The sequence below is a fragment of the Cottoperca gobio genome, chromosome 11 (assembly GCF_900634415.1).
Source record: "Cottoperca gobio chromosome 11, fCotGob3.1, whole genome shotgun sequence".
NCBI lineage: Eukaryota > Metazoa > Chordata > Actinopteri > Perciformes > Bovichtidae > Cottoperca > Cottoperca gobio.
Window position 1 is genome coordinate 13,134,754 of NC_041365.1, and position 72,089 is coordinate 13,206,842.

The following is a 72,089-nucleotide window of genomic DNA, read 5'->3' on the forward strand; positions in this document are numbered from 1 at the left end:
GGCGCACAAAGACCACAAGGAGACTTGAAACAATCACAAGACGATGCAAAGCGACTACAGAGGCAAAAATGACCACAAACGACCACGAAACAGAAAACTTCTACAAAGTTGCGTTGTTTTGTGTCTCTTTCAGTCTGTCGGTGTCCGAAGATTCTCGTTCAACAACTCTGACTTTATTGTCTATGAATGAAACAACTTGACATCTACAATGTTTACATGTTGCTCTGCAGATGTCTGCAAGTTCACATGACTGACTGTATGGTGTCTGCGAGGCAGCACAGGTATATAGTTTAAGTTTAAAGTCCCGAACCCCGCAGGCCCCCCTGACCTCTAACCTTTGCACTCATCACGTATCTCACACTCATCTCGTTTTACGGACAATCCCCGGGGATTCATCCGCAGAGAGACTGACAGTTCAACGCGTTCTCAGAGCTGCAGGGGGATGGTGAGCTGCCAGCAAGTTTTTTCTTAAGAGAACGTCTCCTGTTAAAAAAAGGAAAAAAAAAATGGCACATTTGTTCTTTTTGTGCCTCAGGAGGGTTCAGTCAATTCTTGTGAACATGCACCAGGCTGGAAGCTAGACACTAAACTAACTAACTCTTTGCTACAACGCCACTAAGATGTAAAATCTGGCCCCGCCGTGTTGATGATGAATGAAGTGCGAAGTTTGTTTACTCATGAGGTTTAAAAATATGTTTTTCATGTGTCTCCCACTGAGAAGTTCAGCAGGGTGATACAGCAGAAGCAAGAGAAAGAGATTGATAGAACGGTTTATAAATGCTTTAGCATCTCTTTTTCTTTTTCAATGTCAACAGGTTGATTTATGTTTTCTCTCGATACTTAAAAAGCTACCATCTGCACGTTTTCAACTATGTATGGCAACAAGGCAACTGCTTGAGAAATTTAACAACCACAAAGCAACTAAACTAAGAGACTCAAAACAACGACAAAGAGACTCAAAACAACGACAATAACACACAAAATGACGACAAAGAGACACAAAGCAACTACAAAGAGACTCAAAACAACCACAAAGAGACTCAAAACAACCACAAAGACACACAAAACGACTACAAAGAGACTCAAAACAACCACAAAGAGACTCAAACTGACCACAAAGAGACACAAAACGACTACAAAGAGACTCAAAACAACCACAAAAAGACGCAAACTGACCACAAAGAGACACAAAACAACCACAAAGAGACACAAAACGACTACAAAGAGACTCAAAACAACCACAAAGAGACTCAAAACAACCACAAAGACACAAAACGACTACAAAGAGACTCAAAACAACCACAAAAAGACGCAAACTGACCACAAAGAGACACAAAACAACCACAAAGAGACACAAAACGACTACAAAGAGACTCAAAACAACCACAAAGAGACTCAAAACAACCACAAAGACATACAAAACGACTACAAAGAGACTCAAACTGACCACAAAGAGACACAAAACAACTACAAAGAGACTCAAAACAACCACAAAGAGATGCAAACTGAGCACAAAGAAACCTTAATGGCATCGTTGCTGTTAACAACAGTGTTATCATAGTGTTAGTTTCATCAGGTCGTTGCAGTGTCAGCTCTCTGGTGGTTCTTTGGTTCCTTCCCTACACTAACTGTGCAGACAAGAGTTACCTCATCATGCAGCCTTTAGTCCAATGCTCACAGACTGCCACTTACTCCAGGAGACATTACACGTGAGCAGTTCATCATTTGACAAGAGGCTAGCCAACACGTCACGAGGAGATTTACTGAGTCTCGGTTGTAGTCATCAGGGATTCAACATGGAGTGGGATGTGCATGGAAACAGCAGCGTGTTGGAGGACGGTCAGGGTATGAAAAATGATTATTGAGAGGCTCATGTCTTTTTTCCATCTTTGTTATGGTCCATCCAACAAAAAGCACTTGAAACTGACATGGACTGGACTGGCTGAGTTACACCAGCTACTGGTAAATCCATTACTAATGTTGTGTGTGAAGTCATTCCTTAGTGCTAGTTTCCAACTTACAACATTTGGTTGCACCTTTTGAACTCTGAATGTATGAAAGACTTTAGTAATGTGTAAATTTGCAGTTAGGAAATATCTGTAGTGACATACAAGCAAGAGCAATCAACTTTGTATAACTGTGACTAGTGATTATATTAATTAACAATTTTTCACCAAGTCCAAGCGGATGTCTTCAAATTTCTTGGTTTGTCCAAATTCCAGAAATATTCAGTTTGTTATTGTAAAATAATTATAAAATCACCAACAATTCACATTTGGAACCAAAGCTAAAGCTGTTGGCAGTGAATTTTTGGACATTTATGCTTAAAACAATTACTTAAATGATTGATCGATTATCAAAATAGACTTTCCGTCAATCTACACATAAATTAATTGACAAATCACTTCAGCTCTAAAAACATGAAGCTTTATAAGTTGTAACATAACTCCCAATATGAGGCCTAATTATTTATTCAAATGCCAATGCTGTTCCTTATAATTTGGAGAAATATGTGTCTCATAATCTGGATTTGGTTGAGATTTTGTGCTGATTTTGGACTATATAAATATTTGTGACTTGACGTTTAGAATGAGAGGGAAATATTTAATTATTCAATCATAGCTGACATTTTTGGGTCATTTAGACCAACCTAATTGTTAGAACGTTTTGTAATTTGGGACGTGTTGGGTTATTTTTGAGAAATGTAATTAAAAAAATGTTTAATTCTCAGTTTACACTGCACTCTGACGGGTGTCAGACACACCAGTGATAACGTCTTTTTGCCGACTTTGATCAAAACAAAGCTAAAGTAGAAAGGTTCGAAAGGTAAAAAGATTGACTTTTCGTTTCCAATCAAGGAAGCTTCTGGTAAAACATTTAGACAACCAAATATTTAAACCTGGTGCTGGTTTCTATGTAGGGAAGAACATCTAGAATATAATTTAATTTTAAACATGCATACAGAGCAACCAACAACAATACTGACATTAAATACACCTAAAGAAATATATAGAAAACAACAATACACAACATTTGAGAAAACACCTCAAGTGAGACAAGAGTTTTACTGCGATGCCAATAAAATAATGAATTTTAAAGCTGAGTTTGAGGAGATGTATTGATTGATTGAGTATTGATAATGTGCAGGACAGGAAGCTGCCGTCTCTGTCTGACCTCAGCGACTGTCTGTGGCTCCACCTGAAAAAGCAAAAACCAGCCATTAGCTTTACAGCGAGACTCTCTGACCAGCCTGTCTAAACACGGACAGAGGTTCATCTCTGTCACCGGCTGACACACATGTCGGCTCTATTAGTAGTTCAAGTCAGGGACCTCTGTGATAAACAACTGTAAGAACACAGATAATTATATTGTGTTTTATTGCTTAATCTGCTATTTTATTTCTGTTGTTTTATTTAGTTTTTTCATTGTTATGTTTCTATTTAAAAAAATTAAAACTCGTTTTAATTACAGTATTGCATTTAAACAATGCCATTGAGCTGCTGCAAGCCTTTAAACTAACATTTACTGTACTTCAGTTTTATTTTGAGGTACTTCGACTTTAACTGAGTACTTAAAAATTGTATGCTACTTTAAAATAAAATAAAAGTAAATAATGTACTTTTTAATTCACTACATTTATCTGTTTGTTACTTTAAAGATTTAGATTATACAAACAAAACATACAGTAATGTTATAAAGTATGATGCTGAGCTACAGATTAAACTATCCAACAGTATATAAACTAGTTAAAACGTCCACCTCCATCAGCTGTCACATTAAAATGCTGCTTATGTGTTTAAGCATCAGCAATAGTATTTCAATAATGTATAATATGTAATAATATCACTCTCTGAAAGGGACCATTTAGTACTTATACTCTATTAATTGAAGTACATTTTGCTGTTAATACTTTTGCAGTGAAATGTTGAATGTAGGACTTTTACCTACTATATGTTTGCAGAGCAGTATTGGTATATATATATATATATATATATATATATATATATATATATATATATATATATATATATATATATATATATATATATATATATATATATATATATATATATATATATATATATATATATATATATATATATATATATATATATATATATATATATATATATATATGTGTACTTCTTTCATCGCTCATTTTAACTACGTGGTACAGAAGAACATTTTGATCTGTTTCCATGCAAACCTTCTAGCCGTGCAGATTAATTTTTATCTACAGAAATTGTAAGATATTCACCACTGAGATGTCTGCATGCCGCCCTGATGCAACGAATGTGAGTGGACATTTGGTTTGTGGTGCTCCAAAAATAGAAAAAAATCTTTATTAATTTAGGGAAATATGCAAACAATGTGTGATGCTCCGCCCACTGTCTCAGAGGCCGTGCTGGCTCAGCATGCGATTGGCTGACAGTGGAGGCTCATCAGCTGATTAAGTTCACCTGGGCTCTCTGGCAACAAAATCTGGCCCATGTGCTCACTCTGCCGCTCTCTTCCACCGGCTGACATCCTGTATTACGCGCTTTTGCCTTGACGATGCACTGCTTTCATTGCCATCAACACACTATATTGGTTATCAGTAACCTTAGCTTCATTAAACTACTCTTGTTTTAAGTATAACCTTTGTACGGTCACATTCACTGAGCCAGTTTGTGTAAAATGGGGGCTCGACCAGGATTCAAACATGTTTAATGAAGTTAAATCTGGATAAGCAGTTAGCAGTTAGCTGCTGGAAGAACTGTTCAGGCCTTTAGTAGAAATAGCAATAAGTATTAGCATCAATATATACTTGAAGTACCAAAAGTGAAAGTACTATTTGTGCAGAAAGCCCCTTTCTGAAGAATGTATTTTATATGAGTGGATTCTCATTATTGATGCATTAATATGTACTTTACTTTAATGTTACAGCTGGTAAAGGTGAAGATCATTTTCATTCTGTATATACTGCTGGCCAGCCTAACCTATAATTATACATCATAATTTATTAGTTTATTTATATTTGGTATTAATAATCTGAAACTAAAACTAACTAAAGTTGTCAAAAAAAATAGTTGAGTAAAAAGTACAATCTTTAACTTAAGAAGTTTGAAGCTGTAGAAAATGAAAGTACTCAAGTTAAGTACTTTAAAAAAAAAATTGTACAGCACTTTGTAAATGCACATTTTGTGACAGGATTTTAGTTTTTATAGTCATTTTTAAATATATCTTTGTGATTTTAATTTGTGTCTTAATCCTTTTATAGTATTGGAAAACATTTCCTAATGTGCCATTAAACTTCTTTATTTTTTTTAACTCTCCTTGTCACGGTTCAGTGAAGGTGAGGACCCAAGTGCAGGACGCCGATGATGATTTTAACCAAAACAGAGCTTTATTGACAAAAGCTAATAAACATACAGAAATACAAAGTAACAAAACAGCACAAACCGAGCAGGGGACGAGCAGGGGACGAGCAGGGGACGAGCAGGGGACGAGCAGGGGACGAGCAGGGGACGAGCAGGGGACGAGCAGGCAGATACGGGCAGGTAACAAACACGTAACATGAAATGAAAATCCCACAAAACACATTGGGGCAGACAGGGCTAAATACGCAGACACCAAACGAGGGAACAAGACACAGCTGGGGAGAAAGGCAGAAACACATGGGCAGAGTAAATGGACACAGGAGGAAACAATCACAGAGGGAAAACACACAGACAGGAAATACAACTAGACATGACATAAGGGGGAGTGAACACTTCCAAATAAAACAGGATATACAAAAATCCAGACTGTGACACTCCTGGTACCTTAAATCCCAAATAGGGCGAACTAATTAAACCTAGATGTAGATATAATTATCTTAATTTTAATACCAGTTCATCAAAGTAAACTCTGATGCTGAGTAAAGTTAATCTAAACTCAAAGTGCATTTACAAGCTTTTTTATTAGAGCTTTACATTGTAATGACTTGATTGTATTTGTGCGATCTTATAATCAAATATTGTCAAAATCACACCTTTCAAGTCAGTACACTTTCCTTATGTCTTATTCATGTTGTTTTCAAACTTGAAATAACTATAATGACTTCACGTCAAGCCTCCATATGCATGTTGGATTTATTTGTCGTTACAGCGACTGTGATGCTAACATCTGTTTGGGTTTGAGAGTATTCAGTCTGGAGGAAACTTTAATTGTCACACCAATCTGTCAATAAACACTCTTGTGACTCATAAGCTTGACTTTGGCAAAGGCAGGATAACGACTAGTTAATGAGCTTTCCTCTTTGGGTAAACAATTCATCTCTGACAAAGCAACACAAAAAATAGAATACAAAAAGACAAAGAACGAAACAGAGAGAATGTGTAGAGAGAAACAGAATAAATGCTCCATCCTATTTCTTCTAGGTAATTCCATTAGCAATGCAAACGGAGCTGAATTGTCTCTGTGCAGCCAAGGGGTAATTATTTCTACCATTTGCATTTGAAATTCAATTCCTTCCCATGGAAGACGACGGGATAATAACATGCAAATGAGCTCATCAGAGTGAGAGAACACATGATGAGGAACAGATAGCAGACATTTGCTTCTTGGCACTGCAGATAATTTGGAAGACTGATGAGTTTATTTTACTACTACGGATGGAGACAAAGGAAGAGTTCCCATCCAAATTGTTGTATATAAACAGTTTGGGAATAAGTAAATTAATAATTAAGTAGATTCCTTGTTTCTTCAGTATTCCCCAATGAATCTTTCAACATATATCCACAATAATATGTCTGCTTTATGAGATAAGGTCTGCTGCTGAATTTTAACTTCAAAAACAAACAGTGATGTTTTTCTACTTCCATAACAATAATTTTGTCACATGGACTATAATCATATTTAATGGGGGTTATCAGATGGAAAGAATGTAGTAAGTTTACTCTTCAAACGACATTTCCTCTGCCTACAGAGCTTAAACCTGACAGTCAAATGGAAGTTTTTATGGTTGGGTCACACACCAGCATTTTAAACAATGAAATTGTAGCAAAAATAAATGTATTTAAATGGAAGTGCAGTGATCAGTGAATTTACTCGCAGGGCTGAAATAAATCATTGAGATTTTTTGCATCAAGTTCAATTACTGTGAACTTTTGCTGAATAATTCACACATTTTTTGGAGGCTGAATTGTAATGCGTTATATACTCACAGGTGTTTCCATGTTGTACTCAAATAATATGGGCTGGACACATATATATATATATATATATATATATATATATATATATATATACACAAGTATTAACACACTTCTCCGTATGAAGCAACATATTTCACCAGCACCACAAACTGAAGCCTCCACAACAACCATCACGTTTAATCAACACCTCTCTAAAACAGTTCATATAAAAATATTAAGCTTTATGAAAGTTGAATTTAGTTGTTTTATTAGATTGTATTAGTTGTAACTAGATTTACCTTAAAAAAAACTGTCAACCCAGCGTATATTCCCTATCTATATCCATTTAAATAGAGGATTCAAAAAGAGAGTAAATGTTCTTTCTGTAGCTCTCTGTGCACACTGGAATCATAGGGCAGCACATTGATGATGTCAGCTGGTTACAGATTCAAACAGGAACAAACGCTCTAATGATTGGCCTTTAATTGAAAAACAAGCGGGGGCAGGTTCGGGTAAGAGTGTGGATGACGTACGAATACACGACCCAGTTTGCTGTAACACAAGTCACCTGCTCGCTGCAGATCGAAATAGCTCCGGCAGGCAGACTGGGCTGGATAATTAGGCCTGTTTTTAATAAACAGTGACTGAGGATGTCACTGCTGCCTGGCCTGCTCTACATGGATAAATGTCCTTTTTCCATCTTCTGTGAAACTCTGTGCAGACCCAGTGATGCTTCCAGGAACAGTATGTGCCCTGCAGATCCAGCCCCGCCACCACACTACTGAATAAAAACCTCACTGCCTGCCTCTCGTCACATCACCACCGAGCACTGAGTGGACCGGTTTGAGGCTTTGCAGTGTGTTTATCCAATCATATTCCCCTGCCATGACCACAAAGCTGGGCTTCCTCGCAGTGTCCAGTTTAATTTTTCCATGGGGCCTCACTGGTGGAAGCTCTGTGGCTTGGGGTTCAGGAGTGTCATGGAGTAAAGATGTGCTGCCTGGCTGGTGAGCCACGAGGCGGGATCCTTCTCTGAATGGGAGGAAAGGAGGGAGATATTTGCAATGGGAACCCTGTTATTATGGGCATCTGGGTACATAGTTACTGTGCTGGTGCTATGTTAAACATGGCGCTGTTGCCATGCAAAACCTCCAAGGTTCAAAGATTTTGTGATCATTTTTCTTTGTTTTCATTAATGGCCAAAGTTTGGAGTTTGCTTCACTTGTTGTTTATTTTGTTCTTTTCTTCTGAGGGTTATAATTATGATCAACAACTTTTGGTTCCGTTTTCTTTTTTTTCATACTTTAAGTTTGGTTATGCATATATTCATGCATATATATAAATGTATATTTCTTCAAGAGGATAGTTAAGGAAAAGGATGACGTAATTCTACATTGTTCTTATTGGCAACCAATCCCATGAAATGACCAAAACCAACAATGTGTCTGTTTATCTCTCAATACTTCCTTACTAAGCCCGTTGGTTTGCACAACATTTTGAAAACAGGACACATAAGTCTCGTTTTATTTTGAAATAAATGTTACATCATTTAATCTCAGAACCTGAGTCACTCCTGCTCTGGTCAGCCTGACTCAGACGAGGACAAACAAACAAGAAGACACGTAAACATCCATGCAGGCGAGCTCACTTGACTCAGAGTCTTCTTCGCTCGACTCGGCTGCGTTCCACATCAGCTTTTAAGTGTGGTGACCCTGGAATCAGGCCCACATACCTTCCCCTTTAGCTCAGCCCAGATCAAGAAAATACTCTGCATTCTGGGGGCAACTCTGCTAAACATATCAGATAGTGAAGCGGTACATCTTGTGCCGAGGAATTTCTCTATTCTCAAACATATACACCCACACAGAAAAATACTTTCCAACCCCGTTTTAGTGCCTGGTATTCTGCCTCCTGTCCAAACCTGATCAAAAACCCTGTGGGTTTCCAATACTCTCTAAGGGAGACTGTAAAAGCCCAGTATTCCTTGTCCTTTGTGTGTGATCCCATTATGTCCTCAAGTTCAGGCTGAGGTATACGTGTGGGTACTTTGTGCTCTTTGCTGTTGAAAGACGCCAAAGGGTCTTTAAGTGAGGGAGCAGCCAGCAGAGACACAGGTAATGCAGATGGAAGAAGCAGCCATCCTTGCCAGGCCTCCCCTTCCTCCTCATTTGAAGCTCCACCGCTGAACTGTGACCCATCAAGTCGCTCAGCCAAGATGCATAATGACCCACAAATCCAGGCCATACCCTCACATGCATACAAATAATAGGCAAAGTGAGAAGGGGGCATCTGTTTTATCTGGACCCTTATTAAATATTTCAAGGGAAAACGACAAAAAGAAGAAGCAGAGGACTGAGATAACATGAATTTAAAAATATGCTTTTTCCTCTGAAGAAAGTTGTTTTGACTGAATGTGTGAGAACTGTTATGCAGTTTAGGACAGCAGATAGCAAATGTTTTGTTAACACTGGATTAAATTGGTCCTCTGACTCAGGTAAAAGAAGCAGTTAATCCTTAAAAAAAGATTCTTAAAATTGGAGATTGGTCACATCCCACATATTTGTCTATTTATACAACCTTTATTGAACCAGGTAAATAGTGTGGTTGGAAACCTCTTTTGGAAAGGAGACTTTGCCAAAACAGCAGCATAAAAAGTTGAAGAGGAAAAACTCCATCAGATAGAGACAGAGAAAACAATTCTGCAAACAGCTAATGATACTAAAATGTGGTTATGAGTAGGGTAAGACCAATTCAGAACCTGAGACCTAAACTAAATCCAGATGTTTGAATTTGAAAAATACCTAAGCCATGTTGTAGCTCAGGAAACTGACGTATATCTCTGTCACCCTATTAACACTCAACAACAGTTTATTACTTTCTGTGTGTTATGAAATACTCAGACTGCTATTCATAGCACTTGAGGGTCATTACAACTAAAAATAGCATTTTTGCGAACTACTGTTAGTGTTTCATTTTTTGGCAAGACAATATAGGCAAAAACATTGTTTTTCATGCACAGGTCACTTTCAAGTTAACGTCTTCTTTCACACAAGTGGAAAGAAAACATCCAAAATATACATTCAGGTGTTTATTTCACTAACTTTGCTTATTTGTGTCTGTAGATTTCTCCTACATTCACCAAATGTTAGCATTATATTTAAATATAACATTTAAATAATTGTCTTGTCTGGTTTTCTGGTGATATCTATAAGATTTTCTTTTTTTTTACCCGATTCACCAATTTTACAATACATTTTCTCAAAATAGTTTTTTCCGCCACTTCAGTAGCACTTACATACGCCCAACTTTCCAGATTCATTTCTTTCTATACTCTGGAGGTTTTCAGAGAGTTGTTTGTTCATACATCATTCATAGACTGAAAAAATAGATCCTTTTTTGCTGTTGACAATATTTTCTGATTTAGATAGATAGATAGAGACTTTATTTATCCCGAGGGAAATTCAGGATTTATGGATTTATGGAGTGATACAAAGAAATATCCAAAAAAACATTTGACTCCTAGCTGTCAACACACTTAAAGTAATACATGTAACTTTATCCAATGTTCAGATTTCTGTTCGGGAAATGTATGCAAATCAGCACATATTTAATAAGATTATGCCTCATTTGCACTTAAATACAACATTTATGAAAACTTGCCATGGTGTTATCTATTAGTTAAATTTAAGTTAGTTAAATGTTTACCTTATTCACCTGTAGTGTCTCCCCATAACCTGTGAAACATGGAATAAGTTTCTTAATTGAAATGATCTTGATTAAACACCACTTTTGATTTTAATGTTTGTTTATTGTGAATTTTGAGAAAGAAACTGAAAATAAATCTAGTGTCAACAGACAGCGAAGGATCCAACGTGAACGTTGTTTATTGTTTGTCTTTGCAGCGTTTCCATGTTAGCAAGTGTTATTGCCGATGCCCTGTAATTTTCCCCACTCAGCGCCCAATGACATCAGCTTTCTGTGCACGAAACCCCAAAGAAGAACTATGTTTAACTATCAGCAGTTGCTCATTCAGCATCACAAGACAAATACAACAGAATACTTAAAGCGTGTTCTTACTTCAGGTATTGGGCAATTCTGGGGTGAGCTGTGTTGTGCAATGAAGCTTGTATAGCAGCCTTTTATGGAGGTACCGTGGTGGGGGTTGTTTGCCCAGTTAGTACATGCCTCTCACTGCTTAAAAACACTGGTGAATTGAGTTTTTTTGTAACAAAGGAGCCTACTGTAGTGAGATCTTTAAGTTTTATTATCTCTAAATATGCCCTCAAGTCTCATAAAATCCAGGTAAAGGTGTAATATGATCTCAAAAGTTGACACGTTACTCAGAAACAACAAACATAACAGCCTTAAGCGTCCATCTATGCCAGAAAAAACATTAGTGGTTCATAAATTCTACCTCCTCTCAAGCTCAGGTTTCTTTTTCTCAGGATCAGTGAAACTTTTGTGTGAATCAACTGGGTAGTTTTTGTACCTAATGTGATTTTCACATTAAACACAGCACAAATTAATCTTCATTCTTTAATCGGATGTGTTGACACATTTGTATATCAATTTATCACATCTACAATAAATCCTTACCTACATCCACACCTTGCCAGTCCTTTCTGTCGCCTTGAATTGTCTTTAATAATTAATAGGAGTGTTTTCCTCTTTCATGCTTGAACAAATCCTCGTCTCACCTGGAATGAGACGCTGCACCTGCACCCCTACACTCCACTTTTGATTAAACTGGCCAGGCATGAAACAAAAACTTATCAGAGGTCTGTAAAGGAAATGAAATAATTTGGAGGAATATTTCACTGCCAGCAAATCTGTTTTGATATGACAGCGAAAGTAAAACTACTCTGTCTCTGTGGAATAGATTTTGTTTGTCCTGAGGCATAAGTAATAACGGCATCAATTCTTGGTAACTCTGAGTCTTTGATTACACACACAAGTACACAAAAACAGTGTGTCATTTTTGGCCAATAATTGTTATGTATTGTTCGGCTTCAGCTATATCTAGCTAACGTACGCTAATGCTAACGGTAAGATTCTGTCAGTTAGTTTTAAAAAATGTGTCTCTAGCTGCCTTTTTAATGCTTTCAGCTGATTTGTTTTGAAAGTAAAAGCTAGTAAACTGTCTTAAATTAGCACTTGTTGGCTAAAACACGATATAATGCTAAAAGACTGAAGCTAATGCTAACATGTTCCTCCCTAGCTGATGATCCGTTTAGAAGGCAAGGAAACAAGGATCAGCATTGTTTATGTATTGCAGGGCAAAGCTAAGTGATTACAGAACATTATATTAAATAACATATAATATATCTTAAATAAACATAATTACTATTTGTTGTAACATTTAAACGCTTATCAGAGAAAAACAATTTTCTTTGACAGGAAACACAATGGTTATATTATATTCTTTAATGTTTACATTTTTAAACAGTATGCTTTACATTTACAAGAGAAAGGATTTCAGAATTTGTTTATTTATAGCGTTATCTTACGTACGTTTGGCTGAAGTTGATGGAGTAACTTACACAAACAAAACAAACTTTGATGTACTGGCATCCAGTTTCAAGTCCATAACAGTTTTTTTTTTTTTTTTTACGTTACATAATAATATAATTAGTTAGGGAGAGCATGGAATCCCTGTCTGTATTGTCTGGGTGATGGGTTGGCTGAGACTAGCGTCCCAGTGAAGATTCATGTTGCTATCCAAGTAGGCCTATGCTGAAACAGTTTAAAGCTTTAGTCCCAGACTTGTTGCTGCACCAACACATTCCCTGAAGCCGCTGTGTGCTTTAAATAACTTTTCTAACTAATCTAGGTCACTCTACATGGACATCAACTAACTGTTACAACCTAATACCATTACCATACCAATACCAATAAGTCTACGTGAATTAATTAAAAGTTCCTTATGACTTAACATTAACTTTTCTCCACCATGTTTTTGTGTAATATGATATCAATTTTGCAAGTCATGTTCTAAAGTTTTCATTGACTTTCCAAGTTGTTGTTCTGAATTCTGGTTCACATGAATTTTCCCAGTCTGGAGCTAATTTTCCAATTATTCCAACACCACATAAATGCAGCATTAATACCATGCCCTTTGCGCTTTAGGGGGGAAAAACATTTGGTTAACCTACAAGGCTAATTTACTACTTTACTTTTTAGCTAGTTAGCCCCGCATGCTAAAGTTTACCGCTTGCATTAGAGCAGATACACAGTTAAATGTATTCCTCACACTTTTGCTCTTGTGTTTTTGGTTTAGTGATACAAAAATGTTTTACCTCAACCTAAATCACAGTTTTAGTGCTTGACAGACAGTTAGGGTTGTTAAAACAGGATTGGTCAATAGCTGTTGCGGGGCAATTGTTGGTAATCTTTGTGACTGGGGGATTTTTTAACTGGGGTTCAGCAGGATCTTACAGGAAAAAAAGCAAGAAATGTTCAAGTAAGGTTGTTGATTGTATCCATGTATTTTAGGAAAGAATGAAGCAGATTATGGGAATAGTGAGACACAAATAGTTCAAGAGGATCCAGGCATCCACCAATGACATTAGACATCTAAGTATAAATATTTGTATGTCATCATACATTATACTCTGGAAAAGCTACACAAGCACAGTATGTATCATACAAAGTCACTCTGAAAGAGAAACACTCTTCCTCTTGTTGTAAAAGGCAGACAGGAAGTTGTGTGATGGTTTTTCTCTCTGTGAGATAATTAGGCTTATCAGTGAAGATGGCATTTCTGAGATGAGTGACTCCGTCTGTCACATTAGCAAGAACAAAAGATAAAAGATTGCCAAAGTCTTAACAAAAAATACAAATGAGTGTACCTTCACCTTCAATCACCTCAATCCAGGATTAAAAAAAAAAAAAACAGATGTAGTTTAACATGCAGGTATGAATAAATACAATGACGATATATACCAGGAAGAACATTTTAGCTGCATTTCACTCCTTAACTCTCCACCATATTTATTTCCTCTCTATACGAATCTACAAAAAGATTTAGTCTAGACAGCTTGTGTTTGTGATAAAGACATTTCAGTCTTGTTTTGGGGACAACAGCATCACACTGCTCACAACGTCTATAAGTACCTTTGTTTGTCTAGTGTTCATTGAGTCTATCGAGTTGATAAGAGTCCGACACATTCTAAACCAGTGATACAGATGCGGCTGAGGTATTTGTTGTCTAAATCATTCTCATATTGTCTCCTACAACAAAAACCTAAGGGCTCTTTTCTCAGTGGAGGTCTTTGCTGGTAATTCAAAAGCTTTCTGTCACAAACCGTAGACGTCTAAAACCGTAGACATAGAAACCATAAATGCCTTGTGGTCATTTGTACTGCTGGTGTTAAAACGACACAGTCCATTGCATTTCAAAGTTTACCTGGACTGTGATGGAAACAGTTCAGTGTCCTGATAGCCTGAGTATAATCTAGACAGCAGTTTTATATAGGTCATTGAGTTCCCTCTCCTACAGAAAGATCTGTAAGGCCAGATCCCAGACGCTGATAGGCCTGTTGGGACTGGATGGTTTTTGGCTGCTTGGCTGACTCAAAACGTGCAGGGAACTGTTATGCTTCTGGAAAGTTTGGTGTTAAGCTTGTCTGCATCACCCACATACTGCTGGCATCCGTCCCTGACCCTGGGATGAATATAGGCCTCTAGAGGAGAGTTAAGTTAGAATAAGTGAAGTTTCAGATATTGGCTGCTTCCCACAATGAATACATTGCAGTTTACAGGGCAGAAACAGACCATGATTCAGTAGTTTTATTTTTACACATGTCATTTTTTAGAACGTTGACATGCATCGAGACATATACCTTACACACTTACTATCTTATTTCAAATATATTATTATTCCACAACGTTTTCATGACTGAAATATCTCAACATCTATTGGATGGATTGGCATAACATTTTGTACGGACATTGATGGTCCCAAGAGGATGATTCCCACTGACTTTGGTGATGCTATGACGTTAACTCTAGTGCCATCATGAGGTGGACAATATTGTTTTTTCGTGAAATGTTAGCAAACTCAAAGTACCATTGTACCTATGAACAGCCTCACAGAGCAACGTTTGTTCCAGTAGAATGTCAGTGTTGTTGGTTTTGTTTAATTGATTGCCAATAGATTTTGTACAAACATTTATGGTTACCGGAGTATGAGTCCTAACGACTTTAGAAATCTCCTCTGGCGCCATCATGAGGTTGACATTTTAGTTTTTTAGTGGAATATCTTGTCAACTATTGGATGGGTTGTCATGAAATTTGGTTACACACATTTATCCCCCCCTCAGTATGAAAAGCTTCCCTCAACTGTTTTTAACTTACAACTCACACTTTTCTTCTTTTTGCTATCACAACATTGTGGTGTTGTTTTTCCTCTGCAATAAAATCTCATCAAAGTAAAACTTTATTAATGTAGACAAGTAAATTACACTGCTCAAGTTATGATTAACTCCCTGTTTTGACGTTTACCATAACAGAAAATCTCTGCCCTGAGGTAAAGATTCTCTCAATGAAAGACCTAATCCACCCACGTGCAGTAACATGTAGCAGCTCGTCCTCTCCGTAGTGACTCATCCTTACAGCTCGAGTCTTGAGCCTTAACTAAACATTTCTAGGCAGCAAGTTGTCTTTCATCGGAATTACATTGCATGAAGTAACATGGATCTCGCTCTGGGTTTCCCACAGCTGAACAGCGGCAACAGTGGTCACTCAACACTTGTTTTGATGTAACCCTTCAAAGAGACAAGATCCCTCTAATCACATAAACCCTGAGTTTTACCACTGGCTGCAATAAATTACCAATGCTGTTAATCATTTGTGTCATTTTGTTGTAATTTCCCAGGATATAAAAGAAACTGAAAACAAAAATATGTTAAAGGGAGGTATTTTGTTTAAAGAAATTAGTATTAAAAGCAGCACAAAACTATATACGAGGTTAGGTAGTTTTATACGAAGATAAAGGTGGATAAGTAAAGATCAAGACATCCTGGGGGAAGGTTTTGTCAGATGCAGGTGTAGCCGTTGGTTGTGGTCAAGCTGCGGGTCTCTCAGGTTCAGCTATTTTCATGTGGAGCCAAATAAAGATCAAACCGTCATTCCCTTCTTCTGTATACGTCGTGCCACTTCAAACACAGTGGTTTGTTTAAACTGTGATTGTGAACACCTGCCTTCAGAGAGCCATCAAAGGTGAGCTACAATAACCCGGCTTGTGAGTCTCTCTCTGGGAACTCCTTGTTCTCACTACAAAAGGGAATCAGACGCCTGCCCTCGTGAACTCAGTTTGACTTCAGATTTGAGTACCTGCTCCAAACAATAGAGTTATAGTGTTTTTCTTAAACTTTAGGAACACAGTAAAAACTGCTAGTGACGAATGTGATGTGTTTTCTTACTAAGTCAGATCAATGAAATGGACCCATAATACAAATATTTCTCATCCAATACTAAATAATTGATCATTTTACCAAAACACTTGAACAGTCTTCAAACAGTTTTAATGGCAGAAGTGTTGAAATCACCAAGACCAAAAATACTTGGGAATTATGTTTGATGACAGACTGACAGAATGACAGATTTAATAAATAATACAGATGTCATAGTGAAAAAAGGCTCCGCACAGTCTTTACTTTTTACCTACGGAACCTACGGTGGCCCTTAGGTAATGAACAACACAAAAAATATATATGGGTTGTAATAAGTTGCTTGTATAGACAACTTATGGGATCGTTTTTAGTGAGAGAACAGTTTTGTTTATTCGTTTTCGTGCTGAAAGCTCGATGAAAAGATTGACATCACTCTCATATTGGTATCAATCTTTTTTAAAGCTCAGCAAAAAAGTGAATAAGCGGATAAGCTTATTTCCCAAGCTTATTTATATTCACGTAACAAATGCAATCACTAATGAGTTTTAGATTGCCTGTATGTAAAACGAACAGAAGTTAGTTCAATGTCATTCCAGAAGTGTAAGACTTGTGAACAGTCGCAACACAAAGGAGGGTCGGTTTACTCTGTGTACACATTGATGGATGCAGTTGCACTTGGAACTTGTTGGACTGTTATTAACCCCTTGTGTATTTCAGCTTCTTTTAAAAAACATAATGTTTGAGATAGTTTTTATCCATGTGAATGGATTGTTTTTTTGTTCGCAAACTTGTTTGCCTCAAATTGCCCCTTGAGAGATGTAATCTCATTTATTTCCATGAATGAAAAAGAAAGATGTTCATCCGAAGAAAGAATGAAATATGAAAATAGACACAGCTGGAAGACAATTGCATGTCTTTATGTAGTCATCACACAGCCAGTTGGTTCCAGCTAATGTCCTCACTGTGACAGGGATTGTAGCTGAGGGGGCTTTGCTGGTGACTCACCTGAGTCAAGGCCATCTGCCTGAGGGGGGCAGAGACAAAAAAAAAAGATGGAGAGAGACTGAATGACAGACAGACCACAGCACCCGCAGATGAAAAGATGAATATCTTTCCTTGCAGATAAAGTTACACCAAAGCAAAGATGAACACAATAGGCTCAATATATACGTGAGATCCAAAAAACTTCAGATAATAGGTCCAAAATGCTGCAGTCCGTACAGAACCTCAGGCTGACTCTGTGGGCGAGCACAATGCCTACATGAATCTTCCCGGGATACTGTGACGTCTCATGTTGCCCCCCTAAAAAAATCCCCATTTCGAGACAAAAACTTTTTTCAAGGCCCTTCATGGGAAAGGGGCATTCACATGGACTTTGCAGATTTTCAAAAGCATGGACTGACAGTTCAAAAGTATGCAACGACAGATGTGGTGAAGCCTTTGCTTGGTGACACACACATGGAGATAATGACAGTGAGTCAAGAGTCAAATACCATTTTGTCATAAAGCCAAGCTGAACGAAGTCGTATACTGTCATCTTAATCACCTTGCAACGCACTAACATTTTCTTTTTTTCTTTTGATGATATCTAAACATGGACATGATTGTTGGAAAAATAAACTCAGCTCTGTTATGGAAAACTACAAGCAAGGAGACGTTAGAAAAATGGGAGAAGGAATCCACCTACTGGCCAACTGAAGGAATCATCTCACTGATCAAAGCAAAGCAGTCTTCCAATTGGGATAATGTTTTAAAAACATCCAACATTTTAACCAGCAAGGATCATTAATTATGTTTTGACCTAATATTTATTTGACCTTTATTTTAGCATTCAGCCAGTGGTTCATTAGCCTACACGACACAGACTGCGTTTGATATGATAATAACTTTATTATTTTGTTTTCCATGTGCTGAGAATCCCCACCTTCAATAAACAAAGCTGGATTATTTTAGGGATAAGGGAAACAATAATCTTTCTCATCTAGTATCTGAGGTTATTAGCTGCCAGTAAACTAAAAGTAAACATATATTTTGTTCTTAGATCCATGCATGGAGACAACTGTGATTAATTCAAAGATGCAGAAAGCTGTAGTAGAGTCAAAGGACTCTTTTATCCCACTGCCATGATCATTGATGTGTCTGCTCCTTCATCTCCCCACCCACGTAGCTCCACCTCCCTCAACACGCCTGACGACCCTCCATAATAAAATGCACTGAGGATTAATTTTACCCCCTTTGGTATACATGCAAAATGAATACAACATTTAAATATAAAACCATGATAAAGAAACTGTAAGACAAACTACATTAAAAGGAAGTAACGAGATAAAGTGATACATACAAGACCAACTTCCTGTGACTCAGTCAGTGGTCATCAGAGTCACAATGTGAACATAGATGTTGTACTGCACTTTGCAGAAAACAAAACAAAGCCTATCAATGTATACAAGGTTACAATGTTCATTTGTTTGTTATTTTACAACACGGGGTAAGCTTTATTGTCCACAATGTGGAAAATTATCTTTAGCTTCACCACAATCAACATGAATTACAAACAGGATGATAGTAAGAAGCAGTAAAAACATTAGTAGGGCTCAGAGTTCGATTATATGCAATCAAATACAGTTCAATAGGCTTATTACAAATAGTACAATGTGCAAATTCAATGTGTAAATTCAGCGAGAGGTGTTTTGATGGCCCTGTACGATTGACTGTGTATTTAATCATTTAAATGCACTTGGGAACATTTTGTCTTGTAGACTTTGATGGTGGGTGTTGGCAGTCTAAACCGCCTTCCTAAAGGGAAGTAATTCAAATTGTGGGTTTGACAACAGGGTTGTACAATGAAACGTTGTTGCCCCTTCATGCTACACACACATAAAAGATATATTAACATATAACATTTTAATTAAAATAAAAATAAAAACAAAAACAAAATTACTGTTTGCATTAAAACAAAAGTCACATTATTTTTATAATGAAACTTTATACGTATAGAATAACTTTCCTATACGTTTCAAATTCAAGATATAGTCCAGCATAGATGACAACTGAACAACCTCCATCTGCTGATGAAGATCATGTGAGATGATAGAAAGCCTTATAACAAGCCACCTCGAAGTCAAGACTTGAAAACAAAATTTGAAACTTTGGGAAACATGTTACATTATCCGTAGAGTGTATGATCAATGATGGTCATCAGATCACTTCCAATGATGATGTTTATTCTGTTGTTTGACAGCCTGACACAGACTTATACAGCCTGGTACATATTGGTGTATGATAGTTTGATTTAGCCCCCTTCATTGTTCATTTGTACTCTACAACTCCAGGATATAGAATTGTATTCTCCAAACCCACTGACATGTCTTTTGTTTAACATTTGTAAATAAATGTAAGCTATGGTTTTGGACTGACACCCCTCAAAGGTTTTGATTGAAGCATTGATTTTATGTCCTCTAACGCAAAAGATAACGAGTTAATTTGCCATCATGACACAGGACTTTTTCTAGGCTTGATGAATGGTATTTATATATATTATATTTATAAAGTTGACATGCTTTGCTCAAATTGTTTCAAATGTTCTAAAAGATAGTGGTCTCAACTCTCAGTATGGACCCATGTGAACACTATGGTTGTTTAAATAATGTCAAGTGGGGAAAAAAGGCTTTCTAAAGAATTTCATAGTGAAAAAATCCAGCTTTTACATGAAAACAAAGGTTGACATTTGCTTTACAAACCAAACATCGCCTTCAATGACTTGTCTGCTGGTTCCCCAAAGATCAACTGCCAGTGTACAGAGGGAGGTTACACATCCGTTTTCCTTTTGTTGTGTTTCATAGAGAATAGTGCATGTGAAGCCATGCCAGAACATAAAATAAGATGCATGAATTACAGTATTATCCTCCATGTTCTATTGTTTCTTTATGTTGTTTGATACTTACTGTACATGTCAGGTATACCTGGTGGTGAGCAGTGATCCATATGCATGAATGATTTATGAGGATTCATAGTTACAGTAACTATAGCAGGCTTCACTAATGACCACACGGGAAAATTACATTACATCACAAAAAATACCATCAATGTTTTAAAGTTCAAGTTTCTTGTCTTGTCTTAACTTTTTCCTCAGACTAGTCGGTCTCTTTCAAGCCGTCAGGGCAGAGAACAATGGAGGAGGATATTGAAAAAAAAGGTTGCGATGAAACAGGAAGTACTTGACAAGTCTTTCTGGCAGTCTTATTCCAGTGTCTTAACCTGCACATACACAGGTACAAAACAATATTGTACACTGTTTCAGTATTCTTGTTATGTACATTAGGGATACAACAATTTAAACAGGATTGTTTTGTACTTAAAGGAGCATACCAGTGGGTTTGCATGGTTCAGCCCATTTACCAGAAATCTCACACACATTACATTAAACACACTGACAACCATTTAGCTGTGTTTTAGAAAATCTTCAAGCATTTATTATTCTTATTTAACTTCCGTATACAATTAAATTAGCAGACTTGCTTGAGTTGTGCAATCAAGTCCACAACTCGATTAATTTCGCTAAAGTCTTCTAAAATCTTTTCATAAAGAAGAATACAAATATTAAGGGTTAAATTGCAAAAACAGTTTTTATTTATTTTCCCGTTTTATTTTTGCATTCCAATGATTATCAATCGAGTCGAGATGTTTTGATTTATTTTCTTCATAAATCCTGTTTTTTTTGTGCACTCAAGTGAATATTAATGACCCCGGTGTGTTTTATTAATGTTTTGAATGGCATTTTTCAGTTTTCTTTGCAAATTAAATGTTAATATGTTGTAACGTTGTGATGTTGATATGTTTTATTTAACTAGAATAAGTGGATTTTATTCCAAACATTTTTATTGATATTTACTTAAATAATTGCCAAAAAATCAAAGACACAATTACTGTATACTGAATATACTACCTAATACAGTACATTATTTAAAATCTACATGACTGCATTAGTATTTATAACAGTGTATACAGTATATGCAAAACAAAAATGCAATTGGAAGATTTGGCACGTAGGAAAAATAGGCCCACATTACAATTTACAGAATGTGTAATAAAGGAGCAACAACTCACAGGTATTTTCTTTTAACAATACCTTTCTCCAGATTACTGATGCACTACTGTTTTCCTCTCTAATAACAATAGCGGAACTTAAAGAGAGATGTGAGTGTTCAGGAATTCCCTTATGATCCTGCAGTCTATTAAAACCCACTCTGTTAACCTTTTCATTAAGAGAAAATTCTACAGATTCAAAAGATGTCAAATGTCAGACGTGTCCTCGCCCTCATACCCCTGAACTGGGACACTTCTTAAAATACTGCACTCCTCAGAGAAATGTTCCAGAACATTCAGTGTCTACATCATACCCAGGTTCCCTCCCTGGCTTCCCACATCCAACTTATTTTTTCTTTCTGTGACGCTCAAACACGTCAGAAAAAGATGTCAGACAGTGTAAAGCTTCACTCTATTTAAAATAGCTTTCATCTGTGCTCGTATTCTGTCTTAATTCGTCTGGGACTGGCAATTTAATCACTGTTTGTATTCAGGTATCTACTGATTCTAGACGACCTCATCTTAAAAATGTGGATTTATTTCAACATTAAGGCTTATTATACTTCAATTTAAACATTTGGTAAATCAAGTTGTGTATTTTGTATCCCTTTGTGCCTTGCTCACATCCATCCTGTATTATTTATTCTTATATCAGGCGTTTTGGGGAGAGCCAATCAGCACCAGGGAGAGCTCCCTGCATCCATCCGTCGTCATGGACAACGCCCCGGTAGTAGCTGCCACTTAACCCATTTGATTTGGATCAAGCTTTCTTTCTTTTTTTTTAACAACCAAACAAATCGATAACAATGACACGTATTACATTGCATTTCTGGAAGGTTCATATACACATGTATATCTGAAATATAAACATGTATGTAGTCTACAGTTGGTCCTCAGTTCTGATTGGCTGAGTCACGTCGATGCATTTGGAAAAGCTCGCCACGCATTAACGGTTCTTTTCGGTCGCTTAGCAACCACATTGTTTGGCTGGTCAACAGCTGTTGGAGGTAAAACAATGAAACATATTAACATTTGTAACGAGTCACAACCAAGTGTATTATGATAATGGTGTGTTGATAAAGATAATAAGTATTTGATTAATAGCCTAATATCAATCCAATGTGCCGTGTTTACGTTACTACGCACCTTTTTCTGCGCAAACGCCGCTGTCCTCTCTTTTGTTCGACGATGTGTCAACGTAATTGGTAACCCCCCCTCCCCCCTCCCCTTCCATAAAGCAGCGAGGTGACTGGCCCTTTAAGGGTTATGTAGCCGGGCTAGCCGATGTAGGACGAGCCGACCGTGCGTCTGCCTGCCTGCGCTCCCGCTGCCATCCCCATCATGGCCTCCACACCGACACCACCGAGGATGAACCGACCAGCCAGCGGCCCTTCCCTTCCCGGAGCGGAGACGGACTTCAAGCCGAAGCAGAGGCACCGGTAGAGGCGAGCCGCGCCGGGGAGAGCCGCCTCACACATCCCATGCCACCCCGGTCTCCTCCATGCCTTCGTCTAAAGCCAAGTACAGCTATTCGATAAAGAGGGGTGCGAACCCGGGCGGCGGCGGCAGAAACATGACAACGAACCGGGATTATTCTGTTAATCTGTCGGTGCAGCAAGTGCTGAGCCTTTGGGTGCAAGGCACGACGCTGCAGCACTTCACAGGTATGCGGAATGAAAGGTGCCGTTATTCTGTTCTCACACATGTCCTCAGCATCAGCATGTACTGTACAGTTGTGTTATAGGCGCGTCCATTTTAAAGCAGAATAAACCTACATGTGCGATATTTCACCTCACATGCTTAGTGAGCAGACAGGGCAGAGCTGTTCCTATATGAAAGGGGGCATCTGTACCACCTCAGCCCCGTCCACAAGCTAGTGAATGCCGGTCGGGCCACAATAAAAAAAAAAAAAATGCCACTCCTCTGTCCACGCGTGCAGAGTCAGTGGGTGACATGAAAGTAATCACAACATGCGGCTAATTATTCTTTCTGATGCGTGGATGCGCTTTGACTATGTAGTAAATGAAGTGTCGCCCCCCTCCCTCCTTCCCTCCCTCCCTGCTCTTCCCCCTCCTCCCTTTGTCTTGCAGTCCAGTAATCAAGGGGCAATTAGAGGCAGCATCCTCAACTCTCCGGGCATCTGTCTGGGATGGTGCAGAAATAGTGAGGCTCAGTTAAAAATCCATGCTTTTCTTAATGTGTTTTTGAATGGTAGGGCCAGGCGAGAAAATGTTTTGTATGGGTGTTAATAAGATGCAGATATGTGGTCGAAGCATCATGATGAGCAGATAGCTGAAGGTAGATGACAGCTTTCCTTCAGACAACTATTCACAACAATTATGTACTACACAAAAAGAAAAAATGCCTTCAAACTGGTTTTCTTGTTCCATATGCCTTTATTTAATATGGGCATGAGATGTTCTTTCTTAGGTAAAGGTGATGATCCACACCTTTTCCTGTGTTAATGAGCTTCAAGTGAGACGATCTGAGGTCAAACAAAGTCATGTCCACATGAAATAAAAAAGAAAAGAAAGTAAGAGCAAGAAAAGCAGTGTGTGGGCATTGTATCTCTTCCTTTACAGGCAGGCCGAACTTCCTCAGCAAGCACAAATGTGCCGTCCACCATCTGTTCAAAACGTTTTCATTATTTTCTCATCGCTAAATGTATGAAGGGTGAAAAGGGGTGGTGTGTAAAGGAACGACAGGATTGCTCTGTCACATAAACACAAGATTATAGACATTGTTAAATTCCTCTCTGCAGCGTGAGAGTGAAGCAGAGGCGGACATGTGTTCATATCAGAATTGGCACAGACCCATCTTATGAAATACAGCTGTCATCCTGTGTTGAGAGACACATCGAGCGAGAACGGGAAAAAAAAGAAAAGAAAAAAGGTAGTGGCAGCGCATGTAGAAGTTTGCGGAAGCAGAGCTGCAGCAGCGAGTGGGAAAGGTGTGCAGAGCTGGACTTTAGGGTGCACAAAACTACCCCCTCTTCCCCACGCTTCATCAACCAGGTGAAAAGCGACCTCCTGCGACATGAGACAGGTTCAGGAGGAGAGAGTGTCTGAGCCCTGAACAACAAGAGCAATACACTCCAGAAGCAGATGTAAACTTTTGATATACGTCAACCCCTTTGACCTTTCGTTGAGGCCCAGGGGAGTTGTCTTTACACAAATGGATTTACTTCCTCGCAGCAGTTTCACTTCAGCCAACCATAAAAGGAACATAGTTTGCTTCATGGTTTGTAATCCTGAGCTAAATTATTCTGACTCTTGTCTACAAGCTTTATGTTTCTACAAGGCAGATATCATTTTGGTGGCATGTTTTAAAATGTCAATCTCGGAGATTTTTGAAACTCCAGTTTACCTCAATGCAGATGTATAAAACTGCGTTAAGAAAAGTTAAAGTAGCAATAGATAGGTTTGTTCGCTTTTACTAATCATTATGAAGTAAATGTTGGTTGCACAATGTAATAGCTGTAGAATTATGACACCATTAGCCAACGGGTAAGATCTGCCGGGAAAATGAAGTTTTTGGCACAAAGGAAGTGAAACAAAGTCAACCAAAAGCAAGAAGAGGATACCGCTTTTGTTTCCCCCTAACAGGAACTATCCCCAGTAACCAAGTTGAAAAGTTGTTAAGTAAACATGTCCAGGGAAAATTTCCTTACTATGTTGGACAGTTTTTAATTTTTTGAAAACTAGGATGACAGTAAATTTAGGTCTGGAAGAGATTCACAATGTTGGTACATCTATACATTTGGTCTAGTGTCCTATAAGCCCTAATTGGGAGCAGCTTCATAATAATAATAATAATAATAATAATAATAATAATAATAATAATAATACATTTGATTCAAATAGCACCTGACAATGTTACATTGGGGAAAAACATATTAAAACATTAATAAAAAAACCCACATAAACCACAGTGGAAATATAAAAATAAAACATTAGGGCTAACATTAATAAAATACTTTTTTTAAAAGATAAGTTTTAAGAAGTTATTCAAAAGATGTGTTGTGAGTCTCCAAGCCTCCGATCTTCAAGCAGGGAGGTCCAAAACTGACGGACCCTGACTGCAAACCTTTTGTCTTGAGCGGGACTATGGGATCCACTGTTCAGTGTTCGGGACAAAGAGATAAAGACAGTTCCAGCTTTATCACTACCAGCTGGCAACATCTCACCTCGCTCTGTCTCCCTGTACCGGGACAAATCCATCATTCTTCCTCCTGATGGATGAACTCAACACCCCTGCAGAGCTCCTGCAGTCCTACCACTTTGCCACTGGTTCATGTTCTGCAGCGGCCTGCGTGCTCATGCAGAAACTCTGACCTCTTATCAAGTGACCAAAAAATATGACTTCCTGCTTTTTATTTTAATGCTTCACTGTAGACCGGCGAGCTCTAAAGCTGCCGTGCGGACAAAGACCTTGTTCCTCTGTTGCGGATTAGCAGAAGTTAATGCCGTGCACTGACTGTGTTTTTGTATCTCTGAACATGACACAGCACTTGAGTGGAGCATCCCATAGGTGCTGTTTCTGAGCTGTGACCACCTGCACTAATGTCCCCCGGTACTAAATGTTCAGCTCAGCTTCCAGCGTCTTCTAAAACGAAAAAAATACCTGCCAAGAGTCATTTCTATCAGCCGGAGTAAATAACCAGCATTTTCACTGAAACATTTCAGCCGACCGACTTTCTCCATCCTGTTGTTCATTTGTATCTTGATCACATTTCATCAAGCTTGTCATTTGTCAAGCAGTGCCAAATAAATCCATTTAAATGATGGTTTAAATGTTAGTGGCCAGCAGAGCAGGTGTTTCCCATTTATCCACTAATGACAACATTTTTTACTGACATTTAGTTCTTCTAAGTGTCGATGTCATAGATGAATTTGACTGATAGCATTATTATTATTATTTTCTATACATATCAAGAAACTTTTTTTATCGTGAATTCTTTCCGCCACGATAAAGATTGGAAGCCACTGGTTTAATCTTTGACAATTCAATTTATAAGCTTATCATATGTGTGTGTTGGTGAACTCTTGAAAAGTACCTAGAAGAAGTAAAAAGTAGTATAAAATTAAAATATTCAAGTAAACAAGTATCTAGTTAGGTGCTCAGGGTTCCAGTGGTGCTGGTCACGGGACACGACAGAGGTTTGTGGAACGCGTCCTCCTGTGGCCCCACATGCTCCTGTGTTGAGCATGGTGTTAATCCGTTCAGGCTTAAGTTGGGCGACAGATGCCCGGCCTGTGCAACCGGGACTTGATGAGAGATCCTAATGGAGCAGGGTGGGACGTCTCTGGGTACTTTCCATTGGGCTAACGTGGCTTAGTGTGACATTTTTGTAGCAGTTTGTGAAACCAGATACAAGCATGAATAGCTCCTTTTTAAATTAGCCCAAATTATTAGTGTTAAAATTGGATTTTGTTTAAATGTAACTGCTTCGTTTGATGGACGAACAATTTACTTTTTTCACGGCAAACATTTTGACCTGTCATGTGAGGAAAAGCACAGGGGAGGGGTGATAGCCTTGTTCCATTAAGACAGTCATTAAGATATCCAGTATGATGTTCCAGTGAGCCACCATGCACCATACCAGGACCTCCCCTTAGTTTAATGCTGCCATCTTTAATGTTATTAAATACACCTGTGTTATTCCTACAATGACAAGTAACAATGTCTGCTGTGCGAAAGGTCTATTAGTCAATCCACAGAAAAATTATCGCTAACTATTTTGATCAGTTAACTGTTAAAGTAATGTTTGATGCAAAAATGACAGAAAATGCAGACTTATTTCCTGTTTTATATCATCTTAAACTATATATATATTTGGGTTTTGGACTGCCAAAGCAAGACATTTAAAGACATTACCTTGAACTTTGAAAAACTAAAATAGTCATCAGTTGCAGCCCTAGTCTGAACGATATGACCTAAACGTTGCATAAGCTCCTCCAGGAGCCTCATGTCTCGTCTCCTCCGAGACACTTTTAAACGATTGGATGAACACCCTTGATGATGGCGGACCTTGATTGATTTCCAGGTCACAGGCCGGAGGACGGAGGAGTGACGATGGGAGGAAACATAATTAGCAGAATGGAAAGAATCCATCTTTCTGACTCTTATATCCCCCGTCCCGTCACAGACATCTCCCTCCTCTCTCGATGGACGGCGATGGTTGTAGAAAGACAGCATTGGTGCAGCAGCGTGATGTGACTGACGAGCCCAGTCGTGCGGGACAAAGAGCCGTTGTGTTACTGTGCTGTCACGTCGCTCTCTGCCCAGCTCGACAGCTGATTGCCAGATCAATAAGTAGATGAAGGCGCTCAGTCGACTGTGGAACAATTAGGTTAGATGCTAAAGAGCTCCCTCCGGGCTTGAGAAATACTTTGTAATAGAATCGGGTCCTCACCACTCAACAATGTCACTTTTCCTGTTTATATTCCATCATCCAAACAAAACCGTTGGTGCGTTTTACACAACATTCTTGGGCTTTGTATTGGTCATTCTTCTACTTCTAGAATAATCTCCTGGCCAGCTGGCTTCTCCTTGCTCCCGCGGTGCCAGTGGTTCAAAGCAAGGCCCCTCGCTGGCGAAGTGCAACGAGGCCAGAGCAAGAAAAAAAGAGAGGGCTGAGGAGGAAGAGGAGGAAGAGGATGAGAACGATTTTGAATGGGGCTGACCTCCGGTTAAGTCCAGCTTCTATTCAGATATATTTTTTTCTTATGAAATCCGTTACTAAGGCATCACGGTGATACGTATTCTTCTAGATGATTGTTGGCAGTTTTAGTTTGCAACTGAACGAACAATGCAAATGTTGAATTGTTCATCTGCGTTCCAGCTGAATAAGTCCACAAAAGGGCAACTGTAAGCTATTGTTTTCAGACAAGATGTCTCGCTCGCTGCAGCTCGTGTGAAATCTCACTCAGAGCGGTTTGAGACATCACAACCTCAGGTCCATTACCATGGTCGGCTGAATCCTCGATGAGCCCTGACTTAGATTGAGGCGGCTGTAGATTGAAATCCTCCCTCTCAGACGTGTGTAGCTCTAAGAGTATCTCTCAAACAAGGTCTTTAATGTGTAGATCTGTAAAAATGCATCAGGAAATCTCCCTGTGGCCCAGGTAGCAGGACAGCATTCTTTCTGAGAAATGACATCTCTGAATTTGCATGACAAGGACATTTTATCTTCACCTATACAGGGAGGAATATTGATCCTATTCTTCAATGTAATGAAAATCCTCAGAGATCAGTCGCTTTCGCTCTATCTTTGCTTAAAGGGGCAATGCAGTGATTTATTATTGCACTAACCATTATGTTGCAGGACTTGTGAGAGATAGATTAAATAAAGAATGGTCAGAAATCTAAACAGCAGACTCTGAGATATCCTGACTGTTAGTCCCTAGCATGGGCTAAGGCTAAGCTCTGCAAGAATTGGATCCTACATTTCCCATAAAGCAACGTGGCATCATCTTCGATTAGACTCGCCCTTCCACCAGCAAATTGTTGGCATTTTTGCTTGAAAGAATACTTAAATAGTTGCTTGATTAATTTTATTTTAATGATTAATTGGCTAATCGTTGCCCTCTAATAGATGAATGATATGGAAAACTATCTAATTGCAATTTTTTATCGTGCGATTAAATATGCATTGCTTGCTAATCTTCTGTATTATTTATTTTACCCAAGAAATAAATGATTCTATAGTTTGAACAACATCGGATATGGTCAACATGTAAACTGCTCTTTCATGAAGGCCAGGCCTACAAGTTATGATGAAATGATTGATGCAGGAATTGATATGAATAACATTCTGATTCTGATGTTTTTATTACAAACATTTAAGTATTCATTTTATTTTACTTTCAAAATGCTAACTTCAAGCCTTGTAAACGTGTAATATAATAATCATGACTTAACTTAAATACAATTTGAAATGCAAAAACGACAAAGCCATTGTGAACAATAATTTATTATTAATATATATATATGGTTTAAATTTGATTAATCGTTTAGTTCTAAACTCTAGGAGTAAAAAGTATTATTAGTACTGTGGTAGAGGAAAAGTATAAAGTAGCATAAAATGTAAAGTAGCATAAAGTAAAGTACCTGAAAACTCTACTTAAGTACACTAGTTGAGTAAATGCACTTTGAATACTAATAATTTCAGCATTTATTAAAGAAATCTGATGGATCGAAACAGTCTCATAGTTTGGTGTTTTTCACATTTTGATTGTGTGTCTGATGTGTTTTGTCTCCCCGTCAGAGATGTGGTACTGGGTGTTCCTGTGGTGTCTCTTCTCCTCGCTCTTCGTCCACGGGGCGGTGGGGCTGCTCATGTTGGTCATGCTGCAGCGCCACAAGAGGGGCCGCCTCATCACCCTGGTGCTGGTCAGCGTGGGTTTCCTAGCCTCCCTCTCCGGAGGCGTCATCACCAGTAAGTTCATTCATACTCTCTTTTTTTAAATTTGTTTTTAGACTGACCTCAGCAGCGCTCAGCATCCAGTCGGCCTGAAGAAGACTGGAGGTGACAGGGAGGGAAGGAGAGCGGGGATGTGTGTTAACTCCTGTCAAACAGAGGAAGACAGGAGGCGACGGGGAGATTTCAGATTCTTGTTTACCTTCCTTTTCCTTTTTTGTTTGTTTATGTAGCACAGGAAAGCTTTAACCATGTCTGGGTGATATTGAGAAAATATAAATATATGATTGTTTTTGGGCTCGATTCAAAACCTCGAGTTAGAAGATGTGACGATAATGTAAAAGTTGCTATTGGTGCATTTACAAGGAAAATAATGACAAAACATGTACGTGCAGTAATGCACCCTCTAAAGAAAGACATGTAAACTCTGTCACTACATTACTTTACGGCTAGAGACTACTGCCAACATGATACCTGCAAGGCTGGATTACAAACTGGAGAGAGTGGGCCCACACCCCCAGGGGCCCTGACAAACTAGTTTAATTTAATTAATTTCCGTTAATACTTAATGTACCGCTCACTCATAATATAAACTGAAATGACAGGGGCCTTAAAGGGACATTTCACACAATAAGATCAGTTTAATGTTCATGGCGAGCACTACTCAGACGCAGACTGTGAATTAAAATGCGAGCATCTTTCAGGCAGGGAGAGACAGCAAGATGCCATCCAGTTGCATTGTGGGAAGATTCAGCTTAATAGACCTTGAGCCAAACAAGGGAGTAAAAGGTCAGGATATTTTAGCCTCCGCTGCATCGAATGTGAACGTTCTTTTCTAAATATGTTTCTCACAACGCGAGGCCCCCATCTTTCTTAATGAAATATAAACAATACAAAAACATTGGAGGAGTGGCTTTTCACCTTAAAGGTCAGAACATCTTTAGTGAGCCTGAGCCGACTTGGTTTGGGTCTCACCTTTACACATTTACACACCGACAAATAAGCAATACACACACTGCACTGCTACGTTCACAGCTATAATGTAAGTGCTGACTATATATTCACACACACACACACACACACACACACACACACACACACACACACACACACACACACACACTCTCTCTGGCTAAAAACCCTGATGTTATAGTTTTAGTCTCGTGCAAATCTCTTTGTTTCAGGAAACAGTTTTGACAGCAATTTAGGTGCAAATTCAGGAGGTTCATCTCGCTACACAGCGTGGAGACCCATTGGCAGGGCACAGGATCAAGAGGTCTTTCTGAATATTATATAAACATAAATAGGTTATTCATACATACATAAACAGCAATGCATTTTAACGTATTTAAAAAAAGAAAAATACAATTTATACGATGCCATTGAAAGTCGCAAAGTTATACAATTTAATTATGGTACAAAACTAAAAGAATCAATAATGTATCCCTGTTCCAGCTTTACCATGCATTTATGGCTGGCTGCTTTCTGATCACCTTTATATTAGTAATTGATATCTGAATGCTCTTCACAGTTTGTTTGTCTGTCTGTTACCAGACGCACCAGATATTATTTAAGCCTTGCGTTGTTTCATTACCGTCCACTCACAGTAACACAGTGTGATGATCACAGAGTGTGTAAATAGACCTAAATCTATCTGAGCGTAGGGCAGGAGCCCTTCTGGGCTCGACTGAATTAATCACTCTCCATCATAGATGCAAGCTGGCCCCCAAAATAGAAAGACACTTTATTATTAATGTGCTGCGATCAGGGAGAGCAGACTATTGACTGTGAGCACACACACCCTCAGCCCCATCCTCCATGTGTACACCAGCCTGGCTTCAAGTCAAAGTGTGGCAGAGCAAGGGCAGCAATGTCAGCCGAGCAGAAGGACAGGAAAGGTCATGTAGTGTTAGAGTGCGGCGGCCTGAATATGGCCAAAATGATAATCAGCATTATTCATTGATTTCAGGGACAACATTTCTTCACTCTTTCTCGTTGTGATGCATTCTTGCAAATGTCCACATCTAAATATATAATATAAAATAAACAGTCTAAAATTCAGCTCATCTGTTAGATCAGGGATGTGTGGGTGTGATCACATTTCATTGACAGTGGTAACATAAGCAAAACAAACATAAATGCGGTCACATTTTGATTTTAAAGCCACCGTGTGAGACTATTTTTAGCTTCTGTTATGTGACGAATTTCTGAGTGAAACGGATTGTGTGGGTGGAGTTTAGTTACGAGGCGGCTTTGAGGGCTTTTTTTTAAGGCCTATATGTGTTTATATTTAGTCAAATTAGAAGTTTTCAGATTTAGCTGCTGGCAGTCTAAACCTGTCTTTTTTTCTCTTATAAGTGGATCCATGGATGTTTAATCACGCTGAACATCAGAAATATAGTGATGTAGTGATAGCCTCACGATAGTTCCAATAATAGATTTTTTTCTTACGTATATTTGACAAAATCTAGGAGATAACTGAGAAAGTAAAAGACACAGAATTAGAACTTGGACAATGTTTGCTTTAAATATTCCTAAATCCTGTACAGTGCTGAGACACTTTAAACCACTGACAGAAATGATAACAATTGTGTGTTTATGTAAGACCCCATTGTTTATAGTTTAAAGCTGATTATAAAGCCTTGAAATCCAACTTCATCTCTCAGTTTTGTTTATTGTGAACCAGAATCAGAGATTTATAAAAAGCTCTTGTCGCTGTCTGTTTACATGAAGATGGCCCAAACAGCATATTGTGAGGGTAAGCATGAACGCAGTATGTGGCAGTGCATTGAATCACGTCCTCACACGAACACTTCAACCATCTTTTAATAAATATTCAATCACGATAATTGACCTTAGTGCAGTGTACTTGGTTCCCGGCGTGACGCTGAAAGGATGAGGACGGATGTGTCCTCATTGTGAATGGACATTCTGCAGTGATGGTGACAGGCTGTGACTGACAGCTGGGTTTTATGGAGCAGCAGAGCTGCCATTATAATAAATAAATAAATACAAAAGAAAGAAATGTAGAAATAAATGCCTGAAATATCAAATACATGTGCAGGTTGGTTAGAAAATACTTAAATATACAAAGTTCTATTAAATATTTAAAACAAAGAAATACAAAAATAAATAATTTGTCAAATACATAAATACATTTTATTGTTTCTATTTTCGTGCATATTTCTTCATATTCAAATTATTCTGCACATTTATTTGATTATTGAGGCTTTTATTTATACATTTCTTTTATTTAATATTTTATTGAATAAGACATTTATTTATTCATCAAAACACATTTTTTACATCTACTGTATTTATTAATTTTTACCTCTGTAAGTTTGTACCTTTGTAAAGGTGCCCTTTTATTACTGCTTTTATTTATTTGTTCTATTTTAACTACACATACATTTGCAAAATGTCATTGTAGCTGAGTATAATGACAACAAAGATCATTCTATTCTATTATTATAGCAGCAGCTTGTGTCCTCCATATTGTTTGTGTGTCGGCCCATCTGTTTACTTGCTTTGTGTACTAACGCTGGTGATGTGTGCTTATTTTTCCTCCTTGAGGTGCGGCGGTGGCGGGGGTGTACCGCGTGGCAGGGAAGGACATGGCACCGCTGGAGGCTCTGGTGTTCGGCGTGGGCCAGACCGCCCTCTCCGTCATCATATCCTTCTCACGCATCCTCGCCACTCTGTGAAGCAAAACCCCTCGACGAGATGATGGACAGACGCTGAGATGAGAGCGAATGAATCGAGCCAGCCGGAGACTTTTGAGGCTGGGTTTGTGGAAGGAACGGGGGCAGAAATGCTCTGGACCTTTGGGGCTGGATGCGGGAGACAGCGCCCCCTGGTGTCTCTGCACCGTAACTGCCACAATCACACTGCTCTTCAGAGGGAACTCAATGCGGGCCGGTTTGCTTCATGTCAGACAGCAGCACCAGGCGAAGTCGGCGCCATCCTCAGCTTCTGGACTTGAAAGCCATGCTTTCGGGTGTTTCCAGAGTTACATCACTTTTTGTGCCAACAGCCTTCTCTGGGCCATCCAGATGCCTTTAATGGCCACTGACTCCTAAAGGCTTTCTGTTGCACCTGTGAGGGGAAAAAAACTATTTTTTTAAAAACGGCCTGGAGTGACGACCTGTAATAATGATCTGATGATCTCCTCCGGTGATCAGCGTGAGAACAAAAGTTGAGCAATGACATTATCCTCACCTCTCCGTCTTCACGAGGTTCAAGTACAGATTATCATGATCATTCCTTTTCCTTAAATAGTTGCACCATCCAACTCACGAGCGACATGCAGCTTTGAATTTTGCACTTTGTAAGTGTTTGAGACGCTCTTTGCCTAAGAAGGTGTGAAATCAGTAGACGTGGTGGAGAAAACAAGCATCGGCGCTACGTTTGGTTTGATATGTTGATTCATCGTGTGCCAACGGGAACTCCGTTTGGAGTTAAAGGAATATTTCGACACGTTAGGAACATGTCTCTTATGTTGCTGAGAGTTACATGAGGAGATGCCACTCTCACGACTGTCTGGAAAATATGAAGCTACAGCCAGCAGCTGCTTAGCTTAGCTTAGTTTAAGCATAATGACTGGAAACAGCTAACTCTAACTGCCAGCACGTCGTTATACATCTCGTCTGTGAAGTCTAAAAACAACTATTTGCAATTTCACAGGGGGTTATGTGCCTGACTATTTCTTGGCTAAATGGAGTCGAGAGCAGTGGTTCCAAGCCAAGAAAAAGTCTGCCACATATCCTGCAAATTGTTGATTTTACACTTTGTGTTAAACAAACAAGATATAGAATTAGAATCAGATTTAGAAGACCTGGTAGGCAGATTTTGTTTTGACAGAGCCTGACTAGCTGTTTCCAGTCTTTGTGCTAAGCTAAGCTAACAGTCTCCTGCTGCCAGCTTCATATTTACTGTACAGACATGAGAGTGGTATCAATCTACTCATCTAACTCTCAGCTCGGAAGCGAATAAGCGTTTAAATGTTCTTTTAAAGCAGACAGGAAGGCCTGGTCGAGCCCTCAGAAGTGTTTGCATTGAGCAGGTTCGACTCAGGACTGGTTAGCGTAAGATCGGGATCCTCTTATTCAGGTTTAAAGAAAGATGTACTGGTATTAAAAAAGGCTTGTTTTGCTGCTTGAGAGTCACATTTTCAGACTAACTGCTCTGTGTCTGTGAGTCCTGGTGCAGAGTTTCTGTAAGAGTGTTGGAATCGAGCCGTAGTATTACTAACACTGTCTGCACTGCTACAGCATAAATTCCCCTGTGGACAGCCACTCCTCCCTGGAGAAGGTCAGACGGATTCTGCTGCTCAGACGGCCATTCTTCTACGGCTTCCTCTTCTCTTTGTTTTCTTTATCAACCCATGCTCCTTAAGTTTAACTTTGCATATTGCACTGAAATGAACTGCCTTGTTTTAGCACAATGTGCGATGATACAGCTCTGCTGTGACCCGACCCAGTAATCTGTTATTATCCACAGAGTGATAATAGACATTGATAATCTCTTTTGGTAAAGCAAAGAAGAAGAATGTGCTTAAAGCTACTGTATTTACCCAAACTGGTTTATCGTGTCGACGCATTAGTTTTGAGTTTTTCACTGAGAATAGATACACTGATTTTATTTAAATGTAATGCTTGGCCCATAAATCCTCCCAAAAATTCAAACAGATTATCTTGTGTGCAGCAGGATGAGAGGAGATAGGTTATAATGCCAAAGTATCGCTCACGTTCTAGCTTTATTTATCATTTTGTTTAATTTAATTGATATCACAGCAACGATTTATTCGTTTTAATTCAGTTTTAGAAACATTTGCACATCGGCCCCCAGACTCCTGGTACAACTTCATAAAAACCACAGTTAATATGAATTGGACAAAAAAAATAAGATGTTGTTAAGTGCTACTAAAAGCCGTGTATTTATGAGTTATGTAATTGACACAGCTCACCTTCAATACCAGCTCAGCACACACGAGGGCGATATTGCACAGAATTGAAGTGGCAGCCTGAATGCCTGAAAGATGATTGTGGAGTTAAAAGAATGATGAAAGTGCCACAGAGTGTTTTGATACAGACATTTTACTAAACAAATGTTTTCTGTCCTAATTTCCCCTAAACAAATGTGTAAAATTAGAGAGAAGTCATGTGAAACCCCCTTGTTATCCACTGAATGCTCTGCACATTGTCCATGCTACCTGCTTGAATGTTTTAGCTCAATTTCAGGGACCAAATGTGAGTTGCTGCCGATGACTCACCTGCTGGCACAGCAATGACATTTCTGTGAAGCTGTTTGTGGGGCAGTTTCTGCATGTTTGTATGTATGTGTGATTCATAGGAGACATGTGAGTGTTGTTGTTGTATTTGGTGTCGGACTGTGTGGTTGTGCATGTGAGTAATATATTCATTAGAGGGGTTGTTTTATGGAAACCCTGAGATGCCAGTCCGTAGTTTTTTTTTCTGGCGATCCATTTTCTAAGTCTGATATGAATTGTTTTCTCTTCTGTGTTTAAGACTAAAGAACAGGTGAAACAAAGCTTTTGTAAACGGGGTTTTTCCTCATTCGTTCTCCAAAAAAAAGAAAAGGCCAAAATTCATAGAAAAATACCCGTGTGCTAGCCCTAAATTCATTTTTCATCTGTGAAAACAGGTGTAGAAAAGAGTTTGGGCAGGTGAATGATTTGTTTTTGTCAGGCTCATTTTGTTGTTGTAATACTCATTTTGAACACCACAACCCCATGTTCTCAATAAGACTAAAAGCATTCATGTATATTTCCAGTCGAGTTTTAATGTCTCCATGCACTCTAAACACAAGGTACATATATTGTGTGTTGGCAAGTTATTTACCATCACTGTCATGTCTTTATTTTGGCTAGATATGCATTTTAATCGGCGCCAATCTGCTGCTTTTAGTCCTATTTAGAACATGGGGTAGTGGTGCACTTCAGCCTATTGTAGCCACAATTAGTATGACAACAACAAACACTTAGAAACGTGATCCTGGCAAAAACTTGTATTTTTCACCTGTTCTTAAAGGACTTAAACACAGGAGAGGAAACAGTTTAGATCGCACTTAGAAAGTGGATCACCAGAATGAATAGTTTTCTCTCACTTGCCTCTCAGAGCTTCCGTAGTTTGTTCACATTCTTTTGCAGACCCCTATAGTGTCAGAAAGAGTGAGGATCTAATTGTAAGTGACCCTATGTTCAGAGGAGCAGTTCACTGAGCACTGTCTTACACAATGTGTTGGAAACCTTTGTATTTGATGTGTTAGAAATGACTTTTAAACTGCGAAAAATGACTGGACTGAAGTAGTTAGATGAGTGCACTTGTACATCCTGAGCTGTATATAGCCATGTACAAAGTCTTCTGACATGAACAAACTAACCACTGGATAATATTTAATGATGGAGTATTAACACCCAGCCTCATGATCGCCCTGATGGTGAATACTGTGTTTTTCCGCTCCAGGTTATGTGATTCAGCCGCCGTCTAAGTGGCTGTGTGACTGACTGTGTCCTGCAATATCTAAGGAGACACCCAGCAACTAATATTCCCCTCTAGACTTATAAAAATGCCATCGCACTGCAGCGAGACGCCCAGCTCAATAATCCTGACTCTTTCATAGGCTTATAATTAAAGCTGCCCCCCCCCCCCCCCCCCGGACACTTGCTGTGTACCCGCTGTGATTGCATGTGCAGTGCAGCTCAGATAACGTGTGAATGGGACTATACGGACAATCCAACAGGAGACAATGTTGTACAAAAACCCCAAAGTGGCACTTGTAGATAATGTACAATATGTTCTTTTTTAAATTTTGTACCAGCCAAACCGCTGATATTTATAACTATTGCCTATTTATGTACAAATTGTTCCTCCTGTATATACTCAACAGTCAGTTGAAGTAAAAATCTTTTGCAGCATAAACACTCAGGAGTTTCCATTCTTTATCTGTATCATCATCCTGTGTCCTTTATCACCACTCGCCCTCCAGTTTCTGGCTGCTTCTTTACTTTCCCCTTTCAGGTTCCCCCTCCTTCCTCTTTCCAATCATTTCTCAGAGGTCGTAGAACATGACAATTAGCTAAGGACTGAAAATGTTCTCCCATTTTAGTTAAACTCAGCAAAACTTGTAAAAAGTCAAGGCCAAAGCTTTTTAATCTAAATCCACATTCAGCAGAGTAATTTGAATTCTTTCAGGAGCTACAGTATATCTAAAGGCTGGTAAATCTGCTGAGTGGTGTGGATTTAATCCGTCATGATGGTGACCTCAATCAGCCTTAAAATGAGGAATTCTGCAGATTTTCCGTTGTTTATTAAAGATGATTTATTTCAAGTTGACAAGAGTTAATTTGGGAGTTATTTGTCTGCCCTTAGAGTTGATAATGGTGATTAACATTACAATCTGACATCGTTTTATTTTATATTCTCAAAGTTACAGTGAATATGCTGTATGACAGTTTTGCTGTTCAATTATTAACCCATGTGCATCACTAGGGATGTTTTTTAAATCTTTAAATCATCTTGGCTGTGTTAATATATATGGAATTTAATTGGCAAGGGTTTTAGTTTTTCTTTCTAATTTTAGAGGCTCAACCTCAGCTCCTATAATAAGTCTATAATAAACTGACATTTAGACACTCAGAACCTTAAGGACAAAAATGTCCCCATAAACTCATTCATGCTATTATATCACGCTCTCGATCCAGAACCCTGGCTTCAAAATTGTAGTTTTTACTATTTTCTACCAGATTCAGCCATTTTCTCGTGTTTTTCCTCACAGAAAATAATAAAATAAGTTTCTTTTTTCTCTTAAAAAGCAACAGTGGCATTATATAAACAAACAAAGCATTTAAAGGGTAAACATTCTGGAAGTGATGATCAGGACTGATGTTGGTTAAAAGATTTAACTTTATAAAATAATATATATTTTATGACATTTTTTTGACATCAGAGCAACTATTTTTAAAGGGATGCACGAAGGTGAAAAACAAAGAATAACTCATGACACTCATGACTTTTCAACAGAAATAATTTCCACATCAAAAAGTGCCCATATGGCTTTGCTCTACAAATGAATTAATCCAGCATGAATCAAAATTGGCTGCTTGACTGTGAATATAAAGAATCAAACTCATTAGTGTTTGTTACTCTTGTGTTCGCCCGCTTTGTGAATGCAATCAGAGGCAGCATCAAGCTGGTACACGGAGCCCCGCTTTTTTGAATGCATTATTATTCACTGCGTCTCTGTTGCCATTGTCCTCGGGCTCTGAAGCGGAGTCGTCTCCATTCGTGCCTCGTCTCCTGTTGGCACCGGGGCGGACGGAGATCATCAGCCCTCTTGGCACCGCTCAGAGTCACTCAGGCACTTCACTTCGCTTTGCTGTACATGCTCTCCTGCAGCAATCATTCTTAGGGAAGCAAAAGTTATGCTTTGACATGATGAAGTTGGCTGTTTTCATTTGGTTGTATCATTCCCAAAAAAACCTCCCAAAACATGTTGATTGTAAGACTCCATGATTGAACAAAACATGATTCAGACCCAGACACAATTCTCATGTTTGATTTGACATTTTGTTACTATCCCACCAGTGTGATGTGCTTTACTCCCTGTTAACTTACTCAGGCTTTTCAAGGCTAACATTCCCAAACCTTAGCAGAGCCAGTTGTCTAATGTGATGTGTTTATAATGCTGAGAGGAGGAGTGGGGCTATGAATAACTGTAATGGAATTTAATCAGCATGATTGTGGATTTGAATGGATAAAAGTCTTGAGTTGTTATGTTACCTTGTTTTTTGTTATTTTATTCTTTAATGGCGCAGAGCCTGTAGCTGCAGCTGCTCTCTGGATGGTGGTTTTATAACAAGAGAGAAAAGGCTGCAATTTGAACTACACAAATAGCCCTTATCAATTACTTACAATGAGGACCCTGAGAACTTAGGGATGAGCCTGATCTTTCCAGGCACACTTGGATTCTATATTTATATAATCCATCATCAATGTAACTATTCAAATCAAATAGTTATTTGTTTCTAAACATCCTTTGTTATCCTGATTAATCCAATGTGCATGCATTCCATATTTGAAGCCAATGAGAGACTTTGTGTCACAACGTCTGCCGCTCTGTCCTTCTGCACCATAAATCTGAAACACTATATAGATACACGTGGGCATATCTATGTCCTGCAGTGCCATTCCCAGTCACCTGACTCTCAGTCACCTGCTCACCTATAACCTGCAGTATATAACCGGCCCTTTTCCATTCATTCCCAGCTGCTTCGTGCTTTGCTTTCCAGCCATCTGGAGTCTGGAGCTGAACTCTTACTGTCTGCTTTTGGGTCCTTCCCATGCTGCCTCACACTTTCCTGCCTGACACTTTGAGAGGGAGATAAATGTAAGTAGTACCACAATGCAATTATTGGTCAAGGACTGAAAGGTTAAGTGTCAAATTCCTGAGAATATCAGTAAATAAATGTTTCTACATATTGATGCAATTATTTTCAAAACGATGGAAGAGACGGTACACGTCTAAACACACCGTAACATCGTAGCAGATATTATTGTATGTTTCACAACCACTAACGCTGTGTCAGCCTCTGCCAGTTACACGCTAACCAGCTAACAAACAACATTAACAAATAAGATGTTAACTTCACTTTCCACTCTGATGCGTCTCACTGCTATTGTCTTATTGAGTTTAGGGTGAGTGCAGACAGGGGATTGAATGCATGCTTTAAAAACAAACAAAAGAAAAACCACTTCAACAATGGCTGGAACCGGGCCATGTCTTCTGACCCGGTGGATCACTTGACAATATGGCCTTGCCTTTGTGCTCGCTGATTTGACTCCAGTTGCGCATAATGTACAGTATCTAAAGCACAACCAACCGCGCACGCTCTCTGGATGAAGCTGGGATCTGTCTGGGTTTCCTTTGTCTCCTGTAATATCCTAAACATGGAACATATTCTCTTACAGTTTCAACACAATGAAGTCTGGGTAAGGCTGGAGTGGCTTTATAGTTGACATAATGCCAAAATGTAACTTTATTCCTTTTATAGTTTTTCAGTCACTCCAAATGTTGGTTTGTCGATGTAAATTCAAAGAGAACATCTACAGTTGTTGGCCTGATAATAATAATTTGTAATGGATTCATTAATATGAGGGAGATTAAAAGTTTTCAGATTTAAGATTTAAGAATGATTTGCAATAGCTGAAAGACTTCAACAGTTAAAAATACAAATACAGAGAGAAGTTGAATCAGCAGTTAAAAAAGAAGTGCTGAAGAACGTTTACGTTTCAATGTCACTGTAAGCACTGCATGAAGAGTGAGTTGAAGCGTAAGCTTTGAAAGGAGTTCAAATGTCAGTCAGTGTAGGTGATAAATTCAGCTGCAGATGTCGGTTGAAGAGTAAGCCCTGAAAGAACTAAGTTCCACTTCAATTGTGTAAACTATAAGATGACGACATCATTGAAGTGTTGAACTGTAAGCGCTGAATGCAGTTGGACTAAATTGTGTATGAACACTGGAAGTTTGGGGAATATCAGTTGAAGAGCTGAAGTTTATTTTCTTGTTGAAAAGGTGGCCTGAGAGCTGAAGGGGTTTGAAGTGTCAAAGCGAGTGGAGACACTGTAAGAAGTTGAAATGTCAGCTGAAGAGAAGGAAATTAATATGTATATAGTAGGTGATAAGTTGAGCTAGAAGTGTCTGTTGAAGTAACAGTGCTGAAAGAAGTTCAATTGTATAAAAAGACATGAGTTGAAGTGTTTTCTGAAGTGTAAGAACTGAAAGCAGTTGAAGTCAATTGGCTGTAAACAATGGAGGTTTGGGGAAATTGAAGAGCTATGGAAGTTTTTTTTCCATCTCTAGGACAGGTTTTGTTCTTAGATTTTAAATAATGATGATGATGGGGGAAAAAAAGCTTTTCTCTTTCTTTGGCATTGTTTTGCAGGCAACTGCTAAACGTAAGAACAATGTGGGATCCCCTGCTGGGTTCGTCCTTCGTCGATGATTACTTTCTGATGAGGGACTTTTGTCTCCATCAGCAGTAGTCACATGCAAGGGATAGTGTGACAAACGTCCGAAAACACCCCTGATTCTCCAGCTCAGTCTCTAGCAGCAGACAGGAAGGACTCTGACCTCTTAAACATTACATTACACATCCTAAATATCGGGGCCTGATTAACTTTGGGCCTTTTACATCCATTCCATCCAAGGTCATTTTCAAAAGCTTTAGTTGCAGCATTGCTCAATGGGATGGTAACGTCGTTAATTGTATTAATTTTTTTACCGACATTCACTCTGCCCACAAGATGTGTCCTTGTGGGCAGAGTGAACTCTTGACCTTTCGTCTAAAGTCACCATCAGATTCAATTTATCCAATACTTCAGTTTATGACCAAATGTGCAGATATTAAACATGCTTAACTGATGAATTAATAAAGAAAGAAATTACACACAAACCTTCATATTTATTTAATAACTATTAAAACCAAGGACTGTATGTAATTTTTTTGTAAAGTGAAACACTCAAAAATGTACATACGTTAAAATTATACATACAACAGAGTCTTATTCAAACAGCACAATAAGATAATCAACATTATGAATGATGGGCTTTTTCCCAGTACTATACAGCAGATTTGTGGAATGACTAAGTGAAGTTGGACAGCTGCAGTCTTTCAAAGCTGCACATCAATTGTTGTTCTCCATGAAAGCCACAAGAGAGCAGCATCACATCCCTGACGCGTGTCTGCCGGCTGTCCAGACATCACCCACTGGGATCCCCACAGTGATTCATCCTGCGAGCCGCTGGGACTGACGACTGAGTCAGAGAGCCCATCGCTCATTTAGCCGCTCAATATCCGATCCAAGCAGTGATGATCCCCCGTAAATAGAGGAATTAGCTTTATATTCACCTGTGGCACCGCTGGAGTGATAGCCAGCTCTGAAGCATCTCCCAGAGCTGCGGCGGAAACTGGAGGAATGATTGGAAAAACAAACAGGGAGAATGTTCTGCAGGAGGAGAATCGTTTTTTTTTTTTTCTGGTTTTACTGTTTGAGACAAAATAAATTACTCATGTACTGTATTTAAGTATTTCCATTGTATGACACTTTCTACTGCATCCATGTAGTTGTTACAGTCGACTGACAGGTAATTATCCGTCTATCCGTCTATCCATTATCTACAGATATACCCAGGGATTGGAGTCCACCAATGCTCATGTTGAGCCAGAGGAAGGGTCCTCCTGGACAGTCAGTCACAGGGCTCAGACAGACAGACAGACAGACAGACATACAGACGGACAGACGACAGACGGACAGACGGACAGACGGACAGACGGACAGACGGACAGACGGACGGACCACCATTCACACTAACATTCACACCTACGGGCAGTTTAGAGCCGGCATGTCTCTGTATTGTAGGAGGACATTGGAGAACCTGAAGGAAACTTACAACGGCAATGAGAGAACATGCAAACTCCACACAGAGAGATCACAGCCAGTAATTGGTGTAAATTAATTGCTATCCTTATTAAATGATAAGCTTACTGTCTCACACGTGCCTGCACAGAGTTATTGGTGGCTGTACTTGTTCTTCCTGTACTGTTTCTTCCTCCTGTGAAGAAATCCCTACTTAATAGGATTCCAATGTTCCACTTTCATCCAGGAATAACAGGAAATTAAGTATAAAATGTATGCTTGTGTTGGGATTTGAACCTTCAACTCTGGTAAAAGATTTTGAGCAAACATGTTTACAGCTGCAAGAATGTCATCCATCCTTTGAGTAAAATGTGGTTTGAAGAGTCTTTTTTTCCCTTCTGATAGGACTTTAGTTTCTCTCTCCATTTCAAGATGGACACAAGCGATTTGATGTTGAGATAAAAGTCTCTTATCAGATGCGATGTGTCTGTTTGAGGATGACACGTTTTACACAGTGTGATGATAAGATAGAGCATGTCTCACAGCGGAGATAGCATCACGCTGCACAGCGAGCATGTCGGATGCTTTTCAGACACAAGACGAAAGGATTTCCTCCATCATCCGCTCTACCGCTCTGTTATGTAATGTGTTCAGTTAGAACTGCAAAGTGTCTGGTGGTTTCTTGATCCAAATGAGTTGTGCTATAAACAAGCTCCATCCTCATCAATAATGGATTGCCACTGTAAAAACCTTTTGTCGTTCCTGCTCGTCAGGACAGCTTCGTCTAACTCCACATCCTACCAGAACAGTTATGTAACACCAGGGGTGGGTTTAGAAAACTTGTGAAGGAGGAGGAGGAGGAGGAGAGGGGGGGGGGGTTAAGACTTCGGCACAGTTTTGAATTAGGGGGAACATTTGTAAAATGAGTTCCAATGTTTGAAGATTCTGGTTCTTTGCAATAATACAATGCACATCAATGGTTACATTATTGATTCAGTGTTCGGCATGTTAAAGGCCCTCCTACCCTCATACATACGTAGGAGCAAGAGTCCCAGATAACGACTTCTTCATGGTGGTTTTGCATCTCTTTGTAGTTGTTTTTCTACTCTCTATGGTAATTGTGTGTGTCTTTTGTAGTTGTTTTGCATATGTTCGTGGCCATCTTGTGTCTCTTTGTGGTCATTTTGTTTCTTTGTGATCATTTTGTGTCTCTTTGGGATTGTTTTCAGTTTATCTTTGGGGACCCTGGGCCCGCTCATTAATCCATCCATGATACTAACAAGCCAACTACCTATCGCTGTCTGACTCTAGTAGGGGGGGCAGCACCGGATTCCAAGCGGCCCGTGCCACCGCGGGCCCCCCTTCCTGCACTGCCTTTGTGTAGCACATGGCGGACGAGTAAAATGCCACAGAAAGGGAGGATGGCATTCTTCAGGATGGAGGGGACAATGGTGGAATCTATCAGCCCCCCTCCAGACCAGCCTTCCCGGACCTCAGCCTTCCTGCCGGCCCGGGCCTTGACATTTTGATTGAGCACACAGGGTCGCTGGCGGTAACAAGCCACTGCTGAGATGTCGCTGCTGATTTGAGCTTCGTCTGCCATCCTTTCACCCAGCGAGATGAGGGAAAGGAGCACTTTTATACCAGCCCCTACTCCTAGTCCTGGGACACTAACTTTTCCAGTGTTGGTTTGTAGGTAAATACTGATTAGTGTTGGCAGGTGTTAACTGAGCCTGCAGGTTGCTGAGCACCGGATGAGAGTTTCAGGCAGGTGTAGCATTATGCAATCAAACATAATGCTGAATTTGTGCTGACTGCACAAATGACTGGCTGACAATATTATCATATGTGTATTATTAACATATCAATATTTCATTTTTTTAATGTTACGGTTATCGGCAATACCGGTATATCACGACCCCACTATGACAGGTATTTACACATATTTGTGTCAAATTATTGCTAATTTACAGTATTCCTGTTTAAAATGTTGTGTTTTAGACTAGATCGAAGGGAAACTCCGCCAATTTTCACCTCTAGATGTTTACTCATCATAAGGGAATAAGCGAAAATAGCTGTATAATATTATCATAAATACTTTAAAAGCCTTTTAGAGGACTTTTTTCATATAGGAAAGTCAGCTCAGAGTGATGTACAGTCAGAACAAGACGATAAATAAGAACAATGGCAACAGATGAAGATTTAAAATAATGCATTAGTTAAAGGCTCTGAAAGGCCCATTAGAAGGTATTTAGGTCTTAAAGCTGTTATAGGAAGTAGCTTTGGGTTGTACTTCCAATACTGTGTTAACTGCTGAAATTATTTGGCTCATTAAATACCCAGCCACTCAAAATGCCAAAAAACTTGCTCTCCCTTCCTTAGACCTGCTTCCTTTTATGTTCAAGGAAAACAAATATACATAGAAACATATTTTATTGCCTTTTTAGCTGAGGTTTTGTGTGATGACTTTTACACTGTAATACCTGCGTCACTTGGAAGATTGACGTATATAATCAATACTTTGATGTTTCTGGAGAGGAACAAAGATTGTAGTGGAAGGTCCTGGTAAATATGTCTATTTTCCATTACTCCCACTATTTCACCCTGCAGCATTGTTGATATAGGAGAAAATGATCCTACAGGAGGCTGATTAACTTTGTTATATTTATTATCAACATCGTTCTGGGAACAAAAATTATTTGGTTTGGGGTGAAGAAGAAGTAGTGATATTTTAACAACATTGTACAGTTGGGAAATGTCTAAACTAATACTCTTCTTTTCTTTTTCTTCTTAGAAATAGGCGATGGGTGGGTGGGCGGGCAGATTGTGGGGTAAAAATAAAGAGCAAAGAGAATGAGTCACCGTTCCCTCAATCCCAGTCTGGATATAAATACATCCACATAGACACACGTATACTCATACGCTTCTCCACGCGTGGCTGACATTACATAAGATGGAGCGTGGGAGGTATGATGCAAGGCATGTATAATTCATCGATGTGGGACTCAACTGAGGAATAGCTCTTATACTCAAGTGAGCCCCGAAAACATCACCATTGTTTGTTTTTTTTGTTGAATTTGATGCACGATTCTGCGTGGATGAACCTGAGAATGCGACTTGAGTGTTAAATCAGTCAGTTGTTGTGGTAAGTGTAGACTGACAGACGGCCCAGAGGCTGCAGCATAGAACAGTTATCAAATATGACAGAAGGTGAAGAGAAAGATCAGAATGTCACAGTGGTGGAGCAGAAGTGAAAACACGAGGATGTACTGAAAAATCTCCCAGGAGTTGGAGGAGGATAGTGTTACAAATATACCAGAGTCGATTCAAGTTAAATTAATTTTTATCCTGCAATAACAGTTTTTTTTAACACTGACATATGGACTTCAATAGCTCATATGAATTTCAGGAAAGATTTCTGCTCATGTTCAAAACTTTCTTCATATTAAAAACATATCCCACATATCTGTATTCTCTTAGGAGTCGTAATTTTTTAAGAAAAAGTATTATATTGTGTGTGTATTCTTACATTAAACAAACACAACACATTATAGGAATAACCATTTCCCAGTCAAAAACCTTAAATGAACCGCAAAACCTTGACACAATATCATAAATAAGGTAACTTAACCTTTGATCCAGTTAAACATGGTATCTTCAGCCATCAGCACACCTGCACGTGACTGCTGTAGCCTCTAATTAAAACAACACTATGCATCGGATCTGTTTCAGACCCAGGGACTGCGGAGGAGAGGAACGTCAGATTATGACAACACTTCGACAAAACATTTTCTTGTGAGATGAGTATGAATGAACTGATCCGACTTATCTAAACAGTGTACATAGTATGGTTTTCCTTTCTCAACAAACTATATTACTGCAGTGGACATGTGTAAAGTTGTAATTGTAGATTTATTGTGCTACGTGCACTCACCGCAGTGACACAGGGGAACAATGTGTGTCTGGGTGCCCCTTTATGAGTATATTACTGAATGTGTTTACCATGTGTCATCCGCAATCCGTTAGTCTTTGTCACAATTCCACCATCCACTATTGCAGCGTCACTGTTTGGCATTCTTGACAGGTAGTCCGCTGTGATGTTTTCCTTCACTGCTTTGCGCCGCTCACAGAACTTGAAAGGATTGAAGTTCCAGGTAACACCTTGTCACCCTGGCCGAGTCCCCACCCGATGCATCTACCTGCCCCAGGAAGAATAATGTGCCCCAAACTGAAGAATGATCTGACCGGATCTGGGTCTTGGTACGGGGCTTGGGGCTGTTCAGGATGGCGTCAACTTTGTTTACCTGAGGCCGGACTTCACATCTCCCCAACTGCCCCATGTAACAAGTTTCCTGCTTGGCCCACTCACATTTCTGTAGGTTGAGTTCTGTAGGCTGAAAAACAAGATGGCATTCAGCTTTCTAAAATCAATGCGAAGGGATCCATCCTTCTTAGGCACAATATGGCTGCCCTACTCACTTTCAGACGGTTCTATCTGTCCTAGCTCCAATATCAAGCGGATTTGTCCCTTCACCGCCTTCACTAAATGTTCTGGAAGTCGGAATCATGCCTGTCATACTGGACTCTGACCTGGTTTGACTCAGATGACATGCTCTGTATGTGTATGGCCTGGTTTCTAGTGTCAACAACTGAGGAAAGGTTTTAAAAATAACTTGTAATTCAACTGGCTTCTTACCATCCAGGTGAGAGAGATCTTTATTGGCAGGTTGTTTACAGGCCTCCACTACACCTTCAGAGTTATCATCCTCAATCACTGGGCTTGCCAGTATTGAGGTGATGGAAGTAGGGCTGCTTCTTTCCTCACAGGATTTCAAGAGGTTCACATGATATGTCTGCTTCTGTTTCCCCTTCTCTGGATGCAGGATCTCATAAGTCGAAGGGCCATCCTCCTAAGAACTTTAAAAGATCACTGCCACATGGACCAGCAGCTTTATGGATGAGGAGAACAGGAGACCAAGACCCTTTGACATGATTTGAACTCATGTTGGCATGCCTGCTGGTCATACCACCATATCTGGGTCTTCGGGGCCTCCAGGAGGTTGAGTCTGGCCTCCTCAGTACCACTCCAACCGGTCCTTCATCTGGAAGAAAACTGCACAACACCATGGCCCTCTACATTATTAGCTGCAACTTTCCCTGCCCTGTTCTGTTTCAACAGATCCAGGAGCCCTGGACTGGCTATCCACAGAGCAGCTCAAACGGGAAGCATCCAGTGGACGCTTGAGGCACTTCACTATAGGCAAAGAGCAGAAAGGGTTCCCAATCTTTCCCGGTATCAGATATGAACTTTCTAAATGTCCTCTTTAGGGTTTCATTAAACCTCTCCACCAGGCCAGCTATCTCTGGGTAATAAGGAGATGTCTTTATAGCAGGTTATGCCCAATTTCTAATGCAGCTGGCCCATAAAGTTGGTTCCCTGGTTGATCAGGAGCAAAAAAGGTTTATGGAATCAAGTAGACTAGAGTATTTGCATACAACAACAATCTACTGATATCCTGATAAGCTTTTCTTTTACAGGGCCCAACAATGTCCATTGCAATACACTTAAATTGGGTTGTAATCTCCGGCATGGTTTGGAGTAGTGTTTAGTCTGCTATCAAATTACAAGAGGTATTATAAGACAAAACGGGCCAGGGGTAGTCGGTTAGCATGCTGATTTCAATAGATATCTCCGCAACACAACACATAGACATTTTTGACATTACGTACATTAAGTAATTTTTGGACTGATTCCTATCTATTAGTATATACATACTGCATATTAAAATATATTAAAACCATAGACTCTATACATAGTTTGATCCTGGACTATTCTTCTCATGTTAGAGGATATTTAAGTAGACCTCAGGTCAAACCCTAATGTCTTTAGTGTATTTTTTTCTGGTCAGGTCATCGCTCCAAAACATATAGCTCATCTTTTAGTCTACAAGGGCTGATGGCACACAGCTGCAAGATAAGGGAAAAGATGGGCCCAGTGTATTCAGACTGGCGAGGTCATGGAGATGCTATGACTGTCTTACTTAAAATGTGTTGACTAGGATTTGAGGAGCCATCTAGGTGATCCATATGTAGGTAAACAATTGATGGAATGCCTTATTTAGGATAAATGTCCAGGAAGAGTGGCTGCTTGGGGGAATTGATGTTTGCATACAATGTGACTGCATCTCTGTATTCGCTTGTACTGTTCATTATCTATTCCCCTTGTACAAGATCTAATAAACCTTCAGCGAGAAGACATCGCTTCGGTTTCCATTAGCTTCTTTGGTTTCCATTAGGAAGCTCATTAAGATCATTAAGATGTTCCCTCACACGTCAACGCTGTAACTTATTCACATTCTGTAGCTAATGTTAGTTCATTTTTGCAATGTGTTAAGTCTTTGACTGATAGTTTAGTGTTGAGCGGTAGTGTACAGTCAGATATGAGGAGGTTTTTTGCTCAAAACAGCTGCTGACAAAAATAAGAGCGGTGAGAGTGAACCAAATCAATGAAGTTGTTGTTGTTGAAGTTGATCTAAGATTAGGAGAACTGCAGAGTTGGGTAATAGTTCTCTCATGTAGCCATTCATCCATTGTTATTATAAAAATGAAGGTTATAGCTGCTTTAATTTACTTTATTTCAGACTACACGTCAACAGCTAGGAAAAAATATATAACATTTCAAACATCCAAGAACTAATTTTGTTAATTTTATAAACTGTCATGTGACTTAATTTACTATATAACAATGCATTGTATTTTATAGGAACATTTTTCAAATCTGTCATTAATGTAGTGTCGAGAAAAAAGTACACCTCTGAAATGTGGTGCAGTGGAAGTTTAAAGTAGCATGAAATTAAAACATGCAAGTAAAGCACAAGTAAGTAAGGTATAATCTTACAGTACTTGAGCAAATCTTCTTACTTTACACCACTGCACACATACAGAGCAATTACATATAATTAAGCCACAACTGTTTGTTTTGTGCATGCTGCTAAACTGCAACAACAAAAACATTAACAGATAGCGTCTTTGTAAATAAAGTGATGGGAAAGGATTAAATCTTTTCATGAATATTACAACAAAAATATTTGATTATTTGTAATTAAAGGCCCTGTCACACATATCCGTATGGCAGAAACGTATGCTGGCGTATATGAAAATTTGTCAGAGTCCAAATACGTCCAACTTTTCATCGGTCGTAAAAGTGAACGTATACAGATACGTATATAGAGCGTTGTTGAATGTTTTGAGCATGTTCAAAATTAGTTAGAGGCACGTTAGATATAGGCTACTTCGGCTGACGGTGAACCCTACAGCCTATTTATTGATAACGAGTGGATAACCTATTCCTACCCTATGTTAAGATGATGCCTGACGATGGAGTAACTTATTAAACGTGTTTCTACAGTACAGCTAGCGTTCAGCTAGCAGTTTTGGGAGCTTATTGGGGTTTGAATATAGTATATAGGATCCCTGTGAGGAGCTCATCCTCACTTCTTCACAGCACGTCTTGATGAACTACATCAGCCCATCATCAGAGAGCATGGAGGATGCTGAGAGGCTGCGACAAGAGTACATTCTGTTCTCCAGCATCAGCATAACGTGAACCAAATGGCACTTTTCCAGCTCCGTTGGCCAGACGCTCTGATACGTTTTAATAAGTAAGTGATACGCTATCAATATGTTGGACATACGTATAATAATTTGTTATGTATTCGTTATGTATACGTCAGCTACAACACCTGCTGTGGAAAAGTTGGACGTATTTGGACTTCATATACATGCATGCGTTTCTGCCATACGGAACTGTGTGACAGGGCCGTATGTCTGGCATGTTTGGCGTATCGTTTGCGTCCTTCAAACGATCACAACTTACCCTAAATTTATATCAACGTATTGCCGATATTTCGTATGCGCCAGCATATGTTTCTACCATACAGATATGTGTGACAGGGCCTTAATATTAATTTAGCTGCAGAATACCATCAAAGTATAATAATTGCTGGTTTACGTGTGTTTCTGTTTTGTTCAGTTTTAAACACAGTAACAACTGTTTTGATTCTCCACTGCAGTCGACTCCTTAACAGACTTCAAACTTTACCATTTACATCATCCCCCAATGTATGCCGCATCATCCTGAAACAATTACATTTTCCAATGAAAAGACATATTAAAAAAACAACAACTTGTATATCAGAGAGAAAAAGAAAATGAAAGCTGCCAGCAGAAGTATCAAGAGAGCAGCGTAGATGTGAGACAGCTGCCTTTGGGAAAGCCTGCATTTGATTTTGATTACAGCTAATATAGTTAAACTACTTAAACTCCCATGTTTCCTGTGATATTCCCAGTGAAGATTGTAGAAGAAGTGGGGATGTGTGCTTCTTTTATGGAAAGCCTTGAAAAGATATTTGATAAGTTGAACAAACTGCCAACAATTTAAGATAAAAGATTATAAATTGTGATAACCTAGTTTGATGTCAAAATAATTAATGGAAGTACCTCAAGTTTTCTGTGTGACCCTGAGAGTACAAAGTACTTTGACACATTCGGGTCTCTCTGGGGAAACACAGTGTGTCAACAACAAGTTTAATTTCCTCCTTGTTATTGTCAGATGGCAGTATGGTTAAAGGATGAAACGAAAACAAAGCAAATCCGTTTAACCAATCAATTAAAGCCAAACCGAATAAAACAACATGTTCAATGTTTTAGATTTCTTAAGTCAGTCAGACCAGTATGTTCTCCTTGGTCTGCATTTTGGGAAATATGCTTATTTGCTTTCGTGCCGAGAGTTAGATGAGGAGATTGATATCATTTCCATGTGGTATCAATCATTTTAAGCATTGTTACAGCGTTTCCAGATTTCAGGCATTTATTTGGTGGTGATCATTTTAATCATAACCAATAGGACTGATATCCAAACCTAAAGGCACTGGTACAGCGCACATTTCCGGCAAGGCTGTTCCATTACGAGTGAAAAATAACTTGTATCCGCCCTGTAATTCGAAACCGCTCCAAAATCTTCCTTGACCCATGCTTCACCCTTCGACAAAGTTTCACAAAAACGGGCCAGCAGTTTTTCCGTAATGCTGCTGACAGACAAACCAACAGACAAACTGAAAACATAGCCCTCCTTGGCGGAGGTAATAAACCAGAATATTACTGTGACACAAACCTTAAACGTTCAACATGGATCTGAGGTGAAAAGCATCACACAAAGCATTTACCATCCAGCACTCAGAGAACAATTAATAGATCAATAAATTGGATACTGGAGGTTCCCCCAACACACTGACCTCTGGGTCTCTTTGCTCTCTGCTTCAGGCGTTGGACTACTTTGACGCTCCCCAGGGCCCACGCTCACAGGGACAGTGGAGGGTTATTAAGTGCTGTGTGTATCCCATAAATCAGCTGATGTATGAAGTACCAGGGGAGCTGCATCCGGCTCCTCCTCCCCTCTCCAGCTAATGCAGCATTTTTTTTCAAGCAAACCCAGTTTGTTTCTTTGTTTCCTGCCCTCTTTTCTTTTCCAGTGAAGGATCTAAAAGTAGAAACAATACAGCTGACATGATTCTTTCCCCTTTTTTCCTTTTTTCCTCTCACTCTTCCCTGCAAATGTTTTCCAGGCATTCAGAGTGTAAACACGTGGCAACAAACCATAAAGACTTCAATTCAAAAGATGGAATAGAGATGATGTGTCAAAAATGTTGTTACATAATGATACATTAATTAATAAATGAATTCAGAAGCATACACAAACTGTTTTGACAACATTTAGGTGCTGTGTATCAGACTTGAGATATAAAGTTTCTTGGGCTGTATTTAAAAAAAGAAGTAGGACACATGCCAGTTTTTAAATAGCCTTTTTCACTTTCACTTCAGTATTCCCAGAAGAATCTGCAATTTTATTTTCAGCCAAAACTGAGGATCTTGGGTCTAATGAGCATCAAAATCAACCTTAAAAAGAGGGTCATTTGTACAAACAGTGTGATGTTGACAAATAAGTCTTGTTTACTAAGTGGAGTTTTGGACAATATTAAAATGGGTTTATGTTAGAGCTTTTATCCAATCATATTTCAGCCATAATGTGTTGCCAGGGTCCAAGAAATCTGCCCTTAGGCCTTCAGAATCAACAGTGCGGGCGCCTGTCGCTTAAAGTGAACGGAGACAAAACTGTGGCGTTAACCAATCAGATTTCGAGTTGAGGACACTGGGGCTAGCTAGCAGGCGTACGATAACGTCAGCACGTCCACGTCTTTTGATTGGATACGCATTATTGAGAGGCAGAGCTATGCAGAGCTAGCAAACTTTGAATGAGCTAATTTGTGTACCGTAGATTTTTACAAGCTGTTTTTTTTCAACCCACGATGGCTGAAGGAGGAGAAGAGATCGATTTGGTCGCAGATATAATTACAACGCCATTTTCAAGACAAACTTTTCAAGAAAAGATAGACATCGTGAGAAGAGAACGGCCAACCCCGACGCTAGCGAGCCTATCACAGCTGGGAAAAGGGTTTGTCCGCCACTTTCAAATCACTAACTACGAGCGGTACCCCCGGCTCACAGCCTCCGAGAGGCACTGCACATTGTACTGCTGGGAATGCCTTGCTATTTACAACTAAATGTTTCGTACATATTAATATAACTCTGTTGTTAGGGTGATGCAACGCCCGGTTATACTGCATTTCTGTCTAAATGTATAGTTTCTAGAGCCATGGCGTCAGTAATGATGGTATTAAGAGGTGGAATAATTCAGGTAGGACTGTGTAGGACATCACTGACGGCCTAGGTGTGAAATGCACGGCCCGCCACTGGTTCTGTAGCTAACAGAACCAACTGAGAAAGCCACAGCGTTAGCTTGCTAACATGTGACCTGTTTAGAAAGAATACAAGAGGTATGAAGTTGTAACAGCCAACCTGACATTTGATTATGCTGTTTAACAACAAATTGGGAATATTTAAAATTATTTCACATTGAATAACACAATGCAACTCAAATTACAAAACATTATGCTAATAATGTCAGAGTTGTCACAGTGGCATAGCTAACTGAACCAACTGACAAAACTAACTAGTAATAGTAGTAGTAGTAACTAATTAGCATCGGTAAAGTAAAAATATGAGATGGTATTATATATCTCTCCAGTATCCGGGAGGACATGAACTCCAGATTATGGCAATATAAAGTGGTCCCTTTAGTAGTTAGATATACTCCAAACACGAAATTGCTGACTCTCATGAATGGAGAGTATCCACTATGAGTATTATCATATTTGGATCTGCTCTTAGAATATTCGGTCAATAATATCTCTAGATTCTTGGAGTTTCTGGACAGTATTTGAAAAGTTTGAATAGTGCAACCAAGTGGCAACCTCTGGGTCTGAAATGAAGCCAATGCGGAAGTGCCAAAAAAACATGCATTCTTTCTAATAGCCAGCAGGGGGCGAGTACACTCGTTTTGAAACTAGGAAGTAGTTAACTTAGTAAGGACTTTACATACAAATAAATCCCTTGTCTAGGAAGACCTGCCAAAACCTCCCAAATCCCCATTATGTTACAAGCTATGTCATGGTTCTTTGACCACTGCTATACATTTTTTGAGCAATAGTAATACACAATACAACTAGTCTCTTCATTATTGCTTTTATACTCCATCCTGGAATGGAATTACAGTGCATTTACTGTCATATACGTAGACACTCAAAGCATGTTCCCTTATTAGCACTGCCTGGCCTTTCCTACAGCAGGATTTTTTCCCTCTGTGGTAACGTCACTGGAAATGTTGACACAACACCAGGCTTCTCCCTGAAAACACTCCTCTACTTCAGGATCCAGGACTGGCCTCCATCAACCCATGCCATGGAGGTGTCGTCACAGCTCCGGCTTCAGGTTGTACCCTGGTCTACAGGTTTGAGTCTGCAGCTGAATGAAAACTCAGCTGTACTGTAGTAAAATTCACTGGCACCAAGTCTGTGGCAGTGACCCAACACAGGGCAAGGCCATGCTTTAAAGAGTGGCTTAAATAATATTAGATTTCTTTCCCCCCTGGACAATATGTGGGTCACATGGGAACATTGAAAAAATGGTATTTTATTTTTCCTAAGGGCTTATTTTGCGGGGCATTGAGAGCTGGATGGAGCCACTGGGGTTGATCGGGGCACAGTAACTGTGTTTACCTCAGCTATACTTTTCCGAGAAGAAGTGCTGCGTTCAAAACTGCCATTGGGTAAAGTGATTTCCTCACCAGGGATTAGTGTCGGGCGTAAAATCTTTCCACTTCTGCTCCACTGATTAAACATCAAATCCACATACTGTACGATGCTTAAGGTCGAAAGTGGCTTTAGTTTGACTGGATTCTAGCTTTAACCAAGAAGATTTTCACAAACAAAATCGACGTATGGAATAGGTCTAAATGTCCGCCCCCCCCCCCCCCCCCCCCCCCCACAAATACACAACATTTTACACAGTTTACATAGACTTACTCTACTGCATATGTCTAGAGGTAAAACATTTTTGCTGACTTGCCATCATGTATTCACTGCACAGCTCTGCACAGACATGATGGATGACATGGGAATACCGTCAAATGTTCTCCCTCTAGGGTCCAACAATCACCGCTGCTCACGCACACACCAACACATAATACACACTGCTTTTTTTCAGTTGATAATCATCTCTGGAGCTCTTCCCAGCTGCATGCTTTGGGACCTTGAGATAACCTTGAGAGTTCATGGTTTGATTTCTTTATATGTATGTGAAAACGCTCTCGAGCACTGAAACATGTAATGAATATGTGAACAGATTATACACACATACCTTTTCCACACCTGATTTAATTTGCTGAGGAACACAACAGTTAAACCTTGCTGATTGGAAACACTACTGGAATCCGTTATCATCTGCATCTGCTGCACCAAGGCACCTTGGGGCTTTGAGTGAAATGCCAACACCATGCTAATTTAGCAGGTATCATGTTTACCATGTTTATCATGCTGACATTTGATGATTCACACTAAACAAAGTACAAATGAGGCTGATGGGAATGTCATTAGCTTTGCAGGTACTTGATCATAGCATTGGACAACTATAAATGTTGATGATGATGCTGTTAGATACAAAGTTAAGGAATCATCATAACGATTACAATTCATCCTGAGGGGGACATGAATGTCTGAACCAAATCTTATGGCAATTCTTCCATAGTTGTAGAGACATTTAAAAGCTAAAATGTCAAACTTATTGTGGCGTTAGAGGAAACTTCCGGACATCATTAAAGTCATTAGGGTTCATCCTCTTGAAACCACAACTTTCTATAAAACATTTCATGGAAATCCATTGAATAGATGTTGAGAAATGTTACTGAATATGTTAAAAGATTGACCTGCTGATGGCACTGGATGAAAGGACAGAGGATTACTAAAGTGAGTAGGATTCATCCTCTGGGGATCATAAATGTCTGGACAAAATATCATGGCAATCCTTTTAATAGTTTTGTAGATGTTTCAGTTCGGACCAAAGTGACAAGACAAGTTACAGATTTGGATTTCTCTCTAAGAGTGCCCTTTTTATAAGCCACATTGTGTCGCATGCAAACATGTTAAAGATGTAAAGAAGCTTTGCAGATGTTAACTTTATACTTATGGACTGCTTTCTCTGAAACTGGAGATGTTTAAAATAACTGTCCAGGGGGACAAAAAAAGAGGCTTTTAACTGATCAGTTTGCTGATGGATACAGCTGCGGTGGAAGGCCCAAAGCTTCTATTTCTGCCTCCTGGACCAGAAGCTGCTTCGATGGACTGTCAGATGGCGTGTGAATGGAGCTTTGAGACGGTGTCGAGAGCTGAGAGAGTGCTCAGCGCTGTACCCTTCAACACAAAGAGACAGCTCTTGTGCGGGGATGCCTGGGGTTGTTATTGTGCGGCTCAGGAAGGCAGGAGTGCCTCCCTGACCTTGAATTCAACTAGTGGTGCTGATTGCTCACTCAAAGTAATGAAAACTGACTCACACTGTTGCCATTCAGCCGCTGACAACATGTACATTGTACTGTGTTACCTGGGTGAGAATTTGCATCACATTTTTTTTTTTTGTGGGCTGTGCTCTAATGCACAGCCATAAATAACATGATTGTTTGAGTGCAGGTAATAAAATGTGGTGAATGTTTAATTTGTTTATCAAACAATACCGGGGTGGATCATCATAGCAGAGATGTTTCCCCTCATGGTGACTGTAAAATATCTCTTAGGAACAACATTTCCAGGACACCAGAGAGAGGCTATCTCGTTAATAGAGAGTATCAGCGAGTGTTAAATCAACCAGTCAAGACATGTGGTCGCAGAAAGTCCTATTGCCTGAGCAGGCCGCGTGTGTGTGTGTGTGTGTGTGTGTGTTTATATGTATGAGCGTCTAAGGGTGGTTGGGCGAGGGGTGGAGTCTTGGCGTTGCCACAGCAACAGCCTTAGTTATGTAACATCATATGGTGCGGGGTAAACAAAGCACCCAGCAATGTCTTTTATCAGCGCTGTGGAGAATATACAGAAACAGACCTTTTGCTCAAATATTGTTTCATTTTAAAGTCTATCTCTGTAAACCCTTTGTTGTATTGATCAGTTTAAAAAAACAAAACACCCTTTATGGATACAAATGACACTGACAGCAGTGGACATTATAGCCTCATAATTTACATTTTACAACCATGCATGGTACATCTAATTGAAAATCATGAAATATAGTTTGTGTCTGTTTGTGCTCTGCTTCTGGATTCTGTAATAGCGTTTAAAGGGAAAGCTGTGTGAAATGTGTACAAGGTAGAGCTTATCTCCGCAGGACAGCTTGGGTGTCAAAACCATTGTACCGTATTTATATGGGGTGTTTATGGCCAGTTCTGCAGCAATAGGAAGTGTACAGAGGAAACAAAATAAAGGGATGAAAGGACGCCACCCTATAAATACTTCAGCAACATCAATCTTTATCCAAAACGCCTCGCTCTGTGCCAAGAGAAATAGGACACTCAGGCATTCCCTCATGAATACTGTCTTTCTGTGCAAGGTCGCGTTCAATAAATATCTATTTTTGATACAAAGAGAAACAAAGATAGACAAACAGCACAAGAACCTCCATGAACATCAGTTACAGAAGGACACAAACAGTAGCGTCGTCGCTTCACATAAGAGGCTATTGTTCAGGAGGTCAGTTCTGGGCAGCTGTGCTTTTTTTCTGTAACTATTCCAGGATATTAATAGCCCGCGCTGCCATTTACTAACACAGCAGTGGGGGCAGCTGAGGAAGTCCCCTTCTTCAATATGACTGTGATTATATTGTTACATTGACAAACTAACTGACATGGCGGAGTTAGGGGATGTCAGGGGATCCAAACAGAGCAGCTTCAGACCTTCTTTTGATTCTGTAAGTTTACACAGTTTTCTCATCTAATATTATCTGTAAAAGTTTTAGTGATCAAGTCAGTCAATCACCAAGTTTTACAATCATACGATCATACAATGCATGTTACTTTCTCGGCATCCCTAGAGTTTTTGTGCCGTGGTCCTGCTTCCACTATTGCTATTAGTCATATTCTTATGGACGTTTTAAATTTGTATTGTTATTATTATTAGTATTGCTTTATTTCTGAGTGACACCTGGAAGATACTTGACTTCCCCCTGGATTCATCTTTTTCATGTATTTTCACATTATCATTTCTGTCATATGGATTGACTATGTTGTAATTGTTGTTTCTTCTGTACACCTGACATCTATTGCACATTGTTCCATTTGGGATCATGCCAAACTTCTTTTTGATCTCAACTACACATCTGTAAAGCTTTATGACTTGTATCTTGCACGGTGCGCTGCTGTCGCTATGACACAATATGTCCACAGCCTCCTCTGTGGTAGTTCCTGCTACAGTAGGAACTGCTACTCATTCTGCATGATGACACACACACAAACTCACAAGCTGAAAACAATACCTGTGTCGCTGTCACTGCTGGTAATAAACTTTGGAGAAACAGCATAACAATAATAGTTAAATAACTAGTTAATAGTTAAATGAGGTGGAGACAGATGCTAGATAGTTGCAACAAATAAAATGAGCTGAAGTGAAAGTCGTCTTTTCAGCTGACAAAAGCGATGATCGTTAGCTGGTAATGACAAAGCCTGCTTCGAAGATCCCTCCCTCCCCTTACAGACTTCATTACTTCAAATCTACAGACACTTCCAGAGCAAAACCACATTTCTTCTGAACCTTAAAGACAAATGGATATTGTCCAGCTACAACCACAAAAAACTCTGTTTTGATCGTTGCTCGCATTGACTTTGGCTAACAGAGTGGCAGCTGAGGGCTCAATTAATAAACATTTTTTCTAGTCTTGGCATTGCATTAGTTCAAACCAAACAAGCTGTCTTCCCAGGAAAAATGTGGTTATTTAAAAAGGTTTTCACATCACATCACACACACACACACACACACACACACACACACACACACACACACACACACACACACACACACACACACACACACACACACACACACACACGCACACACTCCCTCCCCCTCCTTGCCTTTTTCATTCTGCCCTGAAAAACCAAAAACATCTACATTTTTATGTGGGTGTACAGACAGTAGTGAATGCAAAAAAAAAGGAAAAGAGCAATCTCTCATTCTCAGAAAAAACGAAAATGCCTCTGTTTCCATTTTAGATTATTTTTTATTGTCAGATAGCTTCCTTATATTTGAGAAAACTGAAACATTTGAAATGCATGATGTGATAAACACCCCTCATTCATTCATACAAAATAAATCACCAAACGGACAGAAACGATGCCTTAATGTTCAGATCGCTGGCTGTGAAAAAGAAGGGGGAAGAAAGTTCCACTATTCAAATGTGCCATTTTAAGTAAAGCAGTTGAAACAGGTGAGTCATAAAGCTCGACTGAGCCAGGAGTCCCACTCTGCAGTCTGCAGGAAGCCTGTGATATGAAGGTGGGCGGCTGTCACACAATCACTTATTAATGGGTAGATTCGCCTCTCTGCAGCAAAGTTTCTTTTTCTGTGACAGTGTGTTTCTCAGAGACAGTTTTTGCAGAAACTGCAGCTTGATATGAAAATTGTGAAACTGTTTAAAACTTCGATTTAGCTATATCCTAGTTAGGTCATTTTTTTCTCACACTAAAACATTACATTTAATACGCATGAGCCCATTTAAAAATGGTTAATTAAATAGCGTATCAATTGCTGTCATACCGCTTTCTCATACACATGTTGTTGCTCTGCTAACATAATTCTTTACAGGAACATGGTTGCTTGTTTAAAACTTTTGATTTATTTGAAAGCTATTTGTGAGTATGTGGCAAAAAATAGCACAACTTTTTTCGTCTCGGTGATGTGTCATAGCTGGACCAACTCACACTCACGGTGGCCATAGTTAGAGGACTACAGACACTGGATAAAAATAACAACACAGTGTCTTCTTGGCGCTACACAAACCAATTCACCTAACCAATTTCTTCTGCTGCCAATGACATGACGGTATCAATAATTTACTGAAACAAACATCAAATTTAATAAAATATACAATTATAATGAACTTATTTCACTATAAGTAAATCATCTTGTTTTACAGAGAGATATGTCGCATTACGGAGCGGACTTGTTTTATGATATTTTCACATTAGAAGATTTCCCTCCATGCTGGTATGTTTTTCTTCACAAGCTTTAATTTGATGGCCTAAACGGCTCGCTAAGTTAAGCTACTGTGGAAAATATTAGTTAACGCAGGGGAAACACAAGTGTAAAAGAGGGTGTGAATTCACAAAGGTCACTTAACACTATGTGCAGACCTGTAGATGTGTGAACTTTGTGTAGGCTAGTTCTGAACTGATCTATGTACAAAATGATTGGCCTCTTTTACATTATATAACTGATGGAAGCCATAGCATAAGTGGGAAATATCATTTTACTCATGAAAGAAAGAAAGCATTTCTTTACTTGGAGATATGTAGCTAGCTGGCTCTTTAAGCCTCCTTTTAAACTGACAGTTGAGTAGACAAACTTGCTTTGCTAACTGTTTGTTGATAGTGATACTTACAAATATGTTTAACACATTTCTTCATGTACAACGGCGTATCTTAACAGCTAAGTTTTCAAGCTGTTCAGTGTGCAACTTATAGTAGCTAGCTAGCTCATCGTTAACTAGCCTGCAAAATGAGATTAGCACACTTTTTTTAATGGACATTGCTAGCTTGTTCTACAAGTCAGTTCGACAGACAGTTATGGGCCTATGTTTGAGGATAATATAATTTTAATTCTTTCTTCATTTAAGTTCCCTGGTGTTCTGTGTTTGTGTTTTATACTGGTTTATGACTGTAAATTAGACTAACTTTCCTTCACACAAATAGAACAGTAACTTTATTATTGTATGCTAATGAAGTTAAAAGTGAAGTTTTCTGTTTGGCTGTATTTTAATAATGTATATGTTGATAGATAACCAATGGACAATCAGCTGGTATTTGTACAGACACTAATATCATATTTATTATCAGCTGTGACAGCGACGCAGGTATTGGTTTAACCTTGTCAGTCTATGCGTGTATTTCATCATGGCAAAATATATCCCAGGAGACACCTACTGTAGTGGGAATTACCACAATGGCCATTTTAAGGACTTTGGTCTGTCTCCACGATAGCATCACAACCGTGCAAGATGTAGTCACAAAACTGTACAGGTGTGTAGTGTAGTGTGCCGATTTTGAATATGTGTGGTCCAAGCAAGAGCGCCACATATAGAGGGGTAGGAAGTGGGAAAGGGGCCATTGCACCCCCCCCCCCCCCCCCCCCCCCACACACACACTTTACGCCCCGGGACAGATTTGGTGTTGCGGCTAAAGTAATCACATTGCAAGATGGACTCTGGTTTTATTTTATTAAAGGTATTTATCTTGGAACCATGTACAACATTTCTTTTCATAAAATGCCATATGCACTTTAAAACTTTTTTTTTATATATTCATTTCTTTCTTTTTATTAATTATTATAATTTTTTCATTATTATTATTATTATTTTTTATTATATATTTTCCATGACACATGAAAATACAAGAATGACAGTATGACACACACACACACACACACACACACACACACACACACACACACACACACACACACACACACACACACACACACACACATATATATATATATATATGCTGTCATTGTCATGATATTGCACAGGCAAGAAAAAACTGTGGAAGGAGGGAGAGGGAGGGTTACAGTGTTAAATGTATTCATGTGTTTCTATTTAACACATAGTGTGACCATAGGAACGCATGCATGCACATGATCTTACCTCAAAACATGCTTTGCAGCAACATATATATATATATATATATATATATATATATATATATATATATATATATAATACTACTTTTGCAACATATTTGAGGTTAAACTCAGATCTTTCACTGCCTTGACGTTTTGGTGCTAAATGTTTTTATGTTTATGTTCATGATAAATTACAAAATAAACTTGAACCTCAACTTGAAATACTAACTGTTTGATGTACAAAAAACTCCCATATGTTTAATTCTACTTTGGCTGTGCATAGTTGGATTGCAATCCTACCCACATGGGAAACCCATATCCACCTGAATTACCTATCTTTATTAACCCCCATTAATAAGGCCAAGCTGGTAAAGTTAACAGGTCTAGGAAATTAGTATTTGGGAAGACAAATCCCATACATTAACATTTCCATTGGAATAGTATTGAACTGCAGTTATTTGACTAGTTGTTTGAAACCAATAGAGGCCACAGTTCATCCATGTTTTCTTATTTACCCCCAAGGGCACCGTGCCTGTTGCAGAAAGACCCACTGTTGTGAGCCTGCTGCGGGTTTGTGCATGGGAAAGCCCGGTCGGTAGTGGCGGAGGGGCACAACGTGACCTGACAACAAGGAACCTCCGGGAAAACCGTCAGTCCTAAAGTATGTGCCGAAGAGAGGGTGGGTGGTGCCGCCAAGGGGGGTCAGGACAAACGACTCGAACTGCGGCTCCTCTCGAAGCGACTAGCAACGAAAATAAAATTCTTCAGCGAGAGGAGGAGAGAAACGGTGTAGTTTAAATTAACGAACACCGAGCGACACACAGGTTAAATGAGCTTTTTGCAGATCTTTTACTTAAGTAAAAAGTACTACCACAGAGTAGTCTGTTACAAGTACAAATCCTTAATTGAAAATGTTACTTAAGTAACAATATGTATGTACTGTAGCCTAAGTCTAATTAGGAAAACGTAAAAAGTAGTCTACTCAAAGCAGACATTTTTCCCTCGTTATTCTAGTTATACACATCATATATAGGCCTATAATCGGATTATTATTACTCAAGTATCAATATATATAATATTATATAAAGCAGGATTTGACTGTTTTAGTTAATCACAATTACTTGGAGCCCAAAATTGCACTTTAATAAGCTACAGTACTACGTAAATGTGCTTAGTTACATTTCGTCTCTGAGTGTTGGCTTTGGTGTCATCGGCCTTGCGATGGTGGAGCGTCCGTCGTGAGCCCCCCGCTGCATGGGGAGGACACCCCTTAGCTGGGAGGCGGAGACGGGACCCCCGTTGACGTCAGAGGGCCTGTCTGTTTCCTGCAATAGAAAGTGAGAGAGAAGGTGAAGGGAGAAAATACAGAGCTGTACCCCCCCTCCTCCTCCTTACACTAAAAGGTGTGTTACAACCCTGCACCTGTGAGTATTAATAAATCCAGTTTCAGTAGGCTTGATTTGTTTTTCTGTGTGTTTTTGCCGCTGGAGCCGCTGCCGGAGCGGGGTTCTGTCAATGTGATATAGGTCGCTGTCGGTAGCTGCAGCCTGAGAGAGTCGGACATGCTTTTATCGCTGTGTGTCTCGTCCGGTTTTAGCCTGTTGTGAACTTTAAAGGGTCTGTTAAGTCTAGTCAGGAAGAGGCAGGTGCTGTTTTTTTTGGCGCAGTGTTGTTTTGGACTTCTGCAGCAAACCGTGCTCTGAGAGGAGGCAACTTGAGCTCCCCGGTGCTTCTCTACGCAGCGCTCTTTGTTGCTCTGTAGGTAAGCCACAAGCTATTTCTGTCACTGGAGTGTGTTCATGTGTTCACTGTCATCGCCAATGTTGTGAGAAACATGCATGTGTGTCAGCTGAAGGATCTTTGGACGCGGCGGGGTTTTGTTGGACATAAGGGGGAAGAGTCCCATTCGAGCGCTGTTGCAGAGACTGTGAGGGGTTTTCCCTGGCTCCTCCCTCACTTACAGGGCGTTCACGTGTTGCAACAGGCACATCATACGCTATTCCCACGCATTGTTTTTGCTGACTTCATCGCATGCACTTAAATCCCAATTATTTATTTCCTCCTGCTGGCATGATTCATGAATCAAGCGCACGTCTCTCCTTGCAAAAAAAAACAAAAATAGAATCTGTGCTGCATCACTTTATATTTATATTTTCTTATAATGTTATTAATTATATCACACATTGCCAGACACAGTCAATGCGTGACTATGCGTGCACTGGCGCTGCTGCTGCCCTGCTTTTTTTTTTTTTTTTTTACATAATAAGCCTCTGGTTGATCCTCAGGTGTGAACGGAAATCATTATTAGTCACCTGTTCGTGCATTCCAGCCTGTCTGTGTTTAGGACATAGCGTTACAGCGCAGCTTTGGCTTGAATCACCGGTATGTTTTGTCCCCCCCTCATGTGTCAGTATCAGGGTGTTTCCTCAAATATCTGCACACACACACACACACACACACACACACAAGGCGCGCACGCTCATACACAGATACACGTAGACAGGCTGGCAGACGGACTGACAGACACGCCAGAGAAAATGTGCAAGTCTCTCTCCTCTGCCTCATCGTCCGCGCCGTCGATCCCACACTGAAACAAAATCGTGCATCACAGGTGAGACGCTCCTTATGTTTCTATCGTGTGCCTTGTTTTTATGCGACCTGCTGCAGCCACCTTATACACACACACACACACATGCGACTCCATATAACCGAAATCCACCGTGAGATGATGTCATTGCGCCAGCGCCACATGTAACTGTATGGAGCAAAAATCATCATCCAGTTGTAGTAAGCGTTATGTAATATTGGTGAGGAGGGAAACAAAGGCTGATTCCTGAAGCACTGCTGCTCTCTGCAACGTGCTCCTGCAGGAGGTAGAGGTCTTACATAGGGACATGTTGGAAGGTGATGCAAGGGAAGTGAAAGCTTAAAAAAAAAAAAACATGATTAAATTAGATATTCATGATGTTGTGATTCTGTCAATGCAGATGGGGGCTTTTTTCTCCTGCTGCACACCATGGAGCTCACAAAAGCTTTTGCAGCTCTGTGGTATGAGCTGTGTTGGTAACATTTAACTTTAACACCCACCTTGTTTTAGTCTCCGAATTTGCATGAAACCTACATTAAGCTTGCGATCTTTCATTTTGTAAAAGGGCATCATAGTGAAAACAATTCCCTCTGTGAAAGGTGGGCTCAGTCTTTTGATGTTGTGACTTTCTGCAGTGATCTAACTTCCACAGATAGTAACCTCTGTGTGGCCGCCCAGCTGCCCCGAGCGTTCATCACCGGCACACACAGGACCTTATTGTTTGCATCATTCGTCATCCAGTCTGACATTCATCAAAGTGAAGAGCGGGCACCCCGTATCAGCCTCTGACATGTCAATCAGACGCTTTGCCCACAAACAACAGCCGATCCTCCACCTCTCTGTCTTTTGTTTGAGATCAGAGTGGCAGATAGCAGCTGCTGCAGAGGTTATATTGATATGGGGGGGGGAAACATATTCACACCTCCTCCCACTGACAGTAGTCCGAGCCGCACTGCACATTATTACACAGCAGCTCAGAGCGGAAAGGCCTGAAATGAAAAGTCCGGCCTTGTTTGGGGCACCTGTTTGAGGACTAAACTCGATCAACTGTGTCCTCAGCTGCCAAGCGAGAGCAGAAGACTCCACACACTGCAAGGCCAGCACAGTGCCTTATTGATCTGTGGAGCTCATGTTTAGCTGATTCTGGCTCAATATATATTTGTGTGTTTGCCGTAGATGTACCCAGACTGTGGCTCAGGAGTCAACTCCTCTCAAGGTCCAACGTTAGAGTTTCCCCAAGATGCACCTGTGAACTGAGGGCGGAAAAGATGCCTCGCACCAAGCAGAACAACCCGAAAAACTTAAAGGGTGAGTAAACACTGCTGTGTTCTGCATTTCCTGTCAGCTGGTGGTTTTGTTGATTTTAGTTTTTGTTTAATGCCTAAAGAGGAACTGCTCAGTTGTGTCTTCTGATCACAAAGTCATTAGATCACTTTATATTGTTAGTCTGACATGTTCGGCTGAAAATGCTGGGATTGCAGTAGATGGAGTATTGGTAAGAGCAGATGGTTTTCTGTCTCAGTCATAGAGGTTTGGTGATTTTTGCCTCAAAGTGAAGCTACGATATTACAGGATCTATTCATAGCAATATGTTCGAATACTGAGAAATACTTCATTTACTTTTCTTATAACAAATTGCCATTGGTATGGCCATGCTTGGCCCTGTCAGTGTAGTTTGACTGTTTGTCCAGAGAAAATCATAAATCTCAAAATATGGTGCTATTTAATATTTCACATTAAGGGGAGACACTGCAGGTGAATAGGGTGAACATTTAACTAACATATAGATAGATATCACCATGAACCGGTTGATTACTTACAGTAAGGCAATATTTTTTTGTATTACAAGTTTTCTGAAATGTCATGTTTCATTTTGTTGACGTTAGAGTCAAAGGTTTTTCCAGAGGATATGGATATCTCTCCGTAAATCAAATACTGTCAACAGCCATAAAAAATCGTCATGTTTTTAGGAATAAAATATTATATAAATCAGGCTATGAATGATATATGAACAAACTCCTCGGTACAAACCTTCTGAATATAGACAGAAATGAAACTGGAAGGTTTGGGGAATGTAAGTGCTGCTGAAGTGGAGATTTCTGACTCAGAGTAGAGAAAAGAAAGTTATTTTAGGACAAACCATCTTTAAAGGGTTAGGATTCTGTATTGTAAAATTCCATAGGCTAGATTTTGCAAGACACTGCTGGTGACTAGGGTAAAACATTTAACTAATATATGTCACCATGAACCTTGCTATTTGATTGCTTACATTAGGAGAATTTTTATTTGTATTACAAGCTTTTTAAATATGCAAATGTTAACTTTTGGTGAATTTAGGGGAAATCTACAGACACAAATAGACAAAGTTAATAAAATAAACTCCTAAATGTGCATTTTGGATGTTTTTTGTTCTGCTAGTCTGATTCTCAATATGGCCTAGTGCATAAAAAACCTAACATTTTTGCCTGTAGTGTCAATGAAAGAAGAGAAACATCCTACTTCTTACGGTAAAAGAACTCCGCCCAAAGTTAAAGATCCAATATATTATTTGAAAAAATGCATCATCACTAAGCTGACAACAGGGTTGGATGTTTTTCTTTTGGAAATGCCTGGTTTTCCCAGGACAGAGATGTGATCTTTGGCTTTCCTTGTACTCTACTGGTTGCATGTTTTTATGCCTTGTTGTAGATCTGACCTGTTATAGTGTTACCAAACAATTTGCATACCACCGCTCCCTTTAGTGGAATCTACCAGCGTCCCCTGATCGGACCATTCCCTCCAAATATGGCTGCTTTTTATTTTAAGTGTGTAAAAATGGTTCACTTTGGATAGTTTACCTGATTAAAAGTTAAAGGCTTTAAGTTTAAGAAGAAGAGGCAGATCTCTTTCAACATTATCTAACTTAATGGAGAAACTTTTTCTCCGTCCTAAAATGTGCTTTACTTCTTGTTACATAACTTTGAGGTTTGACTTTCACTGTGCAGAATGACGTATGTGCGGCAGCAGAAGGCTGTTGACACGTTTACCTACTGAAGGGAGGAAGTTTCTCGACCTGAAATCTTTAAATGTATCTATGTGTACGAGAGGATTTTGTGAAACCGCAACTAGTTTGGAAGCCAATTGTGGTCTAGTAGTCAACACGTTTCAGTCAAAAAGCATTTACATTTACAGTAAACCTTTTGAACATTATTTGCATTTTCATAGATTCAGAAGGAGTTGATGTAATTGAACTTTTTGTGGACAACAAATCATATTTGTAGGGGATCTTTGATACAGTGTGAGTGGTTCTGTGTGTTAATTCAATAGAATATCATCATATCCCAATGCCTATAAACAATTATTATACTTTCATAGATAAATGTGTTGGACGAACAAGTCCCCTCTTCAACCCGAAGCAAAAAAAAGGAGCACATTTTCTGGCAGTTTAATGTTTTTAGTGCTCTTAGCGTGTGACATAAATCATTCAACACATGCCAAAATGGTTAAATCATATGTGACACATTTTAATTAATTTGATCTGGTATAAATCTGCTCCATCATAGCTGCTTTCCTCTCGTAGTGTTTGATGTCAGCGGACCTTCTGGCTTTTATTTGTCATTGTAAACACATGTATTAACATGGCTGCATTGTTTGTGTTTGATTTCCCTCAGTGGAGAGCATATTCCCACATATCTGATGTGCATATTCAAACAGTATTGTGTGTGAACCACTGTGTCGCCGTGATTGAGAAAATGGGACACTTTATGAGATTAGACGGAAAACACTTGGATATAAACAAAAATAGAACAAAATGCAGTAAAAGTTCATATTGAAGATAACAGGGCGGATAAGTTGCAGCATATTCCCATGCTAACACAGAACATCATTTGGCTTGAAGTATTTCATGTTATGTTGAGAATTGACAGATTTACGTGTCAACAGACGTTTGCAGTTCACAGATCTACAAATTTGCAGCGTTCCATGCTGGGTGTGAAAATGTGCATCTCTGCCATTCCCCAGCAGCAGATCCACATGGCAGATTTCCTCATGACTGTCCCTCTGTTTATTTATCATACACACACTTCCTGTGCCTTCTTTTTTTCCCCTCTCCATTGAGATTACTTGGCCAAACAAGATAAATATTTAAGTTTTAGAACAGTGCAGCGTCCAACAGAGGAAGATAGAAAAGGCAGTCAAATGATACTTGATTCTATTTTTAATGGCGACTGTTCTCTGGTTTTTCATTGTGCGGAGCTGCAGTTGCTGCAGTGTTTTGGGATTTGTGTACTTGAGGGTACAAGATCTGGATGCGTACGTGCGAAGAGTACAACTGACAGTAATTTGATTGAGATTGAAAAACCTTAATTCAGGGCGGATCTAGAGACTTTTCAAGAAAGGGGGCACATTTGTAAAATTAGTAAAAATGTGTTGGGCCTCGTTTTTATCCATCTAATCATCTATTTATTCATTCATCAAAATTAACTTAGGCTACTATTTCATTCATGAATCCACTTCTGGTCCTGCTTCTGTCAGTTTTTCCCTGTTTGTGATCTTTTTATTTGACTAATTGTTGTAGACGTCAATACTGATTCAATTTTTAAAGGTTGAAGCAACGTTGCTGGAATCGCTACCATTTACATTAACGCTCTTCACTCAATGTGCTGCGGATATGTACGTATGTGCAATATGTTAGTATGTTTTTGTATATGTTTACTTTTTTTGTAGGTGATCTGTGTGTAGGTGTAAGCCATGGATATACAAATGTATGTGGCCTATATCTATATGTTTGTCTGCATATGTACATTCATCAGCGTCCACTACAGTGACTTATATATATGTGTGCTTTCAGTGGGTCTGTCATATTATTGTTACACCTTACTGACCGGTCCTTGCATATAGTGTTTTTTTTCATTACTTTTATTCACTGCTGTGTTTCTGATTTTATGTCTACATCTCTTCTGTTCAAATAATGATACAACCTGGTTCTCAGCAATAATAAACTGGGGGCTAGATTATTAAGACATACATTGTTTATGAGATTATGAGACAACAGGGTCCTGGGCAGAGACATGTAGAAGGCCCCCCTCCCCTCCGACATAGGAGCAAGACGCCCAGATACAAAGAGATACAAATCAATTCTGACATTTATAGCCTCTTTGTGGTCATTTTCAGGCTCTTTGTAGTTGTTATTCATGAATTTGTAGTCATTTTGTATCTCTTAGTGGTTTCTTTATAGCTCTTTGTAGTTGTTTTGTGTCTCTTTGTAGTTTTGTGTCTCTTTGTGATCATTTTGTGTCTCTTTGTAGTTGTTTTGTGTCTCTTTGTAGTTGTTTGTGTCTCTTTGTAGTTGTTTGTATCTTTTTGTAGTTGTTTTGTGTCTTTGTGATCATTCTGTGTCTTTTTGTAGTTGCTTTGTGTCTTTGTGATCATTCTGTGTCTCTTTGTAGTTGTTTTGTGTCTCTTTGTGATCATTCTGTGTCTCTTTGTAGTTGTTTTGTGTCTTTGTAGTTTTGTGTCTCTTTGTGATCATTTTGTGTCTCTTTGTAGTTGTTTTGTGTCTCTTTGTAGTTGCTTTGTGTCTTTGTGATCATTCTGTGTCTCTTTGTAGTTGTTTTGTGTCTCTTTGTAGTTGCTTTGTGTCTTTGTGATCATTCTGTGTCTCTTTGTAGTTGTTTGTGTCTCTTTGTGATCATTCTTTGTAGTTGTTTTGTGTCTCTTTGTGATCATTCTGTGTCTCTTTGTAGTTGTTTTGTGTCTCTTTGTGATCATTCTGTGTCTCTTTGTAGTTGTTTTGTGTCTCTTTGTAGTTGTTTATAAGTCAGGCCGATGTATTCATACAGCCATATCATATAGCTATATATGTTATATATTTTTTATTCCATAAATATTTTCCGTTCAACCCACATTGAATAATGTTTAACGTAATTAGTTGATTGCGATTTAGTTTTTAGTTGACGTTCTCTGTCTGGGCCCCCTGGTGGCAAGGAGGCCCTAAACACGTATGTAGATCACAGCAAATGTCTTTCATTTAAATACGGTAGTGTCTAATTCGTGTTGACTCGGTGTAACTTGCCGCCCACAGTTCTGGTGAAACTCCTCAACATGTTGTGGGGTGTACCCCGTTCACTTCCTCATTATTGCTTGTTGAGACATTTGTTTGGCTTCTTGTTTTGCCTTCAGACACAGTTCATCATCTCTCCTGCACTCGAGGCTTTTCCTTCATCAGACAGGAAATGATGATTGCGTGGCATGCCATCACATGCTTAAACTCTGCTGCGGAGAATGTCTTTTCCTGGGAACTCTCGTCATGCTGCCCTGAAGCCATCACATTATGATTCTGAATGCCCAAGACTGACTTTAAAAAAACTCTGCGCTTGAAGCTAAATAAGCCTTTTCCACAGTATTTGCTTTGTTTCATAACAAAGCAGTAATTAATCCCAGCACAGAGGCACTCGTGGTATGTACTTCAGTATACAGAGTTTTGGCTGGATGTTGGGAAGCCTCGGCTCTTCTCGGGTCATCCCTGCCTCCGAGGCTTGGCAGCAGAGTGACTCTGGTAGAAAAGAAACCACATTAACATTTTCCCTCTCGGTCATATGAAATCTGACTCGACAAACTTTGTTCTGTCGGGGGACACAAATAATTAATTGTTATATTAACAGCACTCAGCCGGGTCGGGACGGTGTAATCTAAGTTATATTTCAGGCCC

General features: G+C 39.3%; 1 protein-coding gene and 2 long non-coding RNA genes across 3 annotated transcripts in view; 2 read left to right on the forward strand and 1 right to left on the reverse strand.

The window, feature by feature from the left end:
* The first annotated feature begins 22,892 nt into the window (after positions 1 to 22,892).
* On the forward strand, positions 22,893 to 37,996 carry tmem170b (transmembrane protein 170B). Its single transcript, XM_029443001.1, has 3 exons — positions 22,893 to 23,298; positions 29,904 to 30,074; positions 33,630 to 37,996. The coding sequence occupies exons 1-3, from the start codon at positions 23,136 to 23,138 to the stop codon at positions 33,758 to 33,760; spliced, it is 465 nt and encodes a 154-aa protein (XP_029298861.1). The 5' UTR covers positions 22,893 to 23,135; the 3' UTR covers positions 33,761 to 37,996.
* Positions 37,997 to 46,817: 8,821 nt separating this feature from the next.
* LOC115015792 (uncharacterized) lies at positions 46,818 to 48,529 on the reverse strand. Its single transcript, XR_003833028.1, has 2 exons — positions 47,972 to 48,529; positions 46,818 to 47,886 (listed from the first exon to the last, which is right to left on the reverse strand). It is a non-coding gene; the product is annotated as an uncharacterized LOC115015792 (long non-coding RNA).
* Positions 48,530 to 64,134: 15,605 nt separating this feature from the next.
* Positions 64,135 to 72,089, forward strand: part of LOC115015865 (uncharacterized) — an 8,386-nt gene continuing 431 nt past the window's right edge. Inside the window, exons 1-3 of the long non-coding RNA XR_003833036.1 lie at positions 64,135 to 64,238; positions 66,578 to 66,709; positions 71,561 to 72,089. The exon at positions 71,561 to 72,089 is cut by the window's right edge and continues 431 nt beyond it. This is a non-coding gene — a long non-coding RNA (uncharacterized LOC115015865). The remainder of the gene's footprint in view (positions 64,239 to 66,577; positions 66,710 to 71,560) is intronic.

Excerpts from the sequence above, each read along its gene's own strand:
- tmem170b (XM_029443001.1), top strand. The coding sequence starts at position 23,136 with ATGCCTTCGTCTAAAGCCAAGTACAGCTATTCGATAAAGAGGGGTGCG. Across the intron at positions 23,299-29,903 it reads GACGCTGCAGCACTTCACAG|AGATGTGGTACTGGGTGTTC; the intron begins GTATGCGGAATG and ends TCTCCCCGTCAG. Across the intron at positions 30,075-33,629 it reads CTCCGGAGGCGTCATCACCA|GTGCGGCGGTGGCGGGGGTG; the intron begins GTAAGTTCATTC and ends TTCCTCCTTGAG.